The sequence below is a fragment of the Globicephala melas genome, chromosome 9, assembly GCF_963455315.2.
Source record: "Globicephala melas chromosome 9, mGloMel1.2, whole genome shotgun sequence".
NCBI lineage: Eukaryota > Metazoa > Chordata > Mammalia > Artiodactyla > Delphinidae > Globicephala > Globicephala melas.
Window position 1 is genome coordinate 2688772 of NC_083322.1, and position 70291 is coordinate 2759062.

The 70291-nt window shown below is 52.7% G+C and overlaps 1 protein-coding gene across 4 annotated transcripts; it reads right to left on the bottom strand.

The window, feature by feature from the left end:
* Nucleotides 1-34104: 34104 nt before the first annotated feature.
* INSIG1 (insulin induced gene 1) lies at nucleotides 34105-46433 on the bottom strand. Of its 4 annotated transcripts, none has more exons than XM_030854320.2 (6): nucleotides 46297-46433; nucleotides 45192-45624; nucleotides 43395-43519; nucleotides 42010-42176; nucleotides 41600-41699; nucleotides 34105-36003 (listed from the first exon to the last, which is right to left on the bottom strand). In XM_030854320.2, exons 2-6 carry the CDS (start codon nucleotides 45598-45600, stop codon nucleotides 35974-35976), a joined length of 831 nt encoding a protein of 276 aa, XP_030710180.2. In that variant the 5' UTR covers nucleotides 45601-45624; nucleotides 46297-46433; the 3' UTR covers nucleotides 34105-35973. The 4 variants fall into 4 exon arrangements, 2 of the variants coding, with proteins under 2 accessions (XP_030710180.2, XP_069902394.1); XM_070046293.1 differs by lacking the exon at nucleotides 34105-36003 and adding an exon at nucleotides 40317-41263; XR_009565218.1 differs by lacking the exons at nucleotides 34105-36003; nucleotides 41600-41699 and adding an exon at nucleotides 42324-42629 and having other exon boundaries at nucleotides 42036-42176; nucleotides 43006-43519.
* Nucleotides 46434-70291: the final 23858 nt, after the last annotated feature.

Below are 70291 nucleotides of genomic sequence, written 5' to 3' on the forward strand. Positions count from 1 at the left end.
CCACCAGCCTGTCTGGAACCTTGCACACTATATCAAACAGACCAGCCTGTGTCTCACACTGGCGGCTTCTCTCTCTTCATGTCTGGTCTTTGCCTGGCACACGAGGAGAGCTCAGTCCTTGTGGGCTAGGCTGGGCGGCACCTCTCCGGCTGCAGCATTTCCTGTACATATGAGTGAGCGAAGGGCAAGTGAGGGGATGGTCCCTCTGGGAGATGTATAAGATGTATGTGCACAAAACAATCACGCTCTGCAACCTTCCTTGGAAGACAGACCCTTTACGTCCCCGCGGGGTCTGAGCGCAGCGCTATCTAGAGCAGTCTCTCTGGTTCCCAGTGCAAATTTACCTCCACCCCTCCCCCACCCGCTCTGCGTAAGTCCTGATCCCACCCCCCCATCCCCGCCCCAGGACCACATCCACTGACCAGCAGAGCCCCTCTCTGGCCTGGAAACAAGAATGTCCCCTCCTCTCACCGCTCCAAGCAGGCAGGTGCGTCATCCATGGATGTAAAAAGCTGGCAGGGCGGATGCGGTGGAGAAATGGGCAGCAGAGCAGAAGTGGAGGCCGTGCTCTCCCAGGGCCTTGCTTTGGACAGAAGCAGCCTGCACTCCCATCTCCATTTTATAGATGGAGAAATGAGATCCTGGAAAGATTAAAGGATCAACTATTAGGAGGCCAACCAAGGGCCTGGAAGAGGGGAGCCCTGTCAGCTAATAGTAACTCATACTTGGATAGCGTTCCCTACGCGCCTCATCCTCCTTGCACTTCATGGATGCAGCCCCGCAACGAGCCTGGAGGGTAGGTTCTAGTCTCATGCTTCCAATTTTACAGATGAGGAAACCGAGGCACTGCGAGGTTTGGTGACTTGCCCAAGATCACACCGCCTGGTAAGTGGTGGAACCTTGGTTTGTCACCACACTGTCCTGCCCTGCACAGCGTCACCTCTCACAAAGAGACGCCTGTCCCCAGGAGGAGCCCCACCGTCCACTGTGGACAGATAAGCAGAGACAAGAGAAGGGGCGGAGGAAGGTCCAGCCACCCACCTGGCCCCTGGGTGCCTGCCTTTCATCCTCAGAGCCTCCTGGCCCCTCCAGGAGGGTGGACCTGATGAAGGATGCCTTGAATTTTCCCAGATAAAAGGGCGCAGCTGGCCTCACATGCCCCAATCACCCCTCTGCCGGGAGAGGTTCCACATGCTGACCCTGGTTCCCACTCCCCCCTCATCCTTAGCTTTGATCTAATGAGTCTTAATCCCGCTGCTGACCTGGCCTCTGTCCATCTGCTTCCGTCCACTCTCTAGGCGGCAGCGCCAGCCTCTTTGGGATTCTTTGGCCTGAACACCTGTTCCCACCAGCGACCTTGTTCCCCAAACCTCCCGCCTTCCCACAGGGTGGCACCAACACTGCCCCCCCCAAGTAAATGTCCTTTAAACGATCAAGAAAAAGTCAAGCATATTTAATACACAGCAGAGAAAAGTCAGGTGTGTAATAACAGATTAGATGATTTCCTCCAAAGTGGGTAAAAGAATATTCAAAGTTGAGATGCTTTCTTATGAGACGTCTAGAAAACTTAGCTCCCCAAGAAAACAAAGGGTTTTGCTGTAGTCGATTTCAAGGCTTTTCAACCCAAACGACACCAGCGAGGACTTAGGAGGCTTCCGGGACCGTGGCAACCAGCATGGCTTCTGGGGCCAAGCAGATCTGGTTTAGAGCCCCACCCTTCTCCTCACTAGCTGTGTGGCTGCACGTAAATCTCCCACCCTCTCTGAGCCTTGTCTTCCACCTTCAAGTAGGGCAGGAACAGTAATCAGGGGGTTGCGTGAATGGAAGTGACATGCTTGGGGCTAGAAACCCGTTGCTAGCACTTTCCTCTCGGCCACTCTCCGTGCTCCATCAGGACCTGGGCCCAGCAGAGCCCACGTATGCACTACAGGTCCGGAGGCCGGGGGCCAGGCACAGGTAGGGCAGGAGAGGGGCAAGCAGGAGGTGGACAGCACTGAGGACAAACAAAGCACTCGGCCTGGGAAAAGACTGCGCTGCTGGCCTTCTCCAAGCTCCTTCTCAGCTAGATGCTCAGGCCGCGGGCAGCCACTGCTGCCTGTCTCCTCTGGGTATGATAGAATCGGTGCCATGTTTCACCTGCCCCGTGAGCCTTGCTTCACTGTGTATCTGTCCCCTCCTGCGGAGCCCGGGAGGTCAGGGTGCGCGACCTGGATCTCTGCTGAGAGTGCCGGCTCATCCGTTTGTGTTGTCTATGTGGAACAAAGGTCCGCCCCTTTTCCCAGCAACCGAGCCCTGAGGGTACCCCTCTTACTCGATGGCTGGAAAGCTGCACCCCAGTTGCCTGTACAACTACTGCACTTATATTAGGATTCCAGGTTCCAAAGCTTCAGAGACCGCCCGGGATGGAAATAACCTTGATGAGGTTTAGGGAGTACCTGCTTCAAGCGGTTCTCCTTCGCCCCAGCCCACATAGAGGACGAGGCCTCCTTTATCCGAAGCCCCACGAACGGATGCAGCTGGTTTGAATCTGGACCCTCTTGGCAGGAGGGGAATCGGGCAGGTTTGGACTCCCCTTCACAGCTTCTTTGTGGACCCCCTGGAGGAGGTGCTGGTGAGCAGCACGGCGTCCTGGGTGCGGCCAGGGCTGGGGGCCTCTAGTCCCCAGGATCACACGGCCCCCAGGGAACAGCTCGGACTCGCCTGCTTCCTGCCTTTGGAACCTGTGTTGACTCACTTCATCTAAAAGAGATGAAAACCCTTGGGTGTCTCCCCCCCCCACCCCGTCTTCCTGCTTCCGGGGTCATACCCGCCTCCCATGACCTTTCCTGGAACGACCCCCCTCGACAGTGACTGCATCTAGAGTTGGGAAATCACAGTTTAAATGAAAAAGGGCCGAGCCCTTGCTGTGAAGGGGAAAGCCCGTGCAGGGCTCCCGGCTGGGGAGGGGGCGCCTTCTCACCTTGCAGATGGCAAATGGATTTTCATTCAGAGGAAATCAAATCCCCTAAGAGGGTGCCTAATGTGAGAAGCTGGGGCAGACACTGCAGCCTGGTCATCGAGCCACAGGTGAAACAGCTTCCAGGTAGCGATGTGCCACTGAGGCCCAGTCAGACGGGGCCGTGTTGTCAGATCCCCCGGTCTGAGCGCCAAGGCGCCCTGCCCCTCCGTCCCTCCCCTCCAGGGGTCCCCACCCCCCCTCCGCCCCTCCCCTCCAGGGGTCCCCACCTCCCCTCCGTCCCTCCCCTCCAGGGATGTCCCCACCTCCCCTCCATCCCTCCCCTCCAGGGACGTCCCCACCTCCCCTCTGTCCTTCTCCTCCAGGGATGTCCCCACCTCCCCTCCATCCCTCCCCTCCAGGGATGTCCCCATGTCCCCTCTGTCTCTCCCCTCCAGGGACGTCCCCACCTCCCCTCCGCCCCTCCCCTCCAGGGACGTCCCCATGATAGAAGGCCAGGGGGGCGGCTCTGCAGCAGGAACTTGATGACCCCACCTTCCCTTCAGCATCCCATGAGGGTGTTTAAGTCCAAACGTGGTGTGTAAATGCAGGGTGTTTCCTGAGGTCCTGGAGGTGCCCCTGCACACAGCCCACGCGCTCCCGGTGATTCCCAGGAAACTGCGCCTCCTGAGGGCAGGGCCCCTCTCAGTCACATCTGACAATCGGCCACTGAGACGTGAAGCTCCCACATCCCCGGAGCAGGCACATCTGACTTCTGTCACCACCTGTGCTGTCCGCACGTGAACTGCTTTGTTTTAACCACTGGTGACAACTCAGGTGGACTCGGCCTCACCTGGGGACTCTCGCGCCTCCTCTCATTCTGGCATCCGGAGCTTCTGAAGGGCTATGGGGGTCCGTCTCCGCGGGCCTCGTGGGCATCTGCGCCTTCCGGAAGCTTTGATGATTAACTCCCACCTCTCGCTGATTTAAGTGCTGAATCCATTCTGAGCGGCCCGGAGAAAACAGACAATGAGGACTAACTGGCAAAGACCAGAAGAGAGAGGGCGGGGGAAGTGGGGCATTTGCTGCTCTCCCTTGTTCCTGAAGCGGGTGCTCTTTCTCCTGCAGTGATGCTGTGGGCCGGGGGTGGATGGTGCAGGCCGTTCCGGATAGTTCTGTCCTGTCGGGCAGCCCTCTGAGTGGGCACCAGGCATCTGCACCACGGTGTCCGTGGACAGCTGTGATTCGGCATCTGGGGCTTGGGCGCTGCCAGGGGAGGACCCCCAGCTGCCCTTCAGTCGCCAGTTCATTCCCTCCCTGTTTGTGTCTCCGTTTGCAAACACTCACTGGCAGGAACTGAGTTGCCTGCCACTCCCAGAGGCTAGAAATACATCGGAGGTGGACGATCACAGGAGAGATGACCACTAGGGACCTGGACGGGCTCTGGGGGCGCCGGGAGGGAAGGTGTCCCACACAGCAAGGCCACGCTGGCCCAGGACCAGGTGCCAGTTTTACCCCTGCCCTGTCGCGGTCAACCGTGACCTCGGGCAGGCCAGTAACTTCTGCAACATGGCCTCCTCCTGCCTCCCTGGGGTGATGCAGTGAGAACTCTGGGTCTGGAGGGAAATGGAGAGATTATCACTTACTGCAACTCTTCTTTTTCCAGAGGCCAGAGAAGAGAGCCAGCTGGGCAATCCAGGCTCCTGTGTTCTGGGCCCCCCTCTGGTTCGAGAGGACACAGCTTCGCTCACGCCCCACTTGGTGGTTTCTAACCGTCCCTCCCACGGAGGTGGTGGAGAGGACTCCTGGCAGGGTAGGGGTCTTGAGCAGAACGTGCTTGTACGGGGGGGAATGCTCTCTCCCCTTCCCCAGTCATGTCCTCCCCAGAACCTCAGAATGTGACCCTCATTTGGAAGTAGGGTCTTTGCAGATGCCACTAGTTAGGTGGGCCCTAAATACATGAACTGGTGTTCTTATAAGAAGAAAAGAGGACACAGGGAGACCCCCCAGAGGACGCAGCCATGGACGGCGGAGGCAGAGATTGGGGCGTCTCATCTATGAGCCGAGGAAGCCGAGGGTGGCGGAACCACCAGAAGCCGGGAGGGCCTTGACAGGTTCCAGAGGGCGGGTGGCCCTCCCACACCTTGATCTTGGACTTCCAGCCCCCAGCCGTGGAGAACACGTTTCTGCTGTTTAAGGCACAGAGTCTGCGGGGCTTTGCTACAGCAAACCCCTGCGATGCTGAAATGCCTTGCAGGAGAGGACCAGGGGCGAGGCTAGTGGGCGGCAGTGAGGCCAGGGGCTCAGGGGTCCCTCCCACTGGCCGTGATGTTGCTGTGGTCTCTGCGATGCCCCGTGTGCCCCCATGAAGTGTCAGCGCAAGGCCCCCGGGGCGAGAGGGTATGATCTGAGGGTGCTGGGAGCTCCCTCTGCCCTCCACCCCCCACCTGAGTCTCCCTCCCGTCCTGTCTCTGTGTCCCAGCAGTGGCCGTGCGGCCACGATGTGGCAGAGCCCACAGGAGGAGACCAGAATGAGGCCCGGAAGGAGGGCGTTTCTTATGCTGTCGGGTGAGAGGAGTCCCGCCCCCCCTCCCCCCACGGAGCCACGGGAGGCCACAGCGTGGTTGGGAGGTGGAGGGGCGGCCGTGAGGGGGGAGCTTAGGTGCCCGACAGAGAGGCGGGCGGGCTCAGCGGCTTAGGGGTGGCAGGTCTGCATGCTCTGGGGGCTCCAAGCTCTAGGGGTGGTCCCGAGCTGCCTGGCATCTGGGCCAGGGTAATAAAGGCAGAGGGCTGCTGCCCGTGGGGCGCCTGGGCAGAGAGCGGAGGGATGGCTCTGGACAGTCGTCCTCTGCAGCTCTGCAGGACCCCACTGGGCCCCTGGCTCTCTCCCCAGGAGGGGCAGTCTCTCCCCAGCCAGAAAGGTTTTCAAGATGTCGAATATCATAGCATAGACAAAATCTTACATAGATAGATAGATAGATAGATGGATAGATAGATAGATAGATATAGATAGATAGATAGATAGATAGATAGATAGATAGATAGATATAGATAGATAGAGAGAGAGAGAGAGGGAGAGATTGAGAGAGAGAGAGACAATCAGTACACAGTTGTTGAATGTCTGTTATTACCTCGCTCGGACCGGCATTTGACCCGGACCGCAGTCAGGACACCCAGCATCACAGGCAGTGCCCTGGACGTGCAGAACTGTTTCCTGGTGGAGGGAAGGAGAGAGTGCAGCGCTGGCTCCGAGGCGGATCCGAGGGCGGGGTCAGGGCTCCTGGGAAAGAGGCCGGGAGTGTGAGTTGTGTTGGGGGCCTTTGTTTTATTTGCAAAGCTCTGCTTGCTTTGCAGGCCAGTGTCACACTTCATGGGAGCGCTCCGTACCCACGGGGGTCCTTGCGTGTCACCCTGGTGCCCGAGGACATGACACTGCTGCCCATCTGCTGCTGCCCGCTGCTTGCCCTCCTCCCCCCGTGTCTGTGGGCACTCGCTTAGAGCAGGGAGGCGGCCGCATGACCTTGAAAGGGGGACACAGCTTTGCGACATGCCAGGCTCCCTTCTGGGGGGCAGGCAGGGTCTGGCTGCACATCTGTCTGGAAATATGTGGATGAAAAGAGGTGCTGTCCGGGCAGTGACAGCACAGCTGGGGGCAGGGGAAGAGGGCCTGGTCCCCCACGGCCTGACTGCTGGGCTGCAGGGGCATGGGAGGCCGAGGACTGGAGGAGGGGTCGGGGCCGTGTAGAGGTGCAGGACGGGTGCAGGACGGGCCCCGGCCTCACCCCTCAGCCTCCTTCCTTTCTCCCGCTGCTTCACGACTTACTCTCTGCTCTGTGTTTTGCAAAGTGTGCCATGCACCTTGGAGCCCGCAGCATCTTCATCAAAATGACTGAAGCTGCCTCCCTGTGCCTAGTTACCACGTCCTCGGGGCCCCAGGAACTTTCTGCTGAGTATGAATCCACATCGGTGTTTCCCAGGCGGTGTTCCTCGGAATACTGGTTTCTCCAGGGATTAATGTTTGTCCTGCAGAAAGGCGGGGAAAGTTTCCATGGAAGAAGTGATCAGGGTTTCCCACCATCCAGGGCCTCCTTCTGTATGCATATTAAAGGCTCCGAGGGACTTCCCTGGCCATCCTGTGGTTAAGGCTCTGTGCTTCCACTGCAGGGGGCACGGGTTTGATCCTTGGTTGGGGAATTAGGATCCCGCATGCTGTGTGGTACGGCCAAAAAAAAGGCTCTGGTTTTATTTAACCAGGCATCTTCCCCAGAATCTTTCCCCAGGTAGCACCTACTGACACTTCTGCATCTGGAACCCTCTGGGAGAACCCTGTTTCACAACATTGAGGGGAAATGGTCTGGGAGCAAATCAGCGGTGCATGTCGTTTCTGTTTTTGTGACCTAGTAACCAAGCAGCTTTGCCCACTGAAGGGTTTGTAAAGCTGTTATCTGGGCCAATCCTGAGGGAAATGACAGAGTAGAGACAGTTTGTCTCCACTGCTGTGGACGTCTGTCCTCATCCACTTCTTTCCTTTCAGTGTCCCCTCTCCTCGACCTGCTCGGCTGCCCGGTGTTGTGATTCTGCCCATCTTTCATCTCCCTGAAATGACATCTTTCATGACCAGAATGGAAAGCTTGTTTATACTAATGTGTCAATGACTAGCCCGTTGATATTGCTTAAATTCGGCGTGGGCAGGAGGCTTTGTGCTCACCACCCACAGGCCCTGGGATGTTTGCCTTTCAGCAGAGGACCACCCCCTATATCCCCTCCGTTCTTCTCTTCCCTGCCCCCTGGTCCTCGGCCACCAAAGTTTGTCCGGCCCAGCCCAGCAGCACAGCCTGGGCCTCAGGACCACGTGTCTCGGCTCTCGGAGGAGGGGCGAGGGGGTGGGGCTCCCGTGTGTCCGCCCACAAGCTCCCATCCCTCTCCCTGGCTGTCCCTGAGGTCTACAAGGCAGCTCCCTGACCCCACCATCTGGTGTTTGGGAACAGGAAGGCTTCCCCTTTCTGAGTCCCAAGTTCAAGGGCAGATGGGCCTTCGTTGTTCTTTTCTCCACTGTGTCCCAGGGTGGGGTGATCAACCAGAAGCCCCACGTTAAGTTCTCGTTTAGTGCAGCAGAGACAGGAACCGTCCCTCTGGACGCACGCAGCCTCTCTCCCTCTCATGGTAGACATGCCCTCATGTGTGCCATGGGCTTGGCTCCTGACAGGGGCCCATTCCCAATCCCCTCTCAACTGGGCAAGGCCAGGAGGCCACGTGGCAGGTGGGCAGTAGGTAGGAGGGATCCTTTCCACCCTCCTGTGGCTGGCGGTGCGCCACTTGCTCTGGTGACCCTAGGACACAGCAGGGTGGCACGCGGGAGACACCTGGGCACCTTGGGGAGCACGGCCACCAGCCCCCACTCACCACACCTGGGAGACAAATACATCGTCACCTAAACCCTCTGGAGAGCTGCCTTGGGAACGCTGCCGTGAATCCGCATCGCGGGCGTCCTAGGTGTCCGTCACACCTCAGTGGGGACTCAGGGTTGTTCAGCTGGGGGCAAAATGGGGTCTGGGGCAGCGGTGTTTGCAGCAGGAGAGCGATGGTGCAGGAAGAGTGGGTCAGGAAAGGTGGGGGGCAGGTGGGGTGCCTATCCCAGGTGTCCCCGAATTCCCATGGCCTAGCTTTGCTTCTGTACCTTCGTGGATGTGGGTGGTACAGAAAGGGGTATCAGAGGCCCTGCCTTCCCAGCAGGAGAGGAAGCTGGGGGCTGCCGTGGGTCCCGGCTCGGGCACCCGGATAGGAGCAAATGACCCTCTGTGAATCTTGCCCTTCTGTCCTACTCTTGTTACCGACCCTCCCGAGTCAGTTCCCAGCCAAGGGTCTCCTGCCCGGTGTCGCTGGAGCCAGCAGGAGGGGACGGAACTCAGTTCAGAGGCAGAGGGAAGCTTTGTTCTCCGAGCGAGAACAGCTTGGGCTCCAGAGCACGCGCTCTCCCGCCAGGCCGGGGCGGGGCTGCTCTATAGGGTCTGGCCGGGGTTCTCGGGGGCGGGGTTCTCGGGGGCGGGGCAGCCGCGCCGCTCACGCTCCAGATCGCAAAGTGCCGGGTGCAGCGGTTCTGCACACGGCCCGCTGCCGCCATCTTGAGTCGCGGTGTCGGGCGCAGCGTTTTTACGTCAGAAACTCTGGTCTGAGCGGGCGAGGCCTCTGCACGCGACCCCCTGTGAGCAAGTGAAGACTAAGCACAAGGGAAGAAAAGGTTAGTCTTGTTACCCAGATTCTGTTTTCATTCTCCGGGAATCGTTGCCGTGGTTTGCTGGTGACACTTAGCGTCGCAGGAGCTGCATGGGTGCAAATCGAAGCCGGTGAGGGGAGGGTGCGTGTGCGCGTGTTGATGTGCGCACACGTGTGCGTGTGCTCTGACCGGGCCTTCCTGTGCCAGCAGAGAGAATCTGTTTCGTTCTGCAAGAGAACCCGTGCGTTTGGCGGGGATGCAAAGAGTCCGGCCTTTAAAAAAAAAATCTCCGTGTTCTTTCGTGAATGTTAACAGAGCTGGGCGGGGGCGGGGGGTGGGGTGGACGGGTGGTCCTGGGCCAGAGGGACGGGAGTAATTGGCCACACGCAACATGGTTGTGCTTGGTTCTGCGTGTAGCTTAGCTGAGCAGCCGCGAAGGCCCCGTGGATTATTAGATGGAAGGAATGAATTTTAAAAACTTAACGCTTCCCGTGTTCTTCTCTTAATTGCATAGTCCTTTAAAAATATCATCCTCACCGGGCAATCTGAAATATTTAACAGGATCATCCTTGATTTAAATCTAATAAATGGGAGTGGGGGGTCGCCTTCCACGTACGATACGCGCCCTGTAACCCGAGGTGGGGCGTGCCACGTGGGTCCTCATTCTCCTCAGAGCAGTGCGCCTGCGCTTCCGTCCCTCGAGTGCAGGATGCCTGTGGCACATCCCTTGGGAGGTCTACAGCAGCTCCGAGGATGGGGGTCCTGTTTCCTGGGGCTCCACAGTCCCCCAGCCCCGTCTGCCCTGTGAGCAGTTGGCGGAATCACATTCACCAGGCAGTTTGGTTAGGGTGAGGGGTGCAGCTAGTGGTCCCTGGGGTCCACTGTGCCCAGCCCGGCTGCGAGCCCACTGCCCGGACCCCATGCAGAAGCACAGCAGGGACACCCCCAGGGGTCATTTCCAAAGGTGAGCACTCAGATTTGCAGCTGGACTTCTACCATCTCTGGGCAAGGCTGCATGTGCTCTGGAGAAAATCAATTTTGTAGCGTCCTTTTGAGACAGAAGCTGCATTTGCGTCTGAATAAAGCGCTCTTTAAGTAATACCTGTGATGTCTTGTCCAGCGGGTTCTCTGCATTGATGTTTTGGTGGTGGAAGTCTCTGCTATTTCATTGCTTTGAAATTGTTAAAAGCACTGAAATGACTGGTACCTCCCAGGGCCCAGGAGAGCTCTTGCAGCCTGCAAAATGGAACAGAGAAAATTAAATGATAGTATTGCACCTGCTCCGATCTGTAATTTAGACTCTCTTAATGAAAAAACAATGAATGGCTTCGTTTTCTGCCGTGTTGGAAGCTCTCCTCACAGTGGTTTAGGTTAAAGAGAAACGCCCCGCATCTGCATCCTCCCCAGGCTTTGCGGTGCGGGGCCCCTTTCGAAGGCGCCCCCCAGGTTCAGGGCGCTGACACCATGCTCACCAGGTCTGGCCGTGGCGTCTGTGTCCCTGCAGAGGACAGAGCACGGAAGCCGCCTCCTGTAAATACTTGCCCAGAAGCTCGGGTCACCCGCTGGCTCAGGGCCACTCACAGCGTCCGCCTGGCTGCTGGGGAGCTGGGGAGTGAGGCCTTCCGAGTGTGCCCCAGGTGCAGCCCCTGTTCTAGAAGGTTCTAAGAGGAAGAAAGGCCTCTGGGAGCAAGGAGTGGTCTCTGCCACAGCCCCCAAGGTGTGGGCAGTTATACTCAGTGGAGCCGCTGCTGTCCGCCAGCTGCCCCCGAGGGAACATGCCTGCCTCTCGGTCACACCCCAGCACCGAGCTTCCCCGAGCGCCCCTCAGACCAGGGTTCCACATCAGAAAGGGCTGGAGAGAGCTCTTCCCTGCCCCGTGGGCGGCCGACCCTCTGCCGGATGAGAGGAGACGTGCCCCGGACAGGCTCCCCAGGCCCGAGGCTGCGTGGACACCGGCGGGCCCAGGTCCTTGGGAAAAGCGCTGAGTGAGAAGTTCATGGGCCAGGCCTGAGCGCCCAGCTCGCGGAGGGCAGCGGTGGCCTGGGGCTGCTGGAACCAGGCTCCACAGCTGAGCGAGGGAAACAGAAATTCATTGTCTGGGGGCCAGAAGTGCACAAGGAAACAAACGTCATCATAACACACGGAGGGGCTGAGTTGTGAGCAGTATTCACACAGTTATGTGCACCCAATATCAGCTGAATAAGAAGCTGTGATGTGATGTGTTGGAAAGACGCAGTGGAGAAAGCGAGGGGGAGAGAGGCTACAGAGAGCCTGTTGCTGGCCCCCGGGGCAGAGGTGCCAGGAAGGGGAGCAGGCGGGCTGCTTGTTTGCATCGAAAGTCGGCCGAACTGTGTTACTTTGAAAACTATTATTGTTTTTTTTTTTTTAGAAGATGTTGGGGGTAGGAGCTTATTAATTAATTAATTTATTTTTGCTGTGTTGGGTCTTCATTTCTGTGCGAGGGCTTTCTCTAGTTGTGGCGAGCGGGGGCCACTCTTCATCACGGTGCGCGGGCCTCTCACTATCGCGGCCTCTCTTGCTGTGGAGCACAGGCTCCAGACACGCAGACTCAGTAGTTGTGGCTCATGGGCCTAGTTGCTCTGTGGCATGTGGGATCCTCCCAAACCAGGGCTCGAACCCGTGTCCCCTGCATTGGCAGGCAGATTCTCAACCACTGCGCCACCAGGAAAGCCCACTATTATTGTTTTGATGAAATGAAACAGATAAAATCCTTGGATCATTTGACATTTTTAAAAAGGTGGATGTATCAGAACGTGGCGCCGTGGGTGCAGCTGGCGGGGAGCCCCGAGGACTCAGACTCCGAGGGATGGTTCCCAGGCCACGCACGAGTGCCGCGGGGCCTGGGTCATTCTCCGCGGTGAGAGCTGTCCAGAGCGTGTGGGAAGGTGGCCAACAGATGCCAGCCGCACGTCCGCAGTCGGGACAGTCAAGACCCAGGGTCCCCGCGGACCCCTCGCCTGTGCTTGAGACCCTGGTTCGGCTGGCAATGTGTTCCCTGGGGAGGCCCAGCTTGGGGACCCTGGTGGGACTGGAGGGGAGGAGTTTGGGGTGGGGAGATGCCCTGAAGGCACACCCCAAGAGCGTCATCCCATCTTGTGCGTCCTAGCCCTGGGCCTCTCGGAGCTGCCCCGAGGGCCGTGCCTCTGGCCAGAGCCCTGCCCTGGACCCTTCGGGATCTGTATATCTGCAGCGATAGTCTCTTTGGTACCCAGTTATGCCTGCGGCGAGCACGCAGGGGGACAGCAGGGGCGGCCTGAGGTGACATGGCTTGTGGATTCCTCAGGCTGGCCTCTGTGGCCCGGGGGCCTGCAGGCAGCATTTGGGGACCCTGTGCCTTTTCTCAGAGAACTCTGTTTCTGTTCTCAGCGGCTTCTGTGGCACCCAGATGGCTAAGAGCCACCCTTTCGCGTCAGACTTGGCCGGGCTCTGCCCCTCCTCCAGCTCACGGGTCTGTCCTTGGCTGCAAAGGGCAAAGCTGTGCAGTGACACGGCAGCGACGTGAGGGGAAAGCCAACCTGGAGCCTGGAGGGACCAGCGGGCGTTATCCTCCCCCTGCAGCGCTGAGGGACCCCTCCCCGTGGTTGGTGCGCGAGAAGAATTCTTAGCCTTTTCTCCGTTTCCCCCTTACTAATGCGATTTCCAGCTGTTTGCCCCCATGAGCGAACAAGAAGTACGGTTTCCTTCATTAATGTGCCTGCTTCCAAAGCGGCTCCTTTACAGTTCATTCTGGCGGAGGCTGCAGCAGCTGTTACCATTTTTACCTGGGCCCCAAGGGCGGAGGTTCTTACTTTGCTGGCTTCAGATGATGGTGCATAAACATCTTCCTTCCCTTCCCGGGTTTCGACAGCAGGCAGGAGCAGCTGGGAATTTATGGAGGCCCCAGTTCCTCACCAGGTCAAACAGAATTGGCAGCCGGAGACACCTGAAGGCAGGTGTGCACACCTGCCTGGAGCCGTGACACACCTTCCCTTCGTATCTGAACCCTGACAGTGCCCACCGCATTGATTCCTCAGGGTCGAGCCCTCAACTGGGGGCTCAGGCGAGAATGCACTTTCCTCCTGGGACTCCGGGGGTGCCCGGGCGCTCCCTGGAAACCCACCGAAGGGAGTCAGTTTACAAGGCGGTAGGCAGCTGGTTAAAAGACAACAGGCTGTAAGGTGGCTGGGGATGGGGTCTGGGTGGAGCCGGTGGCTCTTTCTACTGGATTATTAACTCAACCTTCTGGTGCTTTTGGCCACTTGCGTGTCCTCCCTTCCTCAGACTTGCATTTTCATCAATCTGGAAAGCAAGCCCCAAGTCCCAGTTCCCCACAGCCTCAGTGATAAGTTGCCAGAAGCTCCGCCCAGTTCACATGCTGCTTAAGGAGTAGAAGACATACAACATGTTTTCAGCATCAAATTCCCGTTGAGATTTGCCTTTTAAAAAATACCTGTGAGCCCCCAGTTGATCTCTGATGAGGGAGTAGGCTGGGCGGCGGGGGGTGGGGGTAGGGCGGTGGGGGGGAACGCAGGTGCTGCAGTGGCCACCAGGGGGCGCGGGCACCACTCGGGGGAATCTCGAAGCTCATCCCAGGATGAGCCCCATCCTTGCACCGAGGCCTTCCCGCCGGCGTCCCGCTTCAGCAGGGACTATGGGGGGTCGCATGTCCACGGGGCTTGGCCTGGTTCTAGGCGGGCTGCAGGGGCGTGAAGTGATGGAGGGGGTTCTTGGACAGGAACCCCCTTCTCCTCAAACGCAGCCACTGGGTATTCCAGGAAAGCCTCAGTTGCACAGAACACACTGACCAAAAACAAACCAGGGACAACCTGTGGCGACAGTGGGCACGTTTTAGAAGCAGCGGCAGGCCGCTCTCTGATGGGCTCACAGCAGTGGGAAGTGGTTTCCGGGAGGTGGGTCCTGAGTCATCAAAGGTCTACGTGTGCTCTGTGCTCGCTGGGAGACAGGAGAAGGGCGGGTCTTTCTGGAGTGCTGCGTCTGAGGAACCCTTGGTCAAGCAGGCTCCCCTTCGCTTCCCCAGCTGTGCGATGGGGCGCAGGTAGGTGAGGCCTAGGGTTAGGGTCAGGGCACTGGCTGTGGGGTCGGCCATGCCACAGGCAGACAGGTGAACTGTCTGTGCTTCAGTCCCTGAGACTTTACCCCCAGGGGACATTGAGCACGTCTGGGGACATCTTTCGTCTGGAGAGAGGCGGTGGGGAGAGGCCAGAGATGCTGCAACACCCCGAAGGGCCCAGCACAGCCGGGCTAACAGCTATCTGGTCCACACATCCAGTGCTAGGCTGGGGAGCCCCAATCTAGAGGGGTCGCCCTGACAGTGGGTCCCCAGGGCTGGGTGAGCACAAGGGTCACATTCCAGACGCCTCCTCTGGGCAGGGGGCACAGCTCCCTCTCCCCTTCGCTCTGGGTGCTGGATTTGCCCCTTTCTTGCACCACCTGGACTCCACCCACCATCACTCAACGTGTGCCTACAGGGCACCTGCTCTGTGCCAGGCAGGGGTGAGGGGAGAGAGACGGGGTGTCTCTCTTGACAGGGGAGTTATGCAGGGGGAGGACCCCAAAGTTGCCCACGACTGTGCTGAGTTGGTGACCAGTATGGGGCCTGGACAGCTAACCATTGTTCGAAGACAAGGGAGTAACAATGGGGAGAAGTGTGTACACTGAGTGCAGAAGGTGAAAAGTATTCCAAGAGCGAAGACACGTGATTTCGTAAACTCTTCACCGCACCAGGAAGTCGGGAGTGGGAGTGAGGGCACGTGCACTGTCTGTGTGGGGCCTCCAGTGTGATGCTTTCTCGCCCTTGGGAGCCACAGCTGCGTCAGCCCCTTGGAGCCGTAACATACGCGGCAGATGGGAATGAGTCTCTCCCAGGTCCGAGGTCCGGCGCCGGCTGGTGTGGGTTTTGGGGACAGCCTCTCCCGGTGATCCTCCCAGGTCAGCACCGCCCTCGTGACCTCATTTAACCCTAATTACTTCCCAAGAGGCCCCGTGTCCAGATACAGCTGCGCTGGGGGCAGGGCTTCGACGTATGAATTTGGGGACACAGACACCTGTCTGTAACGAGCCCTCAGAGCAGCAGGTCGCATGCAAAGGAAGCTGCGTGAAGCAGAACAGAGACAGTGTGGGCGAGACAGGGTGGGAAACCAACACCCGTGTAAACGGTTTGCTTGCATTTGGGTTAGAATTTGCCTATTCAGAGACATCTTTGTATTTCTAAAGACAAAGACAAAGACATCTGTCTAAACTGCATTACAAATAAACATTAAAAACAAAACTGAACTTCCAGAGAAGGAAGAGAGCTGATTGGCTTGGGTGGGAGGGGAGTTCTGAGATGTTAGGGTGGATCCGGTCCCTCCAAATTCATTTGTTGGAGTCCTGACCCCCAGTAGCTCAGAATGTCATCTGATTTGGAGGTAGGGTGTGTACAGAGGTCGCGGAGATAAAGTGAGGTCATTGGCGTGGGTCTCGTCCACTGTTTCTGTTGTACTTGTGTAAAGGGGAAGCTTAGACGTGGACACACACACAGGGAGACCCCATGTGAAGACGAAGATGGCTGTCTGGGAGCCGCGGAGAGATCCCTTGGGAGGAGTCCACCCTGCCCGCACCTTATCTCGGACATCTGCCCTCCAGAACCATGAGACTGTCCGTTTCTGTAGCTTCAGCTGCCCAGTCTGTGGTGCTTTGTGACAACAGCTCTAGTGAATGAGTCACAAGTCAGAGGGGGTCATCTTGGGCTTTTGTTTTATTTTGTGGATTTGTGTGTGTGGATGAATGGGAGAGACTTGAACACATTCATGGTGTGCAAATAGACAGCAAGAGCCTAGATACTGGTGAGATAAGCGTGATCCAGCCCTACATTGGAATATTATGCAGCCCGGAAAAGGAAGCAGATCCTGACATCCTATGACGGGGATGAAGCTTGAGGATGTTATGCTCAGTGAAATAAGCCAGACACAAAAGGACAAATCTGTGAGATTCCACTTACATGAGATTCCTAATCAACTTTACAGACACAGAAAGGAGAAGCCTGGGTGCTGGAGTCCGGGGGACTGGGGATGGGGAGTTGGCGTTTAATGGGGACAGAGTTTCAGTTGGGGAAGATGAAAAAGTTCTGGAGATGATGGTGGTGATGGTCGCTCGACAGTATGGATGTACCAGATATCACTAAACCGTGCACTTAAAGGTGGTTAAACTGGTAAACTTTGATGTTATTTCTGTTCCACTACAATTAAAAAAAAAACAGTAAAGAAAGTGCTGGTGAGAGGGTGTCATTCGCCAGTGTCTGAAGACAGGGGCAGTGGGTCCCTGTCGCTGTCGGGAAGCTCGGGATTCGCACAGTTGAGCTTTTGGACACAGGCCTCCCAAGGTGCCTCCGTCTCTGAACTTTGCTGGGTCCGTACTCCTGGGTCCTCATGCGGGACCTCAAGCCAAGCTGGTCAGACAAATCAGCCGCAGGCCTGGGCCTGTCTCTGTGGCCATCTGGCTGGGGAAAGAAGGCCTGCGGCCTTGTACTGGCCTCTTTGTCTCAGAGCTCTCCAGGGTCCCTGGAAGTGGACAGGGTTTCAAGTTGGAGCCCAAGGTGTGGGTTTGGGACAAGGTCTGGCTGAGCCTCTGTCCCCATGACCTGGAAACCAGGGGTCAGAACCTCGTGGTCAGCATGCGTGTCCCTCCCCTTGTCCCACGCTTGGTCCACTGCCCCCTCCCACCAGGTCCTGTCCTCTGCTCAACCCCGACGCTTGTCTCTTGGGGCGAGGATGCTCGGCAGACACCACATCTTTGGGGTGGTCCTTCTCTGGCCCCCCATGTTGTCCCTAAACAGGTTGAAGTTACTGGGCCTTCAATCTAAAGCTGGCTAGTGCAGGACGGAGGGGTCTGTGCGTCGGCTCCAGCACAGCGTGTAGGGTCTCAGCTGTAGGTCCTGAAAGGCAGGATGGGGGCTGTCTCCAGCTTGGGCAGCCTGGCCCTGAGTGCCTGGCCACCAATGGCACAGGCCGGCTGGCCCTGTTGCCGGCCACGCTCCGTGTGAGTTAGGGCTGGACCAGCGGCTCCCACTGGAAGTGGGGGCTGAAGAGGGCCTCCCTGGGTCAGCAGGGCAGAAGGGGGTCTCACTCAAGGTTTCCCCCTTTGGAAGAAGCCCCCTTTTCTCGAGGGCCTGAAGCACATGGGAGCCATGCACATGTCTCCTGCTGTGGGAGAGAGCAGCCTTCACCTCCTCTCAACAAACTCGGCCCCTCCCCTCCTCCAGCTTGGGAGGCTGGGGGTGATGCTGCAGTTCATGTGCTCTCTTCCATGTGGATACCTGCACAAAGCAAGGCCTGCTCAGGAGAGGAAAAAGAACTTGCTCCCAGCTCTACCTCTGAAATTTAAATTTTAAAAGCTTAGATGGATAAAACGGCTGTGCATATCTGACAGAGCACTAGGATTTCCAAAGCATAACCTCTGTAAGTTCTGTTTTCTTTTAGTAAAGTAAGCGTTTCCTTGACAGCCACTGGGAGGTCACAGGCCACGCTGAACACATGACACCCCATCACTGAGCCAACAAAGCCACAGCCAGCAGGGCTGCATGGCAGGGACTACGTGACCCTGCTTGGGGGCCCCTGAGTCCCCAGAAATGGAAAGAGAGCTGGGCGGCCCAAACTGGACGTTCCCCTGGAAGCTGTGATTCAGCAGCGAACATTATACTTCCTGGAGATCGAGAGCAAGGGAGACAGAGAGGTGGAGAGGAGAGGGAGAGAGGAGAGGAAGAAGAAGGAAGAAGAGAGGAGATGGTAAAAAGCAGCAGAAGGAAGAAAGAACTGGCAGGAGGCTCAGTTTCCCAGGCCGTCATCGTGAGTCACCGCCGCCCACCAGGTGGCCCAAAGTGCAGAATGCATTCGCTCGCAGTTCTGGAGGCCAGGAGCCACAGACCAAGCCGCCAGCAGGGTTGGGGCTCACAGGGAGGACCTGTGGCATCTTCTCCGCCAGCTTCTGGTGTGGCTCATGGTCCTCGGTGTTCGTGCCGGCAGCGGCATCCCTCCAGTGGCACGTCCACTGCCGCATGGCCGTCTCCCTCTGTGGGGCTTCTCTTCCCGGAAGGTCCCCAGTCATCATGCAGGAGGACCCACCTGCCCCAGGACGACCTCGTCTTAACTAACCGCGTCTGCAGGACCCCGCTTCCACACTAGCTCACTGTGCGGTTCCCGAGGTCGTTTAGGGGCTAATTCATCGCACAGCAGAGGGAGGAAAAGAAGAGAAGGAGCGAGAAGAGGGAGGGAGGAGGGATGCCCTGGGGTGGGACCGCAGTGAAGGGCTTTCTGGGCTGACTGGGGAGACGTCCGGCTCTAGGGTCCCGCCCTGTGGGGGGCGCCCATCCCCACCTGGTGGCTGAGTACGATGGGCAGGGGGCACGGCTGCCCTGACCCCACCTGTGGCCCCTGGGAGCCACATGTGTGTCTAAACACAGCCCCGCACCCTTATTGCCACCTTTGCCACAAACAAACAGGAGCCGGGTGGCCCCGAGGCCGCACGAGTGACTGTCTTGTCCAAACACGTCGTGGCATGGCGGCCAGGAGCTCCCAGCAGCAGGACCCTCTGCAGGACCCTCTGCGGCCCCCTCCCAAGCACGCCCTCGGGCGCAGGACGTTCTCAGGCCCTCGCTGGTCAGATGTCCAGCTCAGTTTAGACCCAGTCGAGCCACTTTCTAGCAAAGTGACCTCGATGTGGGAAAGAAGACGAAGCCCCAGGCTCTGTGTGAGATGCGCCTGCTCTCCGCAGCCCGACTGCCTCCACCGCCCCGGTCAGAGTAACGCCGGGCCGGCCGTGCTGCCTGTGCTGGACGTGCAGCGGCCGAGGGGCTTGGGAGGGCGGGACTCCCACTGACACAGCTGCTGCCTCGACAACTCCCGCCTTGGAGATGGGCGCCAGGAGCCCCGTCCACCCCAGGCTGCACGGGGCACCCACGGCCTGCCCACCTCTGTGGTGGGTGATGGACAGGGAAGGGGGTCGCACAGGACAGCGTCCATTTGTACGAACCCTGAGGCACTAGCTCCTTTAGTGTAAAGGAGTAACTCTTCCTTGTATCATTTTCTGCGTTTTTTACATCTATAAATGTGCCCAGAACTGTGAAGGGTCTGAGATTGTTTTCTTCTTGCAAGGTAGCAAGTCACCTGCCCCATTTCAGGGACGCAGGCAGAAGCCACATCTGGTCAGAGACAAAGGACAGTGCATCAGTCACAGCGGGAGCGGCAACCGGAGTATCAGCCTTTATCCTTGTCTGTGATCGCCGAGGACCAGAGGGGGACCCTTTGTCTCGCAGCAAAATACGGAACCGTTTGCTGCTGTCACATCACTTACCAACCAACCGCACGGCGAGCAGTCATGCTGGTCTCCGACACTCAGAGACCAGTGCAGACTGGGTACACTGGGAGGGCCGCGTGGCTGTAGGCACCGAGGGCAAGGCTCTTGGAGGGGGCGTGTCACAGCCTCACGTCAAGATGACACCCCGTGGGCACGCGGGGTCAGCAGCGCTCCACGTGGGAGGGGGTTCCCGTTCTCTCTTGGCCCCTGGAGCCTGCCATGGCCCCCGCTCTCAGGGCCCCCCACCCCTGCTGCGGCATCTGGCCGTCACGGGCTGCTGCTCAGGAGGGCCCCGGTGAGGAGGGCTGGGTCCCACTCTAGCTGCTAGTGCCTGCCCGGGTGACCTCCTCGGCCGCTGTCCTGCTCTGTGTCCTCAGTGCAAGAGTGCTCAGTGCAAGAGTCCCCGACTCTTGCCCGAGCACCTGACGGTGCCGTGAATGTCTTTCCGTGAAAGCAGGTGTCCGTGTACAGTGTGGTGGCGAACGTTTGATACGGTGTTCCAGTGATTCCAATACAAGGTGATGACCTCCGAGCTTGCACGTCGTGCTCTCTGGATCTCTCCTTGCTTCACTGCTGTTTCTCTGTCTCCTCGGAGGCCTTCCCCATCCCCTCCATCTGCAGAGGGTCTTCCCAATGCCTCCTTCGTCTGGTCCCCGAGGTCTCGCTGTCCCAAGGTGGCAGCCCCGCCCAGACCTCGCTCTCCGTCTCATCCCCCCGCACCATCACCATCCCTCAACCCGCCTGCTCCTGAGCCCCCATTTCTACTCTAAACCAGCACTGCTGGCCTGGACTGCCTTCTCCCCGCCTTCCAGGCTGAAACTTAGAAAAATGTTTGGTTCGTATAGTTGGAGTTTTGAGTCGTGCAGTGTGTGAAGTCTGTTCTTGTAGAGCTCTGTGCACTTTCTGCCGCCTGAAGCCCAGCGCAGTGCCTTGGACTCAGCTCATCTGGAAGATCCATCCCCGCCCCAGGCCAGGTCAGCAGGTCTGTTTTGTAGCCAGGAGCGAAACCTTTCTGCTTAGCTTAGGCAGAAAATGACTGTACTGGCAGGGCGGGGCGTCAGGAGGACTGGAGACCCAGGCCAGGGAGTCAATGCCAGACCCCAGAACACAGAAGGGGGTCCGGCTGCGGCACATCACCCATCCCACCAGCATGCCGTCACTGGCTTGTGTTCCTATTCGCCTTTCTGCCCCAGCTGTCGGGGTCACTGGGGTCCAGCCCATCCTGCCTTCTGACCTCAGCCTCTGTCTCCTTCTCTGCTTCCCGTCGCATCTGCATCAGATGCGTTGAGTGTTCTCTGACTGCCTAGTTGTTTCTTTACATAAGGCACCAATTTCTTAAGAAACGTCCTACACTTTCTCATATTCCTTACCACCACGGCAGGCAGATGCTCCTGCTGCTACCGCCCCTGTTAAAGAGATTCCTCAGCCAGACCGTGACGGTGTGGTTGTAGCCACCTTAGTTGAACAGACCAGCGTTCCGGACCTGTCTCTAGGTGAGGCAGGCGTGGGTAGCTATCCACTAAAGTCCATCTTCTCTCCTTCCGTAGCAGCAGGAATGCAGCTGAGTCATGGCTGCAGCATTTCCCAGCCTCATGTGTAGCTGATTGTGGTACTTGGCTGAGTTCTCCCTGGGAATGTAAGTAGAGCTCTGCTTGGGTGGCCATAACGAAGGACTGCAGACTGGTGGCTGAAATAACAGAAATTTATTTTCTCACAGTTCTAGAGGCTGGAAATCCAAAATCCAGGTGTTGGCAGGGCTGGTTCCTCCTGAGGCTTCTCTCCTGGTTTTGCAGACAGGCACCTTCTCACCGTGTCCTCGCATGGTGGGCCCTCTGAGCGTGTCTGTGTCCTTATCTCCTTTTCTTAGGAGATATGGCCATATGACCTCACTTTACCTTAATCACTTTGTTCAAGGCCCCATCTCCAAATACAGTCCCATGCTGAGATTCTGGGGGTTAAAACTTGAACACATGAATTTTCGGGGAGCCCCAGTTCAGCCCACAACAGAGATAGGTACAACTTCTGTTCCCTTGCCTAAGATCTGTTACCTTAACTGATCTCGTAACAGTAGTGTGCCCTGTGGCCTCTTCCCACTGGGTGGAACGGCAACGGCTCAGGCAGCCTCAGAAGCCACGTGGTCAAGACGGCAGAGGCCCTGTGCACCGGACCCTGAGTGACCACACGAGCTGCGCTGCCCACCGCCTCTGCCCGGCGCCCGGGCGAGAAGCGCCTCTTTTGTCCTGTGATGCGCGTGTTTGTTGCGATCTCTTGTTGGAGGGGCTCCTCTTGCCGATTGAGAACACGAGGTGCAGATAAAAAGGGGGGAAATGAGCTCAGGGGCACTGAGTCCATTACCTGCTCCGCTGTGTGCGTTGGGAGAGCAATGCTGCCCCAGCCATCTCACGGGGCCTAGTTCAGTGACCCTGGAAGTCAACCCACCGGCCGGAGAGCACCAGACAGGAGATGTGTGACAGGGCTACTGCTGGAGTGTCTTGAGCCTTGCGAGAAACGTGCCTGACACGAAGCTTTGTTTTCTTTTTCTACTTATTTCAGCTATTTAAATACATAAAAATATATGAAATGCATAAGTAATAAAACACAAAGAGTGAACCCCTGGGTACCAGCTCTCAAGCTGAGCGCTGAAGCGTTACAGTGGGCTGCATCCCTGCTCTGTGCCCTCCCTGGGTAACCGTCGTCTTTACGGTGGAATTAGTTTTTTCAGTTGTCCACCGGGATTAATGAGGGTCTGACTTTTCGTGAAGATCATCGGTATAACAAAGTTAATTTGTAGCCAGAAGAATTTAATGGGGCAGCTATTTGCAGCACTCACCTGGTGAGTGCTGTGGGGCGGGGCAGGGGAGGATGCGCAGAGCTTTAGGGTCAGAAGTTCGTGCCTTATGATTATGAACCTTTGGCGTCTAAAAATGTTTATTTTCTGTGCGGAAATTACTTCTTCAATACGTTTCTGTTGTTGTTTTGCCGTGCCGAGCAGCTTGTGGGATCTCAATTCCCCGACCAGGGATTGAAGCCGGGCCACGGCAGTGAAAGCCCGGAATCCTAACCACTAGGCCACCAGGGAACGCCCACATTTCTGTTATTTTTATGCAGAGCTGTTGAGTCTTTTTTCTTTTCCTTTTGGTGCTACTTTAGAGATAAAAGGTAAAGATGTGTTTTGTTTCCATGCTGCTGCTGCTGCTGCTGGTATTCACGATTATACATTAAAGGTGCAAGAAGTGAGTAATTCTGTTATCATCTTTGAAATTTAATGTCAACTAATGGCTTACTGTCTCTGTGCGTTAGTATTTGCAGTTTATTTAATAATCTAAAATCTGTTACCTTAACTGATCTCGTAACAGTAGTGTGAATATTTCTTTTCTCCCAATTTTACAAACGAAGAAACTTATCTCAGGAATTAGATGATGGGTCATAATGTAGTGAGAATCAGAGATTGGACTCAAAATCAGGTATTTTGGTTTAATAAACTGCTCTCTCTACGATTTTTCCCCAGTGGCTTTGTTTTCGGCTCAGTAACAAGCATTCTGACGTTCTGGAGCGGGTTGGGGGGTCAGCGTCACCATGGAATAGATCAGTGTCTTGTGGGTGCTGTAACCACTTGCCAAAAGCTTGGTGGCTCAAAACAAGAGAAGTTTATTCTCTCACAATTTGGTATCACGGGGCCCTGTTCAGGGTGTCTGCTCACGTCTGCCGTGAAGTTTCTGCACCCACCCCACAAGTGGGACAGAAGTGGGTGGGTGTAGGCGGGAGCAGGGCACAGACACCCTCAGGAGTGCCTCAGGGTGGCTTATGCAGGCTCCCGTGTTTGACAGTTTTGTCTGAGGAGTTGCTAACATCCACGTGACTGTGGGCACCTTCCTCGGAAGACCCTCCTCCATTGGGCCTGAGCTTGAATTTGTTCCCTGGTAGCTTGGAGGCCTTTGCTTAGATTGGGTCTAATGGTCTGTGGGCCTGAGCAGAGCTCGAAGGCAGGTGCCAGCACCCAGGGGAGAGAATGGCACGTTGTGTCGTTAGGGTCACGTGGTCACAGCCCCAGTCCCGTAACCCGGTTACAGGTGCAGCTCCATCAATACCAGTTCTCAGGAACTTGGCCTTCAAGGTTCGCAAGACAAGAACAGAACTCACCTCGCTATGATGTAAGTTAAAAAAAAAAAAAGCAACAAAACCCACCCCTGGATATAATTCTGAGTGAATCAAGGATTATGGGGTCGACTTCAGTTCCTTGACTGTAGCCAAGTAGCTGGAAATTCCCGGCCTGGGCGGCCAGGGGGCACAGCTTGAGCTATCGTCCCAAATCCCCAAATCTGGCACAGGCAGCTGATGAGGGCTTGTTCTTGCATGTTACACACCTTTTCTCTGTTAACGTAAGTGTTAAGTTGGCCAGGCATTCATTCGATCTTGATTACTGGTCCCTGAGCTCCAGGGCATAGGGCTGCCTTTACTTGGGTTGGCTTAGGTTCTGAAAGGGTGTTTTAAAAGTTAATATGACTTAGAAGTTGCAGAGTCTGTAGAGGCATTTCCATGAAACTGGACTGTGAGTCAGTCCTTTGAAGCTTTTAGACCAGGCACTCGCTTGTCGTCTTTGCTCTACTCATTCTTGGCCCCCAGGTTTTCATCTGTGTTGAAAAACTGTTGAGGTACACAAGCTACTCTTATTCTGACCTGTGGTTACGACTAACCCCAGCTCTGCCGTTTGCTGTGTTTCCTTGGACAAGTTATGTGACCTCTCTGTGCCTTGTTTCCTAATCTTAAAATGGGAGTAGTCTCTACTTCATCAGGTTATTATGAGGATTAAGCGAGATGGTATAGACCAAGTCCTAACACAGTAGCCAGTGCACATCGAGGCCCCAGTAGATCTTCTGTGGGCATGCTGGTCATTATCAGCTTCAGTGCTGTGGCCTCCGTGCTGGCCACTCCATGGTCACTTGGAGTGACCCGTGGCTTTCAACAAGGGCTTCATCATCAGTACCTTCAGCGTGCCCGTCCGTCAGGCTCCAGAACAAACGCCGCTGTGTTCCTGGGCGCTAAGTGGTGAGGAGGCCCTGGCTCCCCATCCACCCAACTTCTCATGTACTCTGGCTGCTTCTCCGAGCTCTCTGAGATTGTTGATTGCGTAACAGAGCGTGTGGCTGGTACAGTACGCGGCAGAAGGTTCTGTTCTTCAGAACACTTGCGGGGGGGGGCAGGTTAGGGGGTGCTTCGTTCTGCTTAGTTCAAGCCCTTGATTCAGATCTGATTTTTCTTTGGTCCGTTCCCACCGTTTCACCTTCAACTAAACACTTAATCATCAGAAACTCCTATTGCTTGGTTCCTCCATCCATTTGTTCATTGATTCAGCAAACATTTACTGATTATCCATGCTAAGTAATATAACAATGTATTGTATATAGATGGCTGAAGGGTCTATCTGGTGATTTTTCTTAAAACTAAGAGCTCCTCCAAAGGAGAATTGAAATGTTTACCTCCAGTGACAGCTTCCTCAACTTATAGACAGTCTATTAATGTGTTCTTATACTTGGTCTTTGTAAATAAGACTCGGGAACCTAGAGAGAGCCATATGGAACCAGGGTGTTATGTTAGATACTGTTTATCACTCCAGCTCAGGCACTTTGGAGTGTAAAGGCGGAGCTATTAGTAATTATGCCAAGAAAACAGGCAGGAGCTGGGACTGGCCCAGGAAGCCAGGACGTACGGTCCACTGTGCAGAAAGACAGCGTGAACACTCCTAGTACGCAGATAGGCCCTAGAAGTGAGAAATAGTAACAACTAAAGAACAAACAACCTTGTAGAAAAATGGGCCAGAAGCTGATCAGAAAATTCGCAGGAGAAATACAAATGGTTAATAAACATACTCAAAGGTTCAGTCTACTGGTGATCAGCGAACTGCAAGGTAAAAAAGAGGAACCACTTTCACCAGTAGATTGGCAAACACTGAAGGTGAAGTGGTTCCGCATGTCAACACAGGTGGGAGATTCCCAGGCGTGGGAGTGTAAACAGGGACAGCACATTGACGGGAACATTCACAGTATCTGTTCAAAAATCAGATGTGATATGCTATAAACCCGGAAGTGTTGCTCTAGAGCGCTGGCGGTTGAGGCAGTCAGGCAAGGTGGCAAGGGAGCGCAGACACGTGTGCCTGCCTGACCGTTGGTAGTGATGGAGAACCACCGGAGATGACCCAGCTGCTCCCTAGAAGGGGCTGCTTAAGTAGTCTAAAATTTACTCTGTAAAAGGGTGTGTGGCTACTAAAAAGGAAGCGATCCCCTGAGAGTAATGCAGTAAATGGTCTGAGTCAGACGCACCTCACCTGATCTCAACCTGAGCCCACCTGCCTGGTTTCTGCCACTTGGAGACCGACCCGTGTGGCCAGGGGGCCCTGTCTGAGGCTGGCCAGCCGCGCCGGGAGTCTCTGGTCCCTCCCACCCTCTCGGGTCCCAGATGAAGCACCAAGTCCGAGGCAAGGGGTCGGCTTCCTGCAGAAGCTGCCGTCCAGGTGACACAGTACGGAGACGGGGGACAGAACTCCGTGGAGCCGACCGCAACTCAAAGAGGCGGCAGAGAGCGGGCAGCTAGATTCCTCCCTCCCTCTCCAGTGGACCGTCCCCAAGCATGGCTTTTCCATACAACCTGCCTGGAGGTGTCCCGTGTGGCTGGAGCCCCACGTGCAGCTCCCTGGCCTGAAACAAAGCGGGCTCAGCCCTGACTCAGCTTCTTGAGCTCCCCTGGCTTTGTGCCCTCCCCACCTCACTTCCCATCCTCACCCTTGTTGCCCTGGGATTGCTCCTGCCCAGGAAGAAGCATCAGTACCACACCTCACTTCAGGCTGTGTTTTCCAGGGAACAGGGACTGAGCCACCTTCTTAGTGAGGTTTTCATTTCAACCAACCTACTTAAAATTGCAACCCACCTGCCCACCCTCCCTCCTAATTCTCCTGACTCTGCTCTGCTTTTTTCCCCCATAGCACTTGTCATCTCCTAAAATATTATATCATTTATTTCTTCAGTGTTTAGTGTCCATGTCCTCTGGCTAGAAAAGAGGCTTCAAGAAGGCAGGAATCTTTGTTTTGTTCACCAGTATATCTCAGAATGCCTAGAACATGGCACTTTAAAAAAAACCAAACACTCATTGAATAAATAGATGAATGAATTTGAGTGGTTGACATGAAAAGATATTCATGATACACTGTTGAGTAAAAAGCATAGTTTTCAACATCCTGTGTTCGTAGATTGGAAGACTTAACATTGTTAAGATCTCAATACTATCCAAAGTCATCTACAGATTCAACCCAATCTCTATCAAAATCTCAATGGCATTTTTTCACAGAAATTGAAAAAAACCCTAAAATTCAAATGGAATCTCAAGGGACCCCAAATAGCCAAAACAATTTTTAAAAACAAGAACAAAGTTGGAGGACTCACACTTTATGATTTCAAAACATATTACAAAGCTATAGTAATCAAAACAGTGTGGTAATGGCATAAAGATAGACAGATTGAAAATGGAAGGGAATAGAGAGCCCAGAAATAGACCCTTGTGTATATGGTCAATGATCTCAACAACGGTGCTAAGACCACTCAATGGGGAAAGGACTGTCTCTTCAACAAATGGTGCTGGGAAAACTGGATATCCACGTGCAAAAGAATGAAGCTGGGCCATTATCTTAACACCATATACAAAAATTAACTCATAATGGATTAGAGCCCTGAACATAAAACCCAAAACTATAAAACTTCTAGAAGAAAACACAGGGGAAAATCTTCGTGACTTTGGACTTGGCAACGATTTCTCAGACACAACGGTAAACACACCAACAACAAAAGAAAAAACAGACAGATAGAACTACCTCAAACTTAAAAACTTTTGTACGTGAAAGAACACAATCAAAAGAGTGAAAAGGCAAGCTAAGAATGGGAAAAATACTTGCAAATAATATATCAGATAAGGGGATAATACCCAGAGTATATGAAGAACTCCTGGAATTCAACAACAACAAAATTAACTGGATTAAAAACCGGGCAAAGGCCATGAATAGACATTTCTCTAAAGATGGTATACGAATAGCCAGTAAGGATATGGAATATGCTCACCATCACTAAAGTCAGAGAAATGCACATCAAAACCATGGTGAGATGTCAGCTCACACTTACTAGGCGGACTCCTATCAGAGCCCAGGAGGGCGGCAGGAAGTGCGTGGGCTTCCCCAGAAGCACAGGCTTCTGCCATCAGTAAGGTCAGTGCTTCGGCCCCTGGGGTCATGTCTGGGACGAGGCGTGGGCTGCCAGGGGAGGCCCAGTGATGTGAACTGGGTCACACAGTGCTCCCAAGGGGAGCACAGAAGCATCCCCACCACCTCTTTTAAGGCAACAGGGTGCCCCGGTGCAGGGGAGGGAGAGACAGGGAAGCACCCGCACCCTTGGCTGCACTGCCTGCCAGGGTCACTAGGAGCAGTGCCTGGCCCAGGAGTCAGGGCTGGGGCTCACCAGCAGGGGGAACAGCTTGGGCACCTGGGGCTGCTTGGACTGAATGCAGGAGCCGGGAGTTACCAGAGAGGTGGACGTGGGCTACCGTGACCTTGGGCTTGGACACAGGGCTGCAGTGGCCACAGACTCTGCCTGTCCAGTCTCCTCTTGGGCGGTCAGCTCCTCAGCTGTGAAGGGGAGGTGGGAAAGCGGAGGGTGTGGACGGTCCCTGAGACATTCCTCTATACTGTGATCACATTCCCAGTAATAGAAGAGCATTCCAGCCATGCATTTCTACGGCTGGGGTGTCTTTGGGCCCCGGGAAGGGAGAACTGTAGGGCAGTAGGACAGGGGATTTGGCTGCCAAACCTGGGTGGAGCCTGGGGTGAGGTGTCCCCAGGGGAGGGCGCCTCTGCTTTCCCTATTTTATTTGTTTGCCAGTCAGTTGCCCTAAGGGCCAGTTGCAGAGAGGAGATTAACTGGGCTTCTCAGCAGGAGAACGTGACACTGGGTGTTGAAGTTCTAGCTGGTTAGTGCTGGTTTTAATCTAAGCCAATTATGTTTACAAAGACCACCACACTTTTCCTTGTTGACTAAGCAGAGCCTCTTAGTTTCCCATTTGATTTGCCCAGCAGCATTCCTCCACCCAGCTCACCCCCCCCCCCGCCACTCCCTGAGAAATAAACTGGGTCCATACAAGAGCATTTTCCAAACAACAGAAATCTAGCATAGTGAATTCTATAGTGAATATTTACTGTCATTTTCAACTATCTGTAATACAGCATGGGTATCCCACCTTAGGATGGCATGGATAATTTGGATTAGATTTCAATATACTGTACAGGAAAAGAAACTCTAGAAGTTCAGACGAAATGCGTGAATACATAGAACATCCTTTTGTGCTCCTGGAGAAGTAAAAATCACAGGAAAGAAAGCGAGAGATTTATTGCCTGCGGTTCTGGAGGCCAGGTCTCAAGTCAAGGTGTGCAGGACCACACTCCCTCTGAAGGCCCCAGGGCTCTCATCCTTGGGGCCAACCCTCTGTCCTCACTGGAGTCCTCCCCACTGCCTTCACTTTGTCTGCGTCCATGGTTCTCCCTTTTGGGGGGTGTTGTGTATGTGTGTGGGGGATCTTAGTTCCCTGACCAAGGATTGAACCCAGGCCCTGGCAGTAAAAGTGCCGTGTCCTAACCACTGGACCGCCTGGGAATTCCCCCACGGTTCCCCTTTTGAGGAGGACACTAATCCTATTGGATCAGGGCCCACCCTTGTGACCTCATCTTAACTTGGTTAAATCTTCAAAGACTCTTTCCAAATAAGGTCACATTCTGAGGTGCTGGGGGTAGGCCTTCCACTTACCTTCTTTGGGGGGACACAGTGCAGCCCGTAACACAGGCTGAAGGACAGTGAGATCCCTGGAGAAACAAGTCCATGAGGAAGGAGCCTTTGGATTAAAAACAGGAGGCAACACTATTTGGAAAAAGGAAGCTTTCCCAACTTTTCTTCTTCCTTCTTGGAGAGCCAGGGTTCTCAGGTAGTGATTACCTGGTGCTTTTAACTGACAACCAAGTACTAAGTCCAGGTGCTAGATTTAAAACTATGGGCTCTTTTAAGTTAAAAATTGGTTTCATAATGCCCGGCAGCTCAGTGTTTGACAACCTACCTACCTACCCATCTTCCTCCTTCCTAAATTCCTTTCAAATACCTGTTACGGAGAAGGATTGGGGTTGCTAAGATGAAACAGAAACAGGGTCCCCGAAGAGCTGTGTGTCTTCGGAAGCGTAAACTAGTTCTCCTTGGTGAACAGGTGGACTCCAGCCTCAGAGCAGGAATCTATGTGGCTCCCGGTGCACACAGCATAATTTCTGGCGCACATCAAGTAACATTTTTTACATCGAGTTACGTTTTTCGGTAACATTTTTGTATGTTTTTCAATGACCATTTAAACAAATGCAAAGAGCTGTCTATGGATCTCAGGAAACACAACAGTTTCCTTTATGAGAAGCCCCCTGACAGGGCTTTCCCGTGTGCCCGGATTTCCAAGAGGACCCGAAGGCCGTTTCTGGTCCTGTGAGGTGGAGTAAAGTGCAGACTCTCCCTCCTCGGACCTGGGAAACTTTGAAATGATCTTTCCAGTGATTTGTTGGCATGTTGACCTTTTTTCAGCGGGCTTCCCCAGAACTGGCCCGACAAGGCGGTCACGTGGAGGACTATTGATCGCCTCTGGGGCTGCAGGAAGCAATTCATTAGGAGCTGACTTGACTGAGGGGCTCCTGTCAAGCCGCCGCCTCACCCTGGGCCCTTTTTCGGAGCTTATCTGCTGGCGCTCCCCTTGCCCTAGCTGGGTCTTGGCAACTAATGTGATCGACGCAAAATTAGGGGAAAGGGTGATGCCAGCTGTTCACACTGGCATGGGGTCACCAGGAGAGTTAGGATGGGTCTGAGAGCCGTCAGGTGGCAAATGAGACACAATCTGAAGGGCGGCAGGATGTCAGTCACCTGTCAAAGTACACAGCGTTCTGCAGTGAAAAGACAAATTCTGAGGGCGTCAGTGTGCACGTGAGAAAGACAAGCAAGCAGCTGGGCGGCGGCCCCAGGCCCTAGTGACAGCCTCTGAGTTGGCAGCAGTGGGAGCTACCCAGGGTTGGCAGCGAGGCTGAGGGCAAGGAGGACCCAACGCAGTCTGACCCTACGCCCGGGTCACCTCCCCGAGCTGGGGCGCCGGTGACACAATAACCCAGGGCAGGAAGACCCTCGTTAGGGGGCGGTGAGGAAAGCAAACCGACGCTGTTGTTGGAAACGACGCCTGCACTAAACTCTGCTCGGAGGAGCCCTCCTCCCATCCCTACCCCGATCTCTCATTTTGTGAGTGGTCCTAACAACTTTAGCTTCCCAGCAGATTGGAGGGGCCTGAGGGCTGGGCAGCAAAATGGCAGTGGGCAGAGTGCCTGCCCTCCTATCGGAAAATGTTTGTTGAATGACTGACAGATGGATGAGTGGATGATTTATTCAGCATTCTTCCTGAATAATAATGAGGAGCCAGACCCTGAGGCTCAGGGCAGAACAGGATGACTGACAGAGAGGCACTTCTCCCCTCACGGGCACACAGCTGGACGGAGGACCAGAGCACAGACACGGCCAGGCGACAGGGCCCTGTTGCCTTAGCAACTTTGGGGAGACTTGATGTGATGAGGAAAGTGAGAAAATGACACTTTAGCTGAGGTCTGATGGATGAATAAAAATAAACTCTACAATTTCAAATAGAAAACCTACCTGAGAGGAGATTTCCCTGGCGGTCCAGTGGTAAAGAATCCGCCTTCCAATGCAGGGGACATGGGTTCGATCCCCGGTTGGGGAACTAAGATCCCACATGCCACGGACCAGCTGAGCCACGCGCCACTACTACTGAGCACGCATGCTTCAGTTATAGAGCCTGTGTGCCGCAAACTACAGAGCCCATGTGCTCTGGAGCCCACGCGCCATAACGGAAGATCCTGCATGCTGCAACTGAGACCCGACACAGCCAGAAAAATAACCTACCCGAGAGAAGATACAGAACAAACACGAAGAGCTATAGGTTCTAATGAGAAAATTACTTTAGGGGACTTTTAACTCATTGTCCTTGGCTGTCTTGTGTTCCTGAACTGGGGAATGTATATCACACAGGACAACAAAAACTGTAGAGCACTTATAAGGAGCCAACACACTAGAAAAACAGTGGCTAATGGATGAAAATAGTGATGCGATACTGCTTTTCACATGCTACCGTCTCGTCTTAAATCACAGACCTAGGCAGGAACTCCCGCCCTGTCTCAGCACATCTGCTCTTTCCAGACCAGTCGGCCTTGTACCAGGCACTCGTGTTATAATTGTCCAGTAAGAGAGTCTTCAGGTGTGAATCTCTGAAGATCTACACGGAAAATCCACAAAGGACCAAGTTTGGGTCCTAGGCCTTGGATGAAGATTTCTTGCATCTTTCTTTGCATATTTTCGTGTTCTGGGTGTTTTTTTTTATTTGTTTGTTTTTTGTTTTTTTCGCGTTTTTTTGGCCACACCACACGGCATGTGGGATCTTAGTTCCCCGACCAGGGATCGAAGCCAAGCCCCCTGCAGTGGAAGCGCAGAGTCTTAACCACTGGGCCGCCAGGGAGGTGCTTTCTTTGCATATTTTGGCGGCATTCAGGGGTCAATATGAAATCCCCCTGTGGCTAATTTACCAAGAGCAAGTGTGGTGGTAGATGGGTGGGTAGTTGGCCAGCTTCCTAGTGTGTGAGATAAACGTGTTAGAGCTGAACTGAAGTATCTTTATTAACATTTTATAATATTAATACTTTTCAGAGTATATCCCAACTCTAAGGCTTTATCTGCTAGTTACATTATTACAAAGAGATCATCTGAAATTCTCAGAAAGTGAACATTCATAGCAAAAGGTCTATTTAAAACATGAAGTAGAAAAAGCAAGTTTAGATTTAAATAGGCCCCCTTCGCTCCTCTCTTTTTACCGCCAACATAAAGGGAGTGTCTATAATTCAAGGGTGGGTAGTTCCCGGGCACCAGATGACTTGATTATGTCTAATCCAGGTCTTCAGATGAACTGCCAGAAACACTCCTCAGGTAAGATCGCAGGAGACTTTGAAAACTGGCTAAGTAAACACAGTGCCCTCGTCCCCATCCTGAGCTCCTCTTCACTCAGCCTCGCTTTAGCAGCTGAAGAGACGGGACGCGGAAATCTTTTGTGAATCTTTAGTGAAATGGGATATTCAGTCACCTGCTCACAGACCAGAGCAATTCCAGGAAACGTTTCAGTCCCCAAACTTACTCTGAAACAAGGCTTAGGCCAGCTCAGAGCAGGCATTACCCTGTTAGAGCCTCATGAACTGGATCAATCTCAGGCAAAGTCTTCCAGTCTCTGTGGTGAGGGAAATGTAGCAGCTCTCGGTTTTCTGTACATGAACAGCTCTGTGTTCCATGCAGGAGAAACTCACGGGTCTGGACTGTATTATAAATGTATCGGGTTGAGTATAACAAGGGGAGGGCTTTCTCTACTGCCATTGCAACGCTATTTCACGACTGAAAATAACTTTTGCAAAGCTGCGTCGCATAGTTGCCGGGGCGGGCGGGGGTGGGTTCGTGGGGGAGGGTGGGACAGGCGTCCTCTTGTCCCTCTGCTTTCCGGGAAGAGTCAGCGGAACCAAGGACCGCAGCTCAGCTCCAGCCCTGCCTCCCTTCCCAGAAGCCTGTTCTCTTTTCAAGCTTCCCTGCCAACATCGCTCGGGGGAGAGGGCAATTCCAGGGCATTTCCCGCAGCGCCGGGCCCTGGTTCACCTTTGGGACGGTGTGGGTCGTGCAGGATGGCTTCTCGGGCTGCTCTGGGTGCCAAACTGCGCACAGTTGTTACTTCTCTAATTAAAGAATCAAACAGCACCCACTCTTCGCTGTCTCAGTGGGTGAGACACCTACCTGTCTCAGTGGGTGAGACAGGTACCTTCACACCTGCCCCCCCCGCCCCGGCCTGGCACTGGGGCCCTGGGAGGAGAGCCTCTGAGGCCAGTTCTGACTCTCGTCCAGCCCAGCACCCGGCGCTGGTAGAGCAGGCATTCAGCGGACTTGTGCGGAGGGCAGCGTGTGTGGCGGGGCCCTGACAGCTTCGTCACCCGGGGCGGCTCTGCATCCGGCAGGGACCGAGGGAAGTGGACCTGGGGCAGGGCGCTGCTCCTCTGCCGTGTGGCCTGCCACTCGCGGCCCCTGGACATGCTGGCTGTTACTTGGGCTGGATGCTCTTCCCTTTCCCTGGGCTCTGTTTTCTGGGTGTCCAGACCCCCCCCCCCCTTTCTAGTACAGGGAGAAAGGGCCCTCTCTCCCAGAGAGAGAGGATAGCATTCCTGGGAGAGGACAGAGCAAGGCCCAAGAAGACGCCCAACCTCCCAGGGTCAGTGGGAGGGGCAGGAGGAAGTTAAACTGGTCTGAACTACACGTCACTTTCCACCAGGAGGAAAACGAAGTTTCCCAAGAGGTTGTGTTGAAACTTAGTACATTTTGAAAAGCTATAAAATATTCTTCCATTCCAAATCTGAATATCCTACAGAGAGAATCCGCCGCCTTTTTAAAGAAAAACCCATAAATACGATGGCTGGTTTTGAACCTTTAATAAAAGTAAAAAATGAATGCAAAAGAACACAATGCTGAAAACTTGGTGTGAATGTGGATCCCGCTAATGTTCAAACCTGGCGTAGTGCAAAGCGTGTTCACACTAGTTGACATTCTACAGACTCAGATGGCTTTGGTTCATACACTCGCTATAAAGTATCGGCAACAAAATTCTTCAGATTCACATCTTTTGGCTACATTGTTTCTAGCAGGTATAGATTTATTTCCAGTTTAAGAGAAAAAAATACTCACTGTGCATGATCAAGTATATTTGAAAGATTCAATGCCTGCTCTCATCTAATAACTTCTGGTTTTTCATAAAATGCTGATAGCCTCATTGAAAACTCTTTTCACATAGCTGTGTGATTTCAGAAAAATGTGTAAGGGGGTCATTGCAAAGTTCAGAATGATCCTATTTTCTTTTAAACAAAATTCCTCTAAAACAAATTAGCTACAGTAACCTAAAATTTACTCCAGGATATTTTCCTCAAAACAAAACCCAACTGCAACGAGGACCATCACGTGAGGGGAGCTGAGAGCACAGCCCACGGCTGCTGGCAGTGGCTCTGACCGCCAGCTGCTCAGGGGTAAGGAGTCTTTTCATCCAGCCATGTTCACAGAGTGTAAAACAACCAAAACATTTAAATTGCAAAATACAAAAAGGTAAATTTGTGAGTAAAAATTACAAGTTTACTAAACGCACAAAACTGGAGTATTTCAAAGGACCGGCTCAGTGGAGAGCACAGCAACGAAGTAACTGCACAACTGAGAGGGGCTGTTGCTGAATCTTGCCCCCATGCAGCACTGAAATGGAGAACCCTCTGTAACACCTCATACGTTAAAAAAATAAATATTTAAGAGGATACAAGGCTCAGGTTGGTTTTCATATACATTGCACTTGAAGTTGAAGACCCAGTACTTGCAAACTGGGTCTAACAAACATGGTCTATGCCATTAAATGAATACATTGTGCTCACCACGTCTTTGAGTATTTAGAAACACCAAATGTTTAATACAGTGACATACGCACTCTTCTTTTTACAAGGCAATCACAGATTGCAAATCCCATAGGGCTGTGGGAAAAAACAGTCATCTCTGTTCTGGAGTATCAAAGAAACACACGATTTTGGCTCACTAAGACTGAGACACACGGCAGGCAGGTGCCCCTCCTAGACGATTACGGATTCTGGATAAACTGCATAAATACTGAGGTGGACATTCCAGCACATCACAGTGCAGAACGATGACCTCTCATTGCCTTCTGCTCTCGGTAAGATTGTCTACATGCGACTCCACGGAGGAATGAAAAGCATGGCCGTACGCTGGGACACGTGCGCAGCTGCGGGACGGGGCGCCCGGCACTGCCACCCTAAGCTCGCCGCCCCTGCCTTTCTCTTTTTCTACACAACCCTATTTTAGAAATCTTTTGGATAAGTAATATTCCTATTTTATCACACTTCATCTTTGTAAGCACCATCAAGCTCTCCCCTGGGCGCTGATACAAAACCAGAGCTGGTAGTTAGGCTTTAGGTTCAAGGCTTGGAAATATGGCAACTTGCTTTTAATGACACATGAAACCGAATCCTCGGGACCCTGCAGCCGGCCGGCCTGCACTTGGGGCCTCCTGAGCAGACCCAGGCGTGAATGCCATCAGGCAAGGTGACATCTCAACACAAGTGGTCATCTTCCCAGTCTGCTGCTCTAAAACAGGTGAACTGTTTTCCAGGAGTCACTTGTACAGTCAGCCCAATCTAAAAAGATTATTGAGGAAAAAAGATAATCTTTGTCACAATCCAGTATCCCAGATTTCCTCCCAAATCTTGCCATTCTTCAGGGTCAGTGGGTTTGAAGAGTCAATCGCTATGCGGCTTTTCAGGAACACCCTACATGCAAAAAGAGAAAAAGGAGCGAGAGAAAATCAGCACTAAATGTATACATATTTTATTTTATTATTATTATTTTTTTGCAGTACGCGGGTGTCTCACTGCTGTGGCCTCTCCCGTTGCGGAGCACAGGCTCCGGATGCGCAGGCTCAGCGGCCATGGCCCACGGGCCCAGCCGCTCCGCGGCATGTGGGATCTTCCCAGACCGGGGCACGAACCCGCGTCCCCTGCATCGGCAGGCGGACTCTGAACCACTGCGCCACCAGGGAAGCCCAATGTATACATATTTTAATTAGCAATTAAGCCGATCCTAAAAAGTGAAAGATAAAAAATTCCTTTGAGTCGGATAAGATAATGGAGACGAGAAATGCGGAGCAGCAGACAAGCTCCAACAACCCCACCGCGGTCCTCTCCCTGTCCGGGGCTAGGAGAGCTAGGAGCCACTGTTTCACCCAGAAAACAGGGCCCGTCCCTCTCAGGCGAGGTGGAGGGTGTAACAGCTCAGGAGCCGTTTCTACACACGCTTCCTCACTGACCTGTACAGAAATTCAGGGAGGTGAACCCTGCACTTGTCACCGCTGTCCAGGCCCGGCCTGGTCGGTCCTCAGCAGAGGACAGATGTTCCACTGGAGGAGCAGATCCAAGACCAGATGACCTTCCTGAGGTCACGGGGCTGCATGAGGAGAGACCACCACGCCTCCTGCCACGGAGCCAGAGCCCCAGCACACGTTCTAACCTCTGGCTTAGCAGCTGGCCGGCCAAGTGGAGTGGGGAGCGGTGTGCAAGGGCAGCTCTGCGCGCTCCCGAGGCGCCCAGCTCCAGCCCTGTGCTGCACCCACTCAGGCAGGTGGTCAGCCTCCTGAGTTTGTATTTCCCTATCTCTAAAGCGGGCTGACAAGAGTCCCTACCTCCAGACTGCTGTTACAGGACTCAGCTGACAGTGAAACTATTTATCACAACACCTTGAGTGCAACAGAAGTGCTAATTAATGTTGTTATTACTACCAGCAGCCGCTGGATGGCAAACAGGAAAGGCAAACTGAATTCCACGTGCCAGGGAAGCGCACCTGTAACCAGGTGTCCGGGGCCTGGGCCCCAGGAAGCAGGGCCACGCTCTTCGCCGTGGCAGCTGGAAGCCTTACTTTTTTTGAGAAAAGACTAAGCTACAAACAGCAACAGATACAGATTCTATAAAATGATGCTACGGACTCACTTTTAAACATGCAGGCTGACAACGAATACCACAAAGAAAAAGCCCCTTGGACCATTTAACACTCAAGCAAAGCCAACCTGTAGGTTTGGGGCATGGCCGCCCTTGATGGTAACCATATTTCTTTTAAGGGCAGTGGGAACTGAGAAGGCGCGAGGGGGAGGGGTGCAGAGGCGCTGGGACGGTCACCCTCAGAGGGAACACAGCCATGTCGCACTGGACTCGGGCAGCTCTGGTCACTGTGTTGACCAGCGCCCACCTAAGGTCTCCACCTTCAGACCTTCATCTTCTTCACTCGAATCACGTCCCACCACAAAAGCCTTACTTGGTGAAGTTTTAAACCAAGAATTCACTCTTAAACACCGCCCCTAAAATACCACCTCAGATCCATCTTCTGTCTAAGGGCCCAGCGGCACAGCTGACCGCTGTGACCAATCCCATTTCTAAGGCACTGAGCCGTTTCCTGGGTTTTAAGGATGGAAATGAGCTTTCAAATTCTTAACAAAGAATAAGCTCACTTTCACAAATAAGATGTTAATTTTTTCCCTTTCTTTGAAGAAACAAAATAAAGACTTGGCTTAAGTATTTTAACTCCTTCTTTAAAAAGAAAATGTTTAACTTGCTCTTTTTAAAGACTTTTTTGGGTGAGAAAGATTCTAGCAAGGTGCCAGTCTGTCCCAGCCTAAACTTTCAAGACTCCCCAAAGAGAATAAACATGAGGTTAACAATTCTTGGACACAAATACACAACAGCAAGGCACACATCCCAGTGTGTTAGGATGCACGAGCCTCAGGGGCCCTGGCTTACGTGCTAGGGTCCCCGCAGCCCAGGCCCCCGGGACCTTCTCCAGGTGACTGGGATCTGCAACTGCAGTGGCCAGGCAGGTGGAGGAGGGTAGCAGCCACACCTGCAGATGCTTTTACTGCAGTGTCCTCGCTCCAGCCCGCCACGTCCACCTGTTGCTGCTTGGTGGGGAAAGCCCACGCAACAAAAGGTCCTGGGAAGAACTACAGTTGGGCAGGGACACTCAATGTCGTGGGGAGCCACAGTTTTCTAAAACAAAGCTTAGTATAAATGGAGTTTTCATTCTTCAGCTCTGATATAATCTGAAGCACATTCAATTTCCTACACTTCCAATTCTCTTCTCATGAAAAATACAGTTTTGGCTTCACGCACTTATCTTTTACTGCTGCGACAGCATGCTTTAGAAAGGCTGCCTGCCAGCCCGCGGGGGTGGCAAGCAAGGCAGCATCCTCCGTTCAAGCCGAAGTGGACCGAGGATTTGCTAAGAGGAGGTTGAGAGGTTCAAGAGTCAGCAGAACTGGGTGTGAAGGCTACACACTTCCTGCTGGGCAAAGGCGGACTTTTTATTAAGATTCTCTACTGCTTTCGGGGTAGGTTCGTTTACAGATACTTTGAAGGATGGAAGAAGAGAGAAACAGAAAGGCAGAGACCAGTCTGGACAGACTCAGGGAGGGGCTGCTGGGGTAGGGATGAGAGTCTGGGAGCTGTGGGGGGACTGATTCGCTGCCTTGTCATCCGCAACCCAAGGCCAAGGCTTTGCTCCCAGTGAACAGACAGCACAGAGGCAGAGGGACCAGAGTCCTGCATGACCTCCACGTAAACGATCTCAACAGGGCACAGCAGCAGGTCTGCCCACCTCCTGACACACATCCATCCGCTGAGAGACCTGTCACAAGCTCCTGTACGCACCTTAGTGCTTCTGCTTCTACAAGTGCAGCTGGCCCTTGAACAACACGGGTTTGAATAGCACAGTTCCACTTACATGCGGATTTTTTTCAATAGTAAATGCTACAGCGCTGCGTGGTCTGCGGTTGGTTAAATCCACGGAAGCAGAGGGCTGACTCTACGTTACATTCAGATTTTCAACTTCTTGGAGGGCTGGTGCCCCAATCCACGTGCTCTTCAAAGGTCAACTGTAATGTTTTCATTGTAAATTTAAAAAATGCAGAAGAGAAAAAAACCCAAACTACCTGCAGTTCTCCTTCTCAGAAATCGCCACTTTCGTTCCTTTACACACCCCCTGTCCTGTTCCCTACCCTGGGAGCAAGTGCTGCACGCCTTTGCCAATCCGACTGACCGATCCTTTAAACTACTTAAACCTGGTTCCTCAATCTCAGGCCTCAAGCAACTCATAGGAGTAAGTCTCCCTCATTCGCTCGCCTGACTTCTGGCAGAAACACAGCTGTGACGTGATGTGCGATCGTTTTGCCTTCATTCACACTGACTGTGCCCTCCGCTGGGTTTGGAAACCTGGAGAAAAGGGACTTAGCTCTTTTCTCCCTTGGAGCAGCCGGCAGCGGGCGCCCGCTACCACATCTGTTCCGAGGACCCATGCTGGACGCAGCAGCCAGAGGGGGGAGTCGGGAAAACCAGCTGTGACTGCTCCTCCGGCTGGAAGGGGCCTGCCGTTTCCCCCTTCAGCTGGGATCCAGGCATAAGGGTTCACATTTTCATGGATGAAAATATGGCAGGAGCGCTGGGCTCAGAGACCCGGGAGGGTCGTTTCCCTTTGATGACCTGGGATGTTCATCACCCTCCCTCCAGTATCAAGACACAACAGTAACATCCAAATACAAGTTTTTCCCCAACTTTAAAGAGTGAAAAAGAAGAAAAAGCTTAAGTGGGGAGAATTACAATTATGCCAGCTATCTGAAATTAGGTTTAAAACTTTCATCTTTTCAAAAACGAAAATGCCTACGACAAGGATGGAATGATCGCTGATAAACCCACCTTCATTCAGCGTCGTGACCAAAGGTGTGATTGTGCCACTCTTGTAAAATAAGTTACCTTCAACCATTTCTAGGTGTTAGGAGCTTGTGCATGATGTGTAGTGTCTACCTCTATCAAAAAAGACCCTTGGGCTTCCCTGGTGGCGCAGTGGTTGAGAGTCCGCCTGCCGATGCAGGGGACACGGCTTCGTGCCCTGGTCCAGGAAGATCCCACATGCCGTGGAGCGGCTGCGCCCGTGAGCCATGGCCGCTGAGCCTGTGCGTCCAGAGCCTGTGCTCCGCAATGGGAGAGGCCACAACAGTGAGAGGCCCGCGTACCGCAAAAAAAAAAAAAAAAGAAAAAAAGGACTAAAGCTGTTTAAAAACCTTCATCATAAATGCATGGCAGCATCAGCCCAGCCTCCCGAAGTTATAACCAACTGGCTGAATGCTGTCGGTTTTAACTCCACGAAGAGTCACGGGGGTTGAAGACAACTTATCTCAGAAGCCCTGTTAGGACTCCTCAGCTAAATGGCACTGAAAATAAAAATCCCAAAGCAGTAAAGGATCATAAAGCGGCCTCGTTCTACTCTGAACCGGAAGGGGCTCCAGGGAGCAGCACAGGGGCACCACGAGACTGTGGCCACCGTGAGTGTGAGAAGAGCCAGGTCCTCTGATGCTCATGAGGGGTCGAGAAAGAAAGGCTTTTCAATTGAGTCTGTTCGTTTTGGCAAAAGCAGATCCACACAGAGTCACAAAAGGGCGGGAGGCAAGGATTTGGGCTCAGGAGCCGGTGGAACACATTACAAATTCTACCTTTTTGAAATTACTTCCATCTTTATGAAACAGCCACGCAGCCTTCAGTCTGGCCCTCCCAAGCCACCGTCAGCTGGCGCGAATAAACGGCTTGTTTCTAAAAACACCATCTGAGGAACCAAGTCAGTTTCTGAGAAAGCCCCAGAGTGTCTCTGAGAGAAATGGCCCTTATAAGATTCTAGTTTCTTTTTTTTTAGTTCATTTTATTTAAGCCTCGAGTCAAGGTCTATTCAAAATGACAGTTAAATGTCCACATTTCATCAAAGCGCTCAAGTGTCGACCATTAACTCCCGGAAATAACTCCTCAATCATCCTGACTTCGTTTGTCTTTCTGGCTCTCGGGAAGTGGCTCTGTGCGGGGGTCCCGTTTCTCTCTCTTTAGTTATTGGACAGGGTCCAGGCTGGAGTCCGCCTACCCAGGGAAGCTGAGCCCCCTCCCAGCCTGGTCCACACTCTCATGGGCCTGGCCTGGGGTCCTTTCCCTAGCATAGCATCATCTGTACCTGCGTGAAGGCGGGGAGGAAACTCATTATAAATCATTCATTTAGCCATTCAGTAACTTTTCTCTGCCAGTTATCACAGGAGCTGCAGTTCATCTGTAACGTGAGTGGAACTCTAGTTCCTTTTAGTGTGCGTTGTGAGCTTACGATTCCCTGAATCTTTATCATCTAGCAAAGAGTAACCTGGGTATTGTACCTAGTTTTTTTAAATACGCTTTTCTGAATAATTGTTGCGAGTCTCAACTAGATATTTATCAACAGCAACCATAACATATCATGTACACTCAGCCTATGAAGCTGGAAACCACGGTTGGGCACCCAGGTGACAACTGTACGTACCATGGCTAGCTGTCGTCCTATGTTTCCCACGGTCACACCTCCCGAGAAGAAGATGCACGGGAGCCAGGAGCGGATGTACAGAAAGTCCGGGGACGTGTACCTGGAGAGAAGGAGACGTGAGCCCCTGGGCAGCCGGCTCCCCGGCGCAGGCGGGGCAGGCACACGGCGCACCAGCAGCGTCAGCATGTGACATCCACGCTCACCGCCACTGCTGGGTTTTCCTTTACATTAAATTACGCATGGTGCATTTTTAACACGTCAATCAACAATAAGCGTTTCTGAGAATTTCATGTCTAAGTTTATGCTATGTAATTACAGAAAAAACATGACATCTTAGCTTAGAAGGTATTTTTTTAAAAAGTTAAGTAACAGCTTCCGGACGGAGGTGATATTTGAGAGCACATGCTTACTGATAGACACCATTGTACACCAGCAGCTGAGTGATCACAGTGGCGAGGAAGGCGATGGTGATCCCAAGCCCAAGGCCGCTTCTTGAACGGTCAAACGTCCACCAAAGGCCCAAAGACAGGGCTGCTAACGTCAAGGAGAGCTGAACGTTATTGGCAAAATCCAATTTCTGGCGATGCAGAGTTAAGGAAAAGCGTAACGATTTTTAATATGGTCAAACCCAGAGAAGCCCCAGGGCCTACAGTTACGTGTGCACCACATAATTCTCCATCCATAGGAGCTGCCAGGCGAGCTGCAGAGAGCATCTGTTGGATACAAGGTTACCGTGACCGAGATGACCTGGAACTTCTCTGGGATCCCTGGGTTGAAAACTTGACTTTACAAGTAAACTTCCTGAAAGCTACATATAAAATTCTGCTGGTATTTCAACCAACAGCATACTTGGCTAGTAAGTCATCTATAGTTCCCCTTTTACTTCTTGTTTTTATTAGTAGGTTGAACTGAGCAAGCCCAGTCTTCGCTCCACGTCTGCAAGAAGGCACCTCACCAGGATGGCATCCAACACGACACGGTCACAGCTGGTGGAGACACGACTGGCTTCCGTCACAACACTGCTTACCAACTGCGGACGAAACAAGTTTGTCAGAGCCCAGACCTCTTATAATACCCTTTTCTGACATTCTTATCATTAAAATCAGGCTAGAGCAGATTTAAGAAGCAGTAGCTCTAAAATTAACTTTCTCCAAAAATATAATCTAGTTGTGCTAAAGAAACCATAAATCTTTTGAGACCTGGGAAACCACGGCTCGTCTTCCTGAAGAATGCACCGTGTACAGACACGCAGCATGTCTTGTGCGTCCACCCGTGGACGCCAGCACCTGATCCTGAAGTTAGCCTCCGCTAAGAACCCTATTCCCGAGGCCACACTTCTGACTGGCCCTGGGCCTTGCATGCTCATGCCAGGGAGGGACAGAGAAGCAGACAGGCTTCTCCTCCACCTTCTGGAAGGATCCGCCAAGAAGAGTGATGCTCTCGCCACTTCTCACTGGGCCACAGGAACCAGGTCTTCACGGTGGAAGGAGTAAGGTAGAAATGTAAAGGGCATTCACAAGGTGAACTCAGGATCCAACAGGCGCTGCCTGAGAAAGGCCTGAATGAAGACGTCCACTGTGTTCCTGGTGTTAACCTTCCTGAAACGAACTGAAAGGACTCCAAGAACCATTATGAAAATTGCTGAGAGTAAACTGAGCAACGTGCTTTGAAATAACATACTCGGAAGAAGATGGTTCAAGTGACTCATGATGTGATACATACTCATTAAAAGTAACGAAACTTTCAACGTGTAACGTAAGAAGCTGCTCTGGACAGCACACCCACTGAAGGATACAGCACTGGCGTGATTGATACCAACAAAAACTGCGACACAGCGCATCACACTGGCCCACTCCCTCTTAAACTTGTGTGGCTCTCCAAGGCGACTGTCAATGCAGGGGTAAAGCAAGCCGACGACAGCTGTTGAAGAAAGACAAGGCAGCGGCGTTAGAGAACCGGCTGAAAATGACGTGATCTCTGCGTGGCAATTGTTAACATATTTCAAACCATTCCTTCTCCTAGAAGATTTATCAGCTACAGTGTAATATTTGAATTAAAACGAATTTCACATTTTTGTTCTCCTCGAGTACAAACAAAAATCACTGTTTCGAAAAATTTAAAATAAAATCGCAGTTCTTTGGTTTGAAGCACAGAAGGAATGGAGCCAGGGGTTAATTATCCATAAGCAAACTACTTCTGCGCCTACACAGGGGCCTCCAGCTTGCATCAGTGTTGTTCCTTCGTACAGTGGGGAGGGGAGCTGCCACGAGGGCCTTGAGGCCACGGCACCAGTGTGTATAGCCATATACTGAAAGGGTTTAGGAAAACAAAGCAGGAGCCTATCTTTCCAAGAACAAAAATGAGAACACTCTCCCCACCGCTTGGTAACCACAGCATCCCTCCTGTAACACGTCCCGGCCGGAACACAGCTCTCCACTCCAGCCTCGTGCTGAGAAGGCAACGTGTTTCCACAGCGCAGGGGATACACCCAGACTCCAGGGGGGAGTAGGCAGAGTTAAGAACAGTGGGCCTGTCACTCAGTTGCGTCCCCTTGGGCACGGTTGCTTAACCTTCTGTAATTCAGCTTCCACGTCTGTAAAATGGAGCTACGGCAGAGTCCTTTTGTAAGGACGAAAGGAAGCAAAACATATAAAACTGCAAGGTAAGCAGTCCATAAACATGAGCTACGAAGCAGACAGGAGGGCATCCCTCCTGTAGCACCGTGGTCACTTAGGTACACGCTTGTTCTGCCCGCCAGACCAGGATGCTTGACAGAGGCAGTCCGCTCACTCTGTACTGCCAACAGCTGGGAGAGCTGGTGCTACAGAAAGCATCTGACAAATGTTTGCTAATCAGTGAATGCTGTGTGACCAGAGAAGTACTGTGACCTGAGCTGAGACCAATTCAGCAAGTTTATAAAACCAGCCAAATGACCAAGAAATTCTACTCAAAAAACACAGTCCGCCTGTCCACAATTTAGACTGCTAACCCTGGGTCATGTTTTGTGGCTGGCCAGGTGTACTGCAGTATGAACTCTGAACAGGGGATTTGTTTTCCTTCATCTGTGGAGCCCAACGTTTTAGGGGGAAGGCCTGGCTTTGGCACGTTCACGGGCATCCCGAAAAAGGAAGTGTGGGAGGCCGCTTGGGCAGCAGTTCTGCCCACTCGGCCCACGTGACGGTTTGTTTTCAGTTACCCAGCGCTGTAGCATGTTCGCTGGGGCAGCCAATCGCACTGCAGTTCCCTCGCTCACCAGTTCTGCCAGCGGCCAATCGCACAGCTCGCTCGGGATGACAGCTGCGGGCTCCCCCAACACTGTCCTCAGGGCCGGATCAGTAAGAGGGAAGGACCTCGGTCAGCCTGGCACAAGCGTGAAACAGCCAATCATCTCCCCACCTGGTCCCCAATCGCTGGGCTTCTTCCAGCCTCCAGAGACTGGCATTGCGGATCACCATCCTCTCCCCCCGCCTCCTTCTCTAAATACAATCACTGGAGATGCACACTTCCCCTCTGCGGATGGTTCGATTTTCAAACGAACGGTTCTCAGAGGCTGAAAATCGTTCTTAACCAAACATCTTCAGTTTCTACTCACCAGCTGCTGTCCCACAGCACGGGGGAACCCACCAGGCGGAGGAGAAGATGGTGGCGATGACCTCCTCAGGGAACAGGGTGACGTTCCTTTGGACCTGCAGCAGGTTCAGCACCAGGGCCAGGACCACGCCCACTGAGAACAGCACCAGGCTCCTTTGCACCAGGTGGTGATGCCAGCTGGTGATGTGGCCGCTGCTGCCATGGCCTCCCACAGCAGCGCTCCCGGGCCCGTGAGCCGGGTCAGCGCCCCGGGCACTGTGGGCCACCAGGGGAGAGGGGCCTGACACTGAGGAGGTGATCATTTCTCCCACTTTGGCCTCCAGCCCTCTGGCACTGGCCCTCAGGTGGCTTCTGTGCTTCGCGCCCTTAGCGCAGGGACCGCTCCAGGGGTGGTCGTCCAGTCTGGGCATCAGCCACCAGTGTGACAGGCTTTCCTAGAAGGAAAAGGGGGTGTGGAGGTGGAACCCCGATCAAGTTCACTTCCAAAGGCCATGGCAGGTCCAGGGAGGCCCGGTCAGAGGGAGGGCTCTGCTCGCCTTCATCGCCGGTACGTCCAGGGAAACCCCCAAGGCCCTCGGAGTCAGCCGCTCAGGGGAGCCCACGGGCAGGTACCGCGGGGGAGGGCTGCAAGGACCCTGCCCACACACCCCGCCTGGGAGCTGCACAGGCTGTTTTCAGCGGCAGCCGGATTAGGTACACCTGAGCGTTGAGCGCCCGCCGCAGTGCCCCTCTGCATAAGCCCCGAAGTTCTGGCCCGTCCAGTCCAGAAGTTTTTCAGACCCCGTCCGTCTGCAGGAGGCAGACCCAGCCAGGCTAGCCTGGAGGCAGGCCGCCCAGGACAAGGTGCTGGGGTCCTCCGAACTGACAGGATCACTGGCAGAGCCCACCTGGGGTCGGGGGTGCAGCCCCCCGCTCCGGGACTCGGGCTGGGGTCAGAGCGTGCGCCCAGCCCCGAGGGTCGGTGCCGAGGATCCCAGTGGAAGGCCGTCTCGAGGGGCGGCTGCAGGGAGTGGAGGCGCCGGCACCCCGACATCACCACCCGGCCCGACACCGGGACCCCACCCTTGCCGCCACCGGCCTGGGTCCCCTCGCTGCGCCTCGCGTACCTGGCTGAGGGGCGCCCGCCCGCGGGCTCGCCGAGGGAGAAGATCGCCGAGGAGCGTCACGGCCCAAACCGCCTGGAGTTGAGCCCGCGGCGCTCAGCTCGCCGCGCAGCTTATAAGGCGGGCGGCGGGGCCCCGGGTCATGTGACCCCGCCGCGGCCCGCCGCCCGCCCCAAGCGCCAGGGGGCGTGGCCACCGCGCGCCCCGCCCCTCCCGCGCGCCCGTCCGCTCGCGGTCTGGTGAGGCGGCCGCGACCAATCGGGGGCGGGCGACCCATATGACGTCATCACACGCCACCGCAGCCCTGCGTCCGGCGCACTGACTTGGGAGCGCGGACGGACGGCGGACTGACGGCGCCGGGGGCCAGACGGGGGGAGCCGGACGGGGGGGCGGGCCGGACGGGGCCGGACTGACGGACGGGGCTGTGGGGGAGGGGACGGACACACCGAAGGGCGGAGCTGGGAGGGGACGACGGGCTGGGAGACCGATGGACGGGAATGCGGGGAATGCCCGACGGCGGACCGATGCACGGCGCTGCGGGGCTGTGTCGACAAGCTGGGGGACTGACCGACGGACGGGGCCGGGGAGTGGGGCACAGGCAGACGGACGGGGCTGGCCGAGAGCGCCCCGGACCTCGGGCGGGCGGCTCCCTGCGCAGGTTCGGACCGGACGGCGGCGGGAGGGCCATTTCCAGCAATTGGCAGCCGCGGGCCTGGCGTCGGGTGGTTGAACATCTTAGTCCCCAGACCCTGACGCAGGCGTGGCCCATTCCAAAACTTCCCCAGTGAGGCCTCGCCAGCTGGTCACTCTCTGCACCTGCTTGTCACCTGATAATACTCTGATCTCTATCCCCTGTCCTCCTTGAGGCTCCTGACACCACAGCTGCAAATTTAAAGGGGGTTCGTGTGTGCAGTGACCAGAAGGTGCTGGCATGCGTAGTAAGGGCTCGGAGATATGAGTTGTTTATCGTGTGTGCAAGGATGTGCGTGTTGTTAAGGGTACTTTTATGTTTCCCAGCCACCAGAGTGGTTCTGAAAACTTACGACATAAGATCTTTTATGAAAATGAAAGTGATGAAATTTTCATAAAATAATTTCTTCTAGTTTCTAACTTTCCTTTCATGGGAAAACAAACCATCAAAACCACTCATGAAAAAATAAGACGTTGTTTTATCTTGCTGATGTAATATATTTATACCCCGTTTGCCACATGGGTCTCACCATCTAAAGAGGAGGCAGGCTCCTCGCCGACTGAAAACCCACATCTTGTTTAGCAAGGTCGTATTATTAAGATGTCCTTGAAAAACAGTAGAGAAAGTCTATGGTCTTTTGTACTGTCTGCGGGTGAGCAGAGATTGAGAGGAAGTTTGTGCTCTAAATAGCAAATTCTTTCACGGCCAAGAGACCCTACAGGCTTAGGCAGTGTGAAATACCATATTGTGTGGCATCTTCCACATCAGGGTTTCTGGCTTTATGCCAGAAGGTTAAAAAAACCCTGAACATCTTCCAGAGGTATCAACATTTCTCAAATTTGATTTGGAGGGTGGGGGTAGGATTCACAAGAATTTCTAATAGTAATCAGGAGACTTCAAGGAAAAGTAATGCTGGCAGTGGATATGTTTACTGTCCCAGACCATAGCGGTGTTTCCTTAGGAAACCTGAGAGGCGCTACAAAAGACAGTTGCCTTGTTAGCGTGTTCCTGTTGCCCCAGGGTCAGAACTGGTTTCTCTTCTTTGTCTCCTTTACCTGACGGGCTAGACACAGACTGATTGTGTGGATGTCCTACCCCCGGTCCATGATGCCAACGTGGCATGAACTTAACCTAATCTTCTACTTCTATGAAAACATAAAAGACTGTTGTCACTGTGGATTATAACCAAAATTGCTCTCCAATGGTTATGTTCAATTGAGACAGCATTTGCTAATAATGTGACTTGTTTTCATTTCTTGAGCCTGACCCAGACAAAGCAGGAGTTGGTGGAAAGGAGGGTTCCGTCTTCAGCTCTGCCTGTGGGCAGGCAGGGCCAGGCTTTCCTCTCTCTGCCCTGGTCACAACTATGTACTTTGTTCCCGAAGGTTCAAAGTAGTTTTGACTCCAAGGAATCCAAGAAAGGCTTGGAGCCTTGAAAGGCTCCAAGTGGCCTTTCTCTCTTCTTCTCTCAGGAAGTCTGCATAAGTACATGAAGATATGTTTCTCTGTGTGTGTGTGTGTCTGTGTCTGTATGTGTGTGTGTGTCCGTGTGTGTGTGTGTATACCTTCACGGTAATGTTGGAACCCACAAAGTTCCAAAAAGCTGCCCAGCTATCAAGCAACAGGAAACTGGTCCGATAAAAGGTGGCACGTCAGTATGATGGGATACTGTATAATTGAGAGTCATCCCTTCTTCAACCATCAGAGGACTGTGCTGGGTCTGCCCTACCCCACCCTCAAGTTCAAGTCCCATACACACAGGTTAGGAAGCGCTGATGTAAATCAAGCTCTTAACCTCATGGAGACACATCTACATCGCAGCCTTGACCCTGAAATGTAGGTGTGTCGTGGATTCAGTTGGGCAACACCAGTAGACACAGGAAGCTTTTGCACATCTGCTTTCAAAACCTGGTTTATTCAGATATATGAGGCCCAATAGACCAAGGTGACAGCTCTCTGCTTACCTACTGAACTGCTGTAGACAGGGATTCCCGGCAGCACAGAAATCAGCGTATCTGTCTTCTGGGATCTAAGATAGTTCTCTTCATCTTTTTTCTCTTGCCATTCTGCATGGCCATGCAGACTATCCCAATATCTTTCAATTTCAATGTTCCTTATGTCCAAGTACATATCTTATAAAAAAACTTTATGGGTTCCTGTGTTGTCTGTCTGCTGTGCAGAAAAGGGCTGTTAATTCCATTAGCTAATCGGTGTGTTAGGGTCTGTTCACTCAGTTACCTTTTTCTCTACCGGAGCAGATGTTAATGCAGCCTAGCCTCTGATTCTCCATCCCCTCTGGCGTCTGTACTGGGACTCTGTGAACCGGGGGGCTCCTGAAGCCACACAGAGGCCCCGGGGACCCGTGGGAAGGCGGGAGGGATGCCTGTGAGCTGCATTTTGTCTGGTCCCTGCCGAGGGCTGTCAGCATGGCCTCTATCTCAGGTAGCGTTGGTCACTGCATCCCCAGGGTGTGTGGTTTGCCTGAATGCCTGTGGAGTCTGATCCCATGAAAGAAGTCAGTCTAGGGGAATGACAATGGAAGGATTTGGATTTACTGTCTGGAGACCGCAGCCTCGATATCGGAAACCATATTCAAATATTTTGAGAGTTTGAAATGCCATTATCTCCAGCGAGGCTGTCATTGATGCAGTTTCTCTGTTCAACATAATGGGCTCTATTCTCTCCAGCCCCAGTCAGTGACTCTGAGTTAAGTGTCTGGGCAAATGTGTTCATGAGGGTCCCATTTGGTTCTTAATTGTACCACTTTATATTAATCATTATAGATGTGTTATTACACAAGGGGAGTTTACTGTCCCTTAGGAACTAAACCCAGTCCCGTGCCTTCTCCCCAGACCACTCACTAAGGGCACGATGCTCAGTAGCTCTTCTGGACACGGACGAATCGTGGGCTCATGGGCGGTGTGTGTGTGGGGCTGTTCTAAGAACTTTAAGACATCGTGTAGTGGGCAGTCTATGGCTCTTAGTCTGTATTCCTACTGTCCTTTTAATTGTAACACTAATAACCGTTTTAAAAATAATCTATTTAAATAACCTATTTTTGAAATTAGGGTAGATGATTAAGTATATTATTATTATTTTAAAAATTTATTTATTTATTTATTTTTGGCTGCGTTGGCTCTTTGTTCCTGTGCGCGGGCTTTCTCTAGTCGAGGCGATAGGGGGCTACTGTTTGTTGCAGTGCATGGGCTTCTCATTGCGGTGGCTTCTCTTGTTGCGGAGCACCGGCTCCAGGCATGAGGGCTTTAGTAGTTGCAGCTCGCAGGCTCGATAGTTGTGGCTCATGAGCTCTAGAATGCAGCCCCAGTAGTTGTGGTGCCCAGGCTTAGTTGTTCTGCGGCATGTGAGATCTTCCCGGACCAGGACTCGAACCCATGTCCCCTGCATCGCCAGGTGGATTCTTAATCACTGGCCACCAGGGAAGCCCAGTATATTATTTTTAAATATAAAAACATCACGTGCTTATTGTAAAACCTTCAGAAAACATGTGAAAATACATTTTAAGAAAATCCATAATTCCCACCACCTAGAGACACTCACTGTAACTTTTTGGGGTATTTCCAGATATTTTTCCTATGCACGTATGTGTGTGTTTTTTAAAAAAAACACAAAAAAACACAAGTAGGATCATACTTTGCGTATAGTGGGACCAGGCCTTCGGAGATCATGCATAGACCATGTCATCACTTTTTAGCAGCTTTGTTGAGATAAAATTCACTAATCATGTAATTCACCCATCTGAAGTGTACAATTCAGTAGCTCTTAGTATATGCACAGAGTTGTGCAACCATCACCACAGCCAGTGTTAGAACATTTTATCACCCTGAAAGAAGCTGTGTGTGCCGAGCTATCATTCCCCTCCTGTGCCTCCCATCCCACCCTCCAGCTTCCACTCCCCAGCCCTAGGCAACTACTAATCTCTTTTCTGTCTCTATAGGTTCTGGAGTTTCATATGAATGGAATTATATAATATGTGGTCTTTTGTGTTTAGATTCTATCACTTAGCGTGATGTTTTCAAGGTTCATCCTCATTGCACCACGTACCAGTACTTCATTCCTTTTTACGACTGAGTAATATCCCATTATGTGGAAATACCACATTTTGTTTACTCCCCAGTGGATGGGCAATTGTGTTGTTTCCACTGTTTGTCTATGATGAATAATGCTTCTTACAAACATTTGTGTGTGAGTTTCTGTGTGGACATATGTGTTCCCTTCTCTCGGGGGGAACTGCTGAGAGTAGACTTGCTGACCCTCTAGTAACTGTCTTTAATTGTTTATGGAACTTCTGGACTCTTCCAGAGCAGCTGTACCATTTCACATTCCCACCAGCAGCACATGAAGGTTCTGATTTCTCCATACCCTCACCAATGCTGGTTGTTGTCTGACTTTTTGATTCCAGTTATCCCATTGGGTGTGAAGTGTGTGTGTCTTCGTCTTGGTAGCAGGATGGTATTCTTCCTGTATGTTGGGGAGTGTCTTCGCTTGTTTGCTAAGACTTTATTGATAAGCGTCATCTCAACACGAGTGAGGGAATGAAGCGAGTGAACCAGTGAAGGAGGAAATCCAAGGCAGAGCCTTACCGACGTGGCTGCTGCTGTCCGAGGAAACACATCCACTTGCCTGGTCGTGCACCATGTCTCCCATACAGGCTGTGGAGAACAAACATGTTTTACGAGAACAAACATGTTGTACAAGAACAGTCCTTTGGGGAAAAGAAAAAAAAAGAGTATCTTTAGTTTCCTGTCTCCCTTCTGTGGTTGGTCAAGTTTGTCCCTTGGTCACCATGTCCTCTGCGGTTCTGATTCTGGTTCTCAGCACCCCCTGTAGCTGCTGGGGATCCAGAGCCCACGGCGAGTGCATTGTCGGAGTCTGAAGCTGTAGGAAGAGCCCAGGGCTGCTTCTGCAGGTCCAGTTGGCTCAGATGGTCCATTCCTGTGTCAGTCACTCAGAAGGGGAAAAAAGATTCGTGAGAGCCCGACCCTTTGATTTACAGAGACCTCTGCAAATGGCGGCCAGAGTCTTTGGAGGATGCACGAAGGCAGGGCGTGTGGGGTGAAGAATGAGCGTTGGTGGCCCTGGGGGCGGAGATTAGGAAAAGGCTGCAAAGGGCACTGGGATGGAAGGTCCAGAAACAGGAAAAGGAATGTGGTTAGGAAACCCAGAGAGACGCTCCCGTTCGCAGCACAGACACTAAACGCAACGACTCAGTGATCAGCATGGGCCCTGAGCAAGGATGACGTGCAAGTCTGTAAACGCTTCTTCCACGTTAAAGGAAAAAAAAAAAAAAGAAATCCGGAGAGGTGTGTTCCACGAAGGAGAGTCAGCAGAGGCAGAGGCCAGCTCCTGTCCGAAGGAGGCCGTGATGGGACGTGGGGAACTTGGGGGACAGTGCGGAGTCAGGCTGCTGCTTCATAAGGAGCCAGGTTGGGCAAGGAGGGGAGAACAGGGCTGGAGGGGAGGGTGGGCTGGAGGCGTTTTATTTTGTTTTAAAGACGGGAGAGACACACATTTAAGTGCTGATGGAAGATTCCAGTAGAAAGAGAGAGAAAAGGGGGAGAAAGTGTGAGTAACTCCTGAAGAGTCCTGCTGAGGAGGGACGGGTGTGGGGTGAGTAGGGATTGGCTGTCCCCAGGAGGGCGCCCCTGAGGAAGGCCTGGGCCCGCAGGCGGTGGGCCTGGAGGGTGGGCTCCAGGGCGCCGCCTTCAGGGCTTTCGGGTTTGCTGGAGGCTTCGGAGTGAGGGGTGAGCTGGCCGAGCGAGGGCCTCCTGGGGCTTCGTGCCGGGCCTCCACAGGGTCTGCAGGGTGGCGCGATGATTCCTTTGTGCACCATCTGGGGGCAAGAGAGACTGGGTTTTTCCAGGTGCAACAAAGGAAGGACACCGGGGCAGGGAAGGTTAGCGTATCGGGGAGTGGTTCATGGACGTGGGCGGAGGCCCGGGGGTGGGGGTGGCAGCGGCCCCCCGGGAGGGAGAACCGTGCAGAGTGCCATGAGAACTCGGTGTTCCCTCCCGCGTGCGGCATCTGTGTTTTGTCCACTGGCATAACCCAGGCACCTACACATGGGATACTGGATACACGATCTGGAGGAGAGACTGCGGTCACGCGGGGGGTTTCAGAGGGACAGCAGCTGTGGGTGATGGTGACACGCCACGGCGTGGCCCTGGAGTTGGGCGGCCGAAGTGGCGAGGTAGAGCCACGCGGGCCATGGGGTCCGGCGAGGCGGGGCCGGGGCGCGGCTGAGTCGTACTCGCGTGGGGGGACAGAGCTGCTTAGGCGGGATGGGCTGTGGAGGAGGATGTGTGCCTGGCCCCGTCTCCAGGGAGTGACGACAGTGGACTCAGACAATGGTAGGTGGCTGTGGCTAAGAGGCTGCACTGGGTTGAATAGCGTCACCCCAAATTCGTGTCCTTTCTGGGACCTCAGACTACAACCTTATTTGGAAATTGGGTCATTGCAGCTGTGGTTAGTCAAGATGAGGCCATGCCGGAGCAGGGCTGGCCCTTAATCCAACATGACTGGTGTCCTAATAAGAAGAGGGACAGAGCCACGGAGAGAGAGGACACAGAGAAAGGCCACGTCATGATGGAGGCAGAGGGTGGAGAGATGCAGCTGCAAGCTGAGGAAGCCGAGGGTGGCCGGGAGCCCCCGAAGCTGCAGGGGGCAGGAAGGGCCCTCCCCAGAGCCTTCAGAGGGAGCACGGCCCTGACGGCACCTTGATTTCAGACTGCTGGTCTCCAGAACGGAGAGACAAGAAATGCCTGTTGTTTTAAGGCCCCCGGTTTGTGGTGCTTCGTTACAGAGGCCCCAGGAAACTAACACGGAGGGAAGGACAGGTCTGTGGGACAGCTGCACAGCAGGTGGCACGGGACAGCCAGGTCCTGCCAAGGCCTGGAGGCGTGGGCGAGGGCGGGGAAGAGGCCGAGACGGCAGGCAAGTTCACTGTCCAGACGGGGATTTCTAGAGGGCGGGGGCGTAGCCGGGAGGAGACTGTGGAATCAGGGAAGAGGAGAGGTGGGTGGTCAGCGTCTCATGCCTCACAGCCCTGTCTTTCTTGCTTATTGTCCAAAATGCAGACGCCCAACATGGCCTCTGTTATCATTATTATTTTTTAATATTTATTTGTTTGTCTGCGCCGGGTCTTCGTTGCAGCACGTGGACGCTTAGTTGCGGCATGCATGTGGGATCTAGTTCCCTGACCAGGGATCAAACCCGGGCCCCCTGCATTGGGAGCACGGGGTCTTAACCACTGCGCCACCAGGGAAGTCCCTGGCCTCTGTTATTTAACCTTCATAAACACCTGAAGGATAGGTGTCATCTGTTACCTAGCTGTGAAGAATTTGAGTCCCGAATTAAGAAATTTGCTCAGAGCTGTTGCACATGAGTGACAGAGCAGGGATTCAAATCCAGGCCCATCTGAGTTGGAAGCTGCTGCCCTCCCTCCTCCTTCCTACCCACACCCCTAAACCCTCATTGAGCATCTGCTGTATACACTGTATACAGAAGCTCAGGCATCTACCTGTGTCCTCTACAAGCTCACAAGCTGGTAGAGAAGGGCATCGTGTGAGCTTCACAGGACTGTAGTAGCAAATTGTCATAAACTTGTGGCTCAAAATAATGCCCATTTCTTGTCTTAAGAGTTCTGGAGGATGGAAGTCCGAAATGGGTTTGAGTGAGTTAAAATCGAGGCATCACAGGCTGCCCTCCTTCTGGAGGCTCCCTGCCTCTCCCAGCTCCTGGAGACCCCCCTACCCTGGGTTCGTGGCCCCTCCTATATCAGCCTGACGTCTGCTTCTGTCCTCTTGTCTCCTTCTCTGACTCTGCAGCTTCCCTCTGTCACTTCTGAAGACCCTCCTGGGTAATCCAGGACGGTCTCCCCATCTCAAGAGCCTTGACTTAACCGCATGTGCAGAGTCCCGCTGTTGTGCAGGGCGCCATGGTCCCAGGCTCCAGGCGTTAGGACGTGGCCACATGCGAGGAGCAGTGTGTCCTGCAGCCAGAGACGTGGGGCCACCGTCCGATGCAGGTTTCCTCGCAGAGGTTCACACAGGATGCCATGGGAGCACAGACGTGCCCCTCAGGGGTGAGAGGCTCGAGCCTGTCATGTGGAGACGGGCAGTGGGGGCGGGCGTGAGCACGGCTGGGGGGTCGGGTCAGTGTCTGGAGGAAGGAGGGGAGTTCCTAGGGCCAAACCCCGAGGGACATGCGCAGTAACTTAGGCTTTATCCCCTGGGCTGATGTCTGCAGACCTTAGTTTTTTCTGGAGAAGGAAGGATTTATTATTACTTGCAGCAAGTAAGAAGAACGCCGGGGATCTTTCCCGAAGCAGTGTCTGCTCTCTGCAGACCTTTTTTGATCACATGTTTCTGTTGGTTAAACGAGGGTTAGCTCTCGCCCTAAATAAGTGTGTCAGTGTATTTAAAAATTATATGTGTATCGCTATACTAATACCTTGTGTACTTTTATAAGATGTATAAAACAGGAATTTACTAACAGAACGCCCTGAATTTTAGCTGGACACGTGATGACACTTCCCAGGCTCCCTTGAGTGCAGGTGTGGCCATGGGCCAATGGGATGTGAGCAGACGTGCCTGAGCCACTTCTGGGTCATTTCTTTTTTTAAACTAATTAATTAATTAATTAATGTATATATGTACTTATGTACGTATGTGTATATGTATTTATTTTTGGCTGCGTTGGGTCTTCGTTGCTGCGCATGGGCTGTCTCTAGTTGAGGCGAGTGGGGGCTGCTCTTCTCACTGTGGTGGCTTCTCTTGTTGCAGAGCATAGGCTCTAGGTGCGTGGGCTTCGGTAGTTGCAGCGTGTGGGCTCAGTAGTCGTGGCTCGCGGGCTCTAGAGCACGTGGGCTCCATTAGTTGTGGAGCACGGGCTTAGTTGATCCTCGGCACGTGGGATCTTCCCGGACCAGGGATCGAAGCCGTGTCCCCTGCATTGGCAGGTGGATTCTTAACCACTGCGCCACCAGGGAAGTCCCTGGGACATCTCTTTAAAGACAAAGTGCTTTCCTGAGTCCCTTCTTAGTCTCCCCTTATTCCTGCAACAGAGAATGTGGACGGAAAGGTGAGCCGGCTTCTACCCTGCAGACAAGATGACACCGTCAGGACAGAGGAGACACAGGCCCTGTGGAATGACCCGTGAAGCACAGTCTGCTCATGTCCACATGATTTCAGGAGAGAGAGCTAAACACCTGCCTAAGTCTGTCATCTTTCATCGCCCAGTTACAGCAGCTTTGGTTTTACCCTGATGCGTATACTGTGCACTGTGTCCTGCAGCCAAGTTCACGTTTAAGCTCAGGTTGTTTTCCTAAGTGCTTTGCCGTGAGATGTATAGCAAAGCTCCGCCTGGCGGAAAATGTGTTCACGGCCCCTTCCCGTCTGCTTACAGGGGGTGCTAAGGTTTTGTTACTATTATATACACGCGAGAAGGACGCGGATTATGAAGTGGTTTCTGAGTTAAAAGCCTATAGGCCACATCAGGGGCTGCAGTGCGGTAGCCGTGGGCTGAGATACACACTGGTGGTGTGACCCACGTGTGCCTGGACGTGCCACGTCCGGCGTGGCCTGCAGCTGCCCGTCTGGCTGAGCAGAGTTGCCGCTGTCAACCTGTTTGGTGAAAGTTAGCAGAACTGGATTTCTGTTTAGAAACACTTTGCAGAGCCCTGGGGTGCCTTGCTGCTCCAGGCGTGGGGCGTCTCGGGAGCGGTCATGCTCTCACTCTTTGCTCTGGGAGATGATCAGACCTGGATGGGCCAGGACCAGGTGCGGCAGTAACTGTCTGGGGGGACAGGCCACGGCGCGATGTTGGCTCACCTGGTGGGGCTGGAGGGGAGCCGGGAGCCGGGAGCTCTGGGCTAGAGTGTGGGGTTCGCTGTGCCTTTTCTCCCCTCCGTGCCTGGGACCAGGTGTAGCTGGTGGGGTCTGTGGCCCCTTGGGATGAGCCGCCCCCCCCAGAAGGTCTCAGGGAGCACAGAGCCCATGACCCCTGCCGAGTGGCCCTTCGGTCCAGGGTCCGTGAGGGAGAAGAGGGCATTGTGTCTTCTACTTGGCCGCGGCCGGAGACAGGGTGGGGCAGAGACCCCCATCCTCAGGACAGAAGGTGGAAAAGCCTGGCTCCACTTCCTGCCTCAGAAGTGAGCGAGGGGTACAGCCTGGGGACAGCAACTCTGAGAATGTCTGTGCTTCCCTGGTTTGTTGCTGTTTTTAATCCTTTGTCGCTTTGCCTGTGGTTATTGGCAACAAAATCTTTAAAAGAGAAAAAGGAAAAGGGCGTTCGTATGTGCCCTTGTTCAAGATTAACAAGAAAGAGGAAAAGTGGAAAAATGACAACCTGTTTTTCAGCCAGGTTTGGGGGTGAGCTGGGGGGAATGGGGGACAGGGCCCCGAGGGGTAAAGTGGGTGACGGTAGCAACACAGAGAGGACAGGGGCTGCCCGGGGTACGAGTCTGGCCCAGCTGCATAACAGGGAGGGTTTCTGGAATTCCTCGGGGATGCGGAGGGAAGGGGGAGGTTCCCAGCGGGTCCGGGCGGGTGGTGCTGCCGTCCAGCTGGCTGGTGACCCTGGGTTCTGGAGGAGGAGCGGGTCGGCCTGTGGGATCGGGCAAGGGTGGGAGGGAGGATGGGGGATGCTGGGAAGGTGCTTGGACACGTAGGGGGTCTGGACCCCAGCAGATTTCAACAGGAACGTGTGTAAAAGATGGAGGAAGCAAAGGAGACAGACTGACGGCCAATAAGCACGTGAAGACGCGCTCAGCATCACTAATCATCAGGGAAACGCAAACCAACCCCGTCATGAGATGCCACCTCACACCCGCGAGGTTGGCTGTTTCTAAAAACAGAAACAAAAGATAAGTGTTGGCGAGAGAACATGGAGCAGTTGGAGCCTGTGTACTGGTGGTGGTGGTGTAAAATGGTGCCACCCGTATGGAGAGTAGGAGAGTGACTTGGTCAAAAAGTTAAACATAAAACTACCGTGCAATTCAGCAAGTCCACTTCCGGATTTATACCTGAAAGAAGGGAAAGCAGGGATTCGAACAGGTATCTGTGTCCTGTGTTCGTGGCGGCATTATGTAGCCAAAAGGTGGAAGCACCGTAAGTGTCCATCAGTGGATGACGGATAAACAAAGCGAGGTCCATCCGCACAATGGAGTATGATTCCGCCTTAAAAAGGAAGGACGTCTGTCACCTGCTGCAGCAGGGATAGACCTTGAGGACGATACTCCAAGTGAAACAAATGAGTCACAGAAAGAGTAATACTTGGAGATTCACTTATATGAGGTCCCTAGAGGAGTCAAATTCATAGTCAGAAAGCAGATGGTGGAACTTCCCTGGCGGTCCAGGGGTTAAGAATCCGCCTTCCAGTGCAGGGGATGCGGGTTTGATCCCTGGTTGGGGAACTAAGATCCCACCTCCCTCAGGGCAACTAAGCCCACGCACTGCAACTACCGAGCCCACGCGCCACAACTAGAGAGGAGCCCACATGCCACAAAAATGGTCCCACGTGCCGCAACTAAAACGCAAAGCAGCCAAATAAGTAAATAAATAAATTTTAAAAATGTTAAAAGTCAGTATTTAACAACAACAAAAAAGAAAGTAGATGGTGGTTACCAGGGGCTGGGGGGAGGGGAGAATGGGGTGGGGGGCTAGGGTTTAATGCGGACAGAGTTACAGTTCAGGAAGGTTCTGGAGATGGATGGTGGTGATGATTGCAGAACAGTATAAATGTACTTAACACCCCTGAACAGTGCACTTAAAAGTGGTTAAAACAGGGCTTCCCTGGTGGCGCAGTGGTTGAGGGTCCGCCTGCCGACGCGGGCCTCTCACTACTGTGGCCTCTCCCGTTGCGGAGCACAGGCTCCAGATGCGCAGGCTCAGCGGCCATGGCTCACGGGCCCAGCCGCTCCGCGGCATGTGGGATCTTCCCAGACCGGGGCATGAACCCGTGTCCCCTGCATCGGCAGGCAGACTCTCGACCACTGTGCCACCAGGGAAGCCCTGGAATAAATAATTTAATAAAGAATTTAAGGATGTTAGAAGTAGGAAATGCCCTGGCAGGTCACCTTAAAATTGTTTGTGTGTGCGGTTAATTATGTAAATAACTCATGTTCACCTAGGAAACTCAGAAGTAAAAACAGGAACATAAAAGTCACCTATAATCCCCAAACCCAGGGATGGTCATGGGTAGCATTTTGGTATACACACGACCAGATCCTGTTGTGTGTATAATTACATATGTAAGTTTCCAGGCAAGATATTACTCTCAGGACTATATGGTACATAATATTCTGTGTCTTGTTTCCCAGTTTACCCCTCCCCCAACAATCCAGGGTAAACGCCATTCAGGATAAGAAACATACCTTTTCAACAACAAGTTTTCTGCTGCATAGGTGTGTGTGTGTAATTTCTTAGCCTGTCTTACCACTGGACATTTATAGAGAGCCCCATATTTTTTAGTATCATAAACAAAGCTTCAGCAAACATCTTCATAGTTAAATACTTGTGCACATCTTTATCCTTTTTTCCTTAGGATAAACTCCAGCACGTTCTGATAAAATAATTCAGTTGCACATCCAGCCAAATGCATGCGATTCTTGATCCCGCGTTACCAGTCCGTCTGATTTCTGGCCGTGGAATTAGTATTCCTCACCAGCTCTCATGCCTGGTGCAGTGGTGCTCTGGTTCCTCAGATGTAAGCAAGGTACAATTAGTGATAATCTCACAACTCCATCTTGGGTCAGTCACTCGTGGGACAAATGGCTCTTGTTCTACTTTTCATTCACAGGGATGTCCTTGTTCCCTATTTTCTTTAAAACCAGAGCTGAGCTGAAATCGCTTAAACTGTGGTTTAATGGGAACCCTTTCAACTGCCTATGCTTTTAAATATTCAGTTGCTGTTTTAAAATAAGAGCGTATAAAGCTCGTGGCTATTAATGAACAGGATAGGCACACTTCACTGGGGCTAGATTTAGTTTGCTTTTGTTGCATATTTAATTTCTCCAAAAAGCAATTTAATCTGCTAATGGAATTCTTCCTTTTTGCAGTAAGTAAAATTTGGGGAATTGTAATTTAGTAATGATAATTGAGTATTGGACTAATTTCCTCCTCAGATACAGGAGGTGCTGGGTATACAATTAAGAGCTGAGGGAAGAGATGAGCCTCCACCTTCCCCAAACCCAGGGCCATCGCTGTTCTCTGATCAGAGGGTCACGCCCAAAGGGGGCGAACCACGAGGATTTTGGGCGTGCGGATGAACTCCACCTCAAAGCGAGACTGGACCACCTCCAGAGCGACCCCCTGCCATGCCTGGGGTCAGTGTCAGCGCACCTGTGAGACACATCAGGAGCCGAAAACAATAAACCTTTTACAACCAAACTTACCACTAGGAACCCACCTGCAAGGTTTTACTTCCTGTAAGAGTAGCAAAGGGTGGGGAGCGGAGAAGTTCCTCTGATTCCCTGAGTTCATCTGATCTGGTTGGGAGCTCTAATCACAGGAGGGGGAAGAGTTTTTCTCTTGATCTGTGGGCGGTTCGTGCAGAACGTACCCAGGGGCTGCCGACCGCGAGACCTGTCTCTCTGTGTGAACCCGCACGCGTGCACACGGGGTCTGTTGAGTCCTGCCGCGCGTATGTCGAAGCTCTGTTATTAAGCTCATACACATTTGTGACCATTAGGACTTTGTGATAAATTGACCCTTTTGTTATTATGAAATGTCGCTCTTTATTTCTGGTGATACTCTGTCTGCAGGTGTCTTTGATCTGATGTTAATACAGCAACTGATGGTGTGTGCCTTTTCCCATCCTTTTGCTTTCGGCCTATCTGTGTATTTACATTTAAAGTGCATCCCTTGTAGACAGCATATCATTGGGTCTCCCTTCTTAGAGTCCACTCTGAATATCTGTGTCTTTTCTTTGGAGAGTCTGATCCTCTCCACGTATTGTAATTATTGCTATGATATGAGGTCTGTCATTTTACTGTTTGTGTTCTGATTGTCCTTTTTAAGTTGGTTGATTTTTAGAATTCTATTTTAATTTATCTATTGTCTTTTGGAGCTGTATCGTTTTTGCATTTTCTTAGTGGTTGCTCTAGGGATTACAGTGTACGTCCTCTGCTGGTCCCTGTTAAAGTTAATGTTGTATCGTTAGAGTTAATATTGTGTCATTTAGAGTTAATATTGTATCATTTCACATAAATGTAAAAATTGGCAACTGTTAAAAAAAAAAACCTGTTTACCCCCAACCTACTTATGCTGTGGTTGTTGTGTGTGTTACATCTACACTGATATAAACCCTGTAACGTTGTGGTTGTTTATTTCAGCAGCTACACACATTATAAAGAAGAGAAGGCCCCCGGATCTGGGAGCTGCGTGAAGCCCTTTTCTGTGTTGTGCTGGCTCCTCACGCCGTGGTGTTTCGGCCCCTCTCGTCTTTACTGGGCTACAGTTCTTTGTGACGGGTGCCCTGAAAGCGTAGGCAGGGCCGGAGGGTCTCTTACAGACCTGTGATGACTGCCCGTTCAGAGCACAGTCAAGAGCAAAGGGGCCTCTGCTCCCCTCATACAGCGTTTGCGAAACTTGTCTCTGCAAGTCCTGTGGTTGATCCAAACTGGTTCTGAAAGGTCTGCAGTAAGAAAAGCGTTTGACATGGAGCATTGTTTATGAGGCCGGAGAAGGATTTTATATTCTTGCAGTCAGTACGTGTTATTCTTAAACCAGGGCTACACACACCTCTGATTTACCAGCAAGGTGCTAAGGGTACGGCTCACGTTCTAGGACTCATGTCAGAAAACAAAACCCAGCAACCTGCAAGCAAATGAAAAGATGAAACTGTTAGAGGCATCAGAATAATAGGCTAGCCCCTAGGAAAGCCATCAATAATGCAGCAGATTGTGAGGGCGTTTTTCCCACTAAAGAGAATATCATAGCTGCATTTACCCTGAGCAGGGAACAACCCTCCCAGCAGAGAAGGCGGGCTGCTCAGCAGGGCTGCTTTGAGTCCCTTCTACATAAAACATGGATTTTCATCTTTTGCAAAGCCGTCAGCTTCCCCAGCTCTTATCTCTGCGTAGCAGAGCAGTGCCGGGAGAAACTTTGCTGCACGGAGGGTCTCCCCTATTCTCACAGCTCCACTGCTGGGCCGTGCCCAACCCCCCCCCCCGTCCCCCCCACCCCCCCAAGCCCCGAGGTGTCTGCAGAATTAACCTTGGCAACCGCTTCCGGTTTCCGGGCAAGTGATCTCATCCTCGACTCGCTCTCACGGAGGGCTCCTGACGCCCAAGGACTGCCTCAGTTTTCTTGCTTCCCTACTTAGCTTTTGTCCACCCTACCCCCGTCCTGTGTGCAGAGGCCCCCAGTGACCCCTCTCTTGCCTGCACCTTCCAAAACTCTCTCCCTGCTGCTTTCTAAATTTCAAATTTCCCTTACCTTCAAGAAATTTGGTGTAGGATTCTGTCTTTCAAGAGATTTTTCAAAATCTCCTTCCCATGGTGTGAAAAAGTGGCTAGTTGTTATCTGAATTTAAATCAATCTATTTAGGAAGGGCAAAATGAGTTCCTCCTTTTTTTTTTTTTTTAAATGCCTGCTACAGTGCCGTACTTACAGAAGGCATTTAAGAATTGCTCAATATTGTTGCTGTGGATAATAAACCTCTTTTGAGAGCAGTTGGTTTTTCATTGCTTAAAAAGGCGAAAGAGGAGGAAATCCAGCCTGTTCACCAAATACTTAATCAAATCTCGTCTAACGCATTGCTTCTCCAACACTAAGGTGAATGCGAATTCCCGGGGGATCCTGTTAAAATGCAGATCCTGCTGCCTGGGTCGGGGTGGGGCCTGAGATTCTGCATTCCTAGCAAGCCCCCAGGGGATGCGGACCCAAGACTCCATTGCTGTAACCTGGGAGCGGGTGTCCAGTTACTGGCACGTTAACCCACTCCCTGTCTACTTGGGAACACTGAGAATTTTCCAAGTGTTCTTTCATTAGAGCCCTACTTTTCAGCTCTTGATAACGGAGCGAGGCAACATTTCATAACTGTTTTTGTTCTATGTTTAATTGTTTTTCAATACATAATACTGATGCTAGTAAATCATGTTGGTAGAAAATTATTTCCGCTCGATTTTGTTACTCACGATTCGATCACGGACCCGCATAACAACGATCTTAACCAGCGAGAGGCCTGTGGTTTTAGTGGAGGCGAAAATGGCTGATTATAAATGCCAGTGAAAAGGACACCATCCAACCATGGGGAGCATAAACAGATGTTTGACAGGGACAGTGTTTGTCGTAGACCTGCCTTCAACAGAGAGCCAGAAACCTCGTTTGTATCAGGCCAGAGATTCTCAAACTTGAGCCTGCATTGGAGCACCACTAGGGTGGGGGAGGGGTGCTTGTGAAAACGCAGGTCTCTGGGTCACACTCACCCTCAGCCTGTCCGATCAGGAGGATGGGGCCCGGGCATTTGCATTTCTGAAAAGTCCCAGAAGATGCTGCCATGCTCTCCTGGGACCACACTTTGAGAACCACAGGCTTTAGCCCATTCATGCAGGGTGTGATGAGGCACCTGGCAGGCGTCTTCTGTTATCTCCCACCCTAGGCTCTTGGACCCTATTTTGGCTAGTAAATATTGTTTTATGGCTTTTATTGCTAGTTTATTTAAAACATTCCTATTTCCATAGCATTTCTCGAAAAGCTCTAAATATTTTTTAATGGTTCTAAGACACGAGATTCTTGCAGAGGAACTAGAATAGTATGTTTAATTTAGACTATCCCTCATTTGCCCTTTTACCAGAGAAGAACCTAGGAAGAACAAGACTTCTCCCTGCTCCGTTCCTCCCTTGAATATGTCCAAGAGTCATCTTTAGCGCGTTCTTCTTATTTACTAGAACTGTCTACAGGTCTGTAACCAAGGCGTGCGTGTGTGTTTAATTTTAGAGGCCGTGTGGTAGAAAGGCAGGTCAGCCTCTGGATTAGGAGTTCTGAGTTCTGGCTCTGACCCAGCCACTCATCACGTGACCTGGAATAAGTTATAAACTTCTGTGAACTTCAGTCTCCTCCAACTTGAGGGGACAATCCAGAAAGCGTCAGACGCTGTTGAGACCCTGTCCAGCTCTAAGATGCTGTTGAGACCCTGTCCAGCTCTAAGATGCTGTGGAGACCCTGTCCAGCTCTAAGATGCTGTTGAGACCCTGTCCAGCTCTAAGATGCTGTTGAGACCCTGTCCAGCTCTAAGACTCTGACCCTCTTATTCCTCCCGTTTTTGGCTTCAGACGTTTTAAGCATTTTTATGTAAACTCCCAGAAAGAAGTTATACACACGTGTGTGTGTGTGTGTGTAATTAAACTATTGAAAACATTTCACTTGAGGTTAGAAATATTCTTATGATGTTGTGCTTCAGCAGTAAACACACTGTACGTCCCACGTGTTGAATTTGATCTCTGTGGTGCCCTGACCCCTCACTGCCTTATCTGCTCCCCACTCTTTGGATGGAATTGTTTCAACCCTATTAAACAGATACAGGTGCACATCCGGCTCCTGCACTCACCAGTGGGTACCGTCTGGAAGCCTTGGAGTTCCCGTGAGAGCTCATCTCTAAACGGTCTTGTGCCCGGGGTGGCTGCTGGTACCAGCTCGGTGCCCCCCAAGCCCCCCGCCGGCCTACTGCAGCCCGCACCTGCACTCTGCCGTCCCTCAGAGGAAAAACGTAGCTGCAGAGATAAAAGCTCCTCTAATGCAACAACGCAGATTTACTCTATCAGATTTGACTGCTTCACGTCTGATGGGCTGAGCGAAGCTGGAGGATGGGCGTCCTCTTGTGCATGTCTGGCAGGCGGTCCCCTTCCTGCCCTCTCTCTGGTCATGACCTTCAGCGGCTGCGTCAGAGCATTTGTTTGGTTCAGTGTTATCGATCGACCCTGTGGTGTCCCTTTCCCGAGCTGGGAGAGCGTCGACACAACAAATTCGAGAAAGGTCGCCTTCCAGGAGGTGGCCACGGAGGTCCTCTTCCTGGCCACTCCAGCGGGTGCTGGGAGGTGAATGCCGGGTGGGGGGATGCGGGTGTCTGCACTTCCCACAGCTGCGTTTTAAAACAGTGCCGTTCAAACTTGAGTGTCTCTTCACATCGCCCGGGGACCTTGTCCACCTGCAGGTTCTCACCAGGCAGGTCTCGGAGGGCCCAGGTTCTGCATCCTAGCAAGCTCGCAGGCAGCGCTGCTGCCGCTGGTCCATGGACCATGCTTTGAGTAGCAAGGCTTTAGGAGAAACCTCATCATAGACCTTTGTGTTTTCGTTTCAATCGTCTTCTGTTGTGTGAACTTGAGCACTATTTTGGTAAAGTGTAAACTATTGAACAAAAATGTTCATCCAAAAATAGACATCATGCTACTCTCCCTCAGCCTTATCTTTTCCTGGATTTTTTCCCCCTCACATCTTGGCAAACCAAGTTGGGAGAGAATAAAAAAATCCTTATCTGTCATGCATTTCCTTGTGAATTAGGAAGTCAAGATTGCCCATGAGTCACTAGCATGTTTATATATTGAATGTAATCAAATAACCAATGAACAGATTATTGGGGACCCCCTTCTGACTAGATTCTGTGTTAGGTGTTCAGTGCCTGCCGTTAATGAGCTCCCTTGGTGGAATCACCTTAAGAAACAAATAGTTGTCACCAAGTGTTAAATATTAGGACAGAGGTACGCCCAGTTTGCTCTGTGCTATAACATCTTACGAGGCAAAAATTAAGATGTAATTTGTAATTATTGAAGTTGCTTCTAGGACTGAGAAGAACTGGGAGAATGTTTCAAGGCTCACCTCGGCTGTCCCACCGGGACCCTCTCGGGAAGAGAGGGTTCCCCCCTCCTTGCTGCCCCACCACACATCCCTGATTCTTAATTAATGAGCACTAGTGGTATGTGGGTGGTTCCCTATTAAGCCATAAACCTTGTGAAAGTGGGGTTTGTGTCTTAGCCTCTGGTTCCCCACCGTACCTGCCACAAAGAGGTGCTCAGAAATACCAGCTGGACGGTAGCCACTGGGCTCTGGAGCCTGGAGTTGCTTTGCTCTGGACCAACATTAGGTAGGACCAGCTGGGCCACAGGAAGGGGTGAGGGTTTCCCTCCTTCCCTTCCCTGTGGTCGAAGACCCAGGGATGTGTTACCAGAAAGCCACCTCCAAACTACACGCCTTCCGGTGGAGAGGTCTTTGGCTTGAGGAGGGTGTTGTGAGCATGGAAAGGTTGACTGCTTCTCAGGCTGGGAGCGTGCGGGGGCCACTGGGTGAGGTCTGAGGTCAGTGGCCGAGTTACCACATCGATGTTAACTGGCATTTGAAAGATGTGTACTCTTTGCCTAACCTTAACTGGGAAAAACAAAGTATTGATTCACTTCCCAGAAGCTCTGGCTGCTCCAGAGCACGTTCGTTGGCACAGGATGAGCTGCCGTCTCCGTGCTGCAGCCACACGCACAGACTTAAAAGCCTGTTTTCACTTAGAAGACGGGAGAGAAAAGCGGAGGGAAAACACTCACTGTTAAACCTGAATGAAACCCATTTGGGAGGAACATTTTTTAAAGCTTTTCTCAAACTTCACAGGGCTTTTTTCCCTTCTTCTTCCAGCCAACTTAAGGTTCTTCCCAGGGCTGAATCTGTTCATTTCCTTGGAGAAGTATCTTAGCCAAGGGTTTTGATTTTTTTTTTTAAAGCACGTTTAGGGAACCTTTTTTTTTTTCCAGTGAAATACTACACCACGCCTGTTATCTAAGGAACCCAGATATCCACAGTTTCTCCAGCCTATGCCATCATTTTCCTCACTTGGCAAATAACCGAGCAAATGCGGACCTCTTATGAATGCAGGAGGGGCAACCTTTTATCGGGGCCCCCTCCCCACATATTTCTGTCCATTCCCAAGGAAGACACACCTATTCTAGGACCTCTCTGGGCTGGGGCTTGTCCCCCTAGAAACGCCTCTCACTGCAGCCCGGGCCACCCTGCTGCTGTCCTAGCACACATGCCCACCCTCCCCTAATTCTCCCAAATACCACTGACTGAGGCTGTCAGGGACAGGACATCTTACTGAAGGTTGATGGGGAAGCACCTGCCCCCCAGCTTCGTCTCCACATGCACTCACACGTGTGTGGCCGACCTGCAGTGCCCTCTGTTGAGACACTGAAATCTGTCATCTCTTCTGTGACATGCCTCTCACTGGCATCCTCCGTAGCGCCTGTTGTCCAGCTCTCTAATAGAACTATTATAAAAACAGCTTTATTTCTCGTAAATATATCTACATATCTTCACTCCCTGATAGGCTGTCCCCTGGAGGACAGAAACCCCATCTTATTAATCTGTTGGTGGATTAGCTGGGAGTGAGTTCAGTGGCAGGTGTGAGCAAACCACACTCTAGTGATAGAAATCACTACGGTTTGCTTATGCATCCCACGGCATGAGGTCCACAGGCAGATGGTCCAGGATCGGCCCAGCTGCTCAGCAATGCTGAGGGGGCCCAGCTCTTTCCTTCTGAGCTGCTCTCAGGATCCCAGCAAAACAGGACAATAAAAGGATGGCGCTCTCAAACGCGTGGGTGAGGAGAATTAAACAGAGGCGTGATCTAGGGATCTCTTATACGAAGGGTGGGAAGGGTTCTGGGAAACCATCACGGGACGGAGGAGCATCCCAGGAGCTGTTCCCACCTCCAGCCTGATGGGGCAAGGCAGGGGCTGTAAGCAGAATGTGGAGAGATTTGCAGCTGCGGCTGCAGCTCTTGGAGGGCCGTCGGAAAGGAGCTGCGGCTTTCAGAAGAGGAACGCTGTCAGGGAGGAGCAAGAAATTAACCTGGTTTTCGTCCCTCCCTCCACTCTCCCGTTGGTGCCTCCCAACTTCCTCTTGAGTGAATCAACTGGAAGCCAGAGGTTAAGGAAGCACTGATGCCATCCATGCAGGATAGCATCTTAGGCACTGAGCCGAGTGGAGGTGAGTGAACAGTGAATCAGGAGGAACAATGGGGCACGTCCAGCCCTCTGCCATCCTTACAGTGCGGGCTTTCTACCTGGCACTTGTCTAGCACCTCATGGTTTCAGTAGGGCTGCAGAACTCTGGGCATCACGCACATGTTCCAGCCAGTGATAATTGGGGAAAGCAAGGAGACAAAGGCTTACGTCAACTGTGTTTGGCCCTTTGTATCAGGAAAGTGAAGATTTCATGGAAGCCCCACCAGCAGACACCCCATGGGCCAGAAACGGGTCCATAGTTTTCGCTCTTAAGACTCTTAACACGAGAGGCCTTCAATTCCCAGAGAAGTTTCACATGTTAGGCCATCAGGGGCCTAAGAACTGGCAAATCTATCAAGCCTGCTTGGCAGAAGTGGGTAATAAGTAAACCATGACTCAGTGAATAAACACAAGTGTTTGTGGTTACACTATTAGACACTACAAAGATCTGCAAAATGAAAGACAGAAACAATTTGTGATCTTAAACTAACAGCGCAGGCTGGATGTTACAGAGAGGAAGTTGTAATGTATCGTCCTTATTATTCCATATAATCTAGGGGAGAGGGCATTTGCATTCAGCATCTATCAAAAGGACCATTTTTAATGCAACATTTTGTTTCAAAAGGACCATTTTTAAAGCGGAACTTCAAGTGACGCCACGAGGAGATCTCACCCTAATGCGGAAGGACTTGGAGCAGGAACCCGCGCACGGCCTCTTGCTCTTCTCGGCTGCTTGGTTAAGCTTGGTTTGCGCTGTGCCGGTGCCACGGGGGAAGCTCAGGGAGCTCACGTCCTTGTTGCCCTGTAGTAGCCGGAGTCTGTGACTGCGTGTGTAGAGCAGGGGGGCAGGGGCAGCCACCTGTGCCCGGGGGTTCCCGGAGGCCCGAAGAGAAGAGAGGGCGCGGGCGTCGAGGTGGCCGGGACGCTCCTGCGTGAGGACTTGGAGGTGATGGGATCGCGGCGGGGTGCGTGTGGCTGTAGGAGAACACCCTGCCCCGGTCGTTATCGGTTCTGTGATACGGATCTTGAACTACATTTTCCTGGCTGACCCCAGCCCTTCTGGTCATGCGGTGGGTGGGGCTAGGGGTCCTTGACTCCGTTTCTCTGCCTCGTTTATATGCCCTATGCCACTCCCTAACTTAACCACTTCTCTCAACAAACGGCACCTCCTGCACCCGCAGCGCGTCCTCAGGGCTGTGTGTGTGTGCACGTGTGCATGTGTGTCCACACAGGTGTGTGTTCGCATGCATGTGTTGCAGTGTACACGTGTTGGGTGTCTGCACGTATGTGTCTGTGTAGGCGCACACATCTGTGCATGCGTGTGTATGTGTGCCCACACGCACATATGTAGGTTGTACGTGTATATACAGCGTGTGCCTGCAAGTGTACAATGCACACCTCTGTGTGAATGTGTGTATATATGTTCACAGATGTGCATTACGTGCATGTAGATGTATATTTTTGTGCACACACAAGTGTGCATTGCACACACGTGTACGAGGGCATACGTGCACATGTGTACACACACACGTGGGACACATGTATACGTATGTGTGCGTGCACAACGTGTGTGAGTGTCCTTGCCCCTGGACTGAGATTCTCTGGGTTAGGAATTGCACCCGAGCATAGAGTGACTAGAAATGGGTGATTTCGAGCGTCTCCACAGCACCCTGACTTTCTTATGACCCTGATGTGAACTGCTTCCGTCCAGGGGAGCAGGCGGCCCCCCTCCCCCTGCACCTAGCACCACCACTGTGTTGGAGGCTGCTTCTCCATCGTCCCAGCCTCTCTGTGACCTGCCACTTCCCTGCTGGACAGTCCTCAGCCCTTTGCAGCCAAGTGTCTTGAGTTAGGTCAGGCAGGGCCAGTGCATTTCGTGAATAACTCAAGTGCACCAAGCACGGGGCTCAGCCCTTTCAGCGAGCTTCCTCAGTAAACCTCACACGGACCTTCGGAAACAGGCAGATACAGCTGAGGACACAAGTTCGGAAAGGTTGAGTGATTTGCCCAAGGTCACACAGCAGGGCTTGGATCGAGATTCTCTGGCTTCAGATTTGGGGCTCATTCTGTTACATTCTGCGAGTTTTGCTGCTCGTGGTTCTGAGCGAGACTTTAGGACAGCTTGGCTGCTTCCGCGGCGTGAACGTGGGAGGACGGGAGTGACCGGCAGGTGCGGCTCTGTGCAGCACCTGTGAGTGCAGGCGACCCTCCTTGCCCTTGTTACGCTCCAGGGCTCTGCTCCTGGAGGACGTACTCTGTCCGTGGAAAGGAGCCATTTATGTCTACACTCTGACTATATTTTGTAA

Bases quoted from the DNA above. Each gene is read 5' to 3' on its own strand.
- INSIG1 (XM_030854320.2), bottom strand. From the start codon at position 45,600: ATGCCCAGACTGGACGACCACCCCTGGAGCGGTCCCTGCGCTAAGGGC. The intron at 42,177-43,394 runs GTATCCTTCAGT...CTGCATCGCCAG, and splicing joins GTATCAATCACGCCAGTGCT to AAATTGGATTTTGCCAATAA. The intron at 41,700-42,009 runs GTAAGCATGTGC...CCTTCTCTCCAG, and splicing joins GTGTACAATGGTGTCTATCA to GTACACGTCCCCGGACTTTC.